General features: G+C 43.7%; 2 protein-coding genes across 2 annotated transcripts in view; one reads left to right on the forward strand and one right to left on the reverse strand.

The window, feature by feature from the left end:
• Positions 1 to 12278, reverse strand: part of LOC311226538 (ubiquitin-conjugating enzyme E2 E2-like) — a 112714-nt gene extending 100436 nt beyond the window's left edge. The window contains exons 1-2 of the mRNA XM_084311958.1: positions 12146 to 12278; positions 9964 to 10176 (exon numbers count right to left, since the gene is read on the reverse strand). Of these exons, the coding sequence (XP_084168084.1) occupies positions 9964 to 10169 (206 nt within the window). The 5' untranslated portion in view covers positions 10170 to 10176; positions 12146 to 12278. The remainder of the gene's footprint in view (positions 1 to 9963; positions 10177 to 12145) is intronic.
• A 6387-nt stretch (positions 12279 to 18665) lies between these two features.
• Positions 18666 to 60450, forward strand: sf3a3 (splicing factor 3a, subunit 3). Its single transcript, XM_084312792.1, has 17 exons — positions 18666 to 18860; positions 18971 to 19018; positions 19376 to 19428; positions 22436 to 22541; positions 25524 to 25596; positions 29106 to 29197; positions 29289 to 29371; positions 39780 to 39918; positions 43018 to 43086; positions 43713 to 43780; positions 44308 to 44415; positions 46986 to 47055; positions 48792 to 48956; positions 49510 to 49620; positions 49791 to 49881; positions 50027 to 50082; positions 59692 to 60450. The coding sequence occupies exons 1-17, from the start codon at positions 18765 to 18767 to the stop codon at positions 59767 to 59769; spliced, it is 1506 nt and encodes a 501-aa protein (XP_084168918.1). The 5' UTR covers positions 18666 to 18764; the 3' UTR covers positions 59770 to 60450.
• Positions 60451 to 70155: the final 9705 nt, after the last annotated feature.

Genomic DNA, 70155 nt, shown 5'->3' on the forward strand with positions numbered 1-70155 from the left:
CTCCCATCCGGACCAATGCAATTTGAAATATTATTATAGAATAGCAGGCTTATAAATTACCTTATTATAGCCAATTCGCACATTGGTACATATATTATCTTTCAAATGGCCGAGTTCAATTTGGATTTAGTATCACCAGGCGTGCATAAGAACAGATAATGAAATCTACTGTAATCTACTGTGCTTTTTAATTTTGATCAGGGTGCAACCGTTTTGAAACTAATTTCGAATCCAATTGTTGCTGCATGCTAAAATAGGGAAGAGAAACGAACTGTGCTTAAATATATGTCAATAACGTTACATTTTGTGGTTTATTAACCCGAATAATATTTAAAAAATGCATACAGAAGTAGCTTGAAACCCCATAGAGGCTTTCAGGAAGTGTAGTTCTGAAAGATTCCAACGCTGATCCAGAGCTAGCGCGGTCCTCTACAAAATGGCCACAAAAGAAACTACAATTCCCATGGTTCAAAATTTCCAAAATGGTCGCCTCTCGCGAAATAAACCCGACACTTTAACCTATTGTTAAACTAACGTATTGATGATAATATACATTATAAATGCTGTTGTGACATGGTTATATGATGTTTATACTTGAATACGTTTTGGGGGAAAAACGATACTTTTGTCAAACAGTCTGGAGAGATTGATTTATGACATGATTTTGGGACCGGTACCGGTCCCGTCTGGCTTAAGAGGTTAACTGCAGTAGAGAGGGTGTTCATGGACCGCTATATCCGAGCCCTCCCATTGCGACCAAAAGAGTTGGCCTGTCAGCGGAACCCGAAAAATGCTGAAGAGCTGGTGGAGGTCATTGAGGGATACCAGGCAGCTCAATGAGTGCTCCGGAGTGGTCGATCTCTGAGAGCAGAGGGGAAGCCCTGCCGAGAGCCCACCCGGCCAGAGGAGCCAACCCGGGGAACCCCCACCCCGACACCACCCAAACAGCGGCACGTGCACCGACACCTCTGTGGGTTCCAAGACGTCGACCCAGAGGCCTCCACCGACCCACTCTCCAAGGGAGAGTCCAGCGAAGCGGGAGCAGAAGCCGAAGAAGAAGCTGGACCAGGGGCGGCGAGGAATGAAGGCGCCGTGACCCCACCGAATGAGGAGGACGACGATCCGGCCCTGGGAGATCTATTCCCCCTCAACTTAGATGAGGAAGACCTGCCCATGCCACTGGCCTTGGCTGGTCGGTACGGGAGCGCCCAACTCGAAGACGTGAACCTCACCAGCGCCCTACAACAAGTTCAAGTTCTCAAGTTCTTTAATAGTTGTCATACAGAAGTACAGAATACTTTCATACAAAATGCTTCTTACTGTTACGCTCCAGAGACTGTGCTAGACAAGATAGTATCAAATAACATAATAACATAATATAGCATGAATTTAGAAGAAGAATGAGGTCACAGTTGTTCGGTATAGACATATGTACAATGTTCTGAGTTACCATATAATATACAATACACAATACTATGCAGTGTACTAATGTACAGTACTATCTAGTGCAAAGCAGAAATGGGATGAGGTACAATTTTAGGTACAATTTACAGTAAGGTGTACGAGTTGTAGTGCAATCCTTCATCCATAAATATAAAGTGTGGGGAGTGGGTGCTACAGTGTGTTTGTTTAAAGTGGGTGTGTGCTATAAAGTGTGTGTAGTGGGTGCTACAGTGTGTTTGTTTAAAGTGAGTGTGTGCGTGTGGATGTGTGTGCTATGTGTGTTTGGTGGTTGTTGTTGTGTAGTGTTCATTCATTGTTCGTTTAGCAGCCTGATGGCCTGGGGATAGAAGCTACTTCTGAGTCTTTCTGTGCTCGCCTTGAGACTCCTGTGTCGCTTGCCTGACGGCAGCAGTTCAAAGAGGCAGTTGTTCGGGTGGCTCGAGTCCTTAATAATTCTCTTAGCCTTCCCCTTGCAACGCTTGTTGTAAATGTTCTGGAGAGTGGGGAGCCCCCCTCCAATTGTGCGTTCGGCTGAACGTGTCACTCTTTGTAGTCTGCTTTGGTCTTTTGCAGTGCTATTCCCAAACCAGGAGGTGATGTTGCCGGTCAAGATGCTCTCTATTGTACATGAGTAGAAGTTCTTAAGGATCTTCTGGCTGACTTGGAACTTCCTTAGGCGCCTGAGGAAGTAGAGGCGTTGTCGTGCCTTCTTCACCACACTGTTAATGTGTATGGTCCATTTCAAGTCCTCGGATATGTGGGCTCCGAGGTACTTGAAGCTGTTGACTCTCTCAACCGGTGCCCCGTCGATGCTGAGGGGGCTGTAGTCCTTGACCCCCGACCTCCTGAAGTCCACAATCATCTCCTTTGTTTTGCTGACGTTCAGGGAGAGGCTGTTTTCCTGGCACCATCCCGCCAGGACCTTGACCTCTTCCAGGTAGGCCCTCTCGTCGTTGGCAGAGATCAGGCCCACCACCACTGTGTCGTCAGCAAATTTGACGATTGTATTGCTACTCCGCTGAGCCACACAGTCGTGTGTGTACAGGGAGTAGAGGAGGGGACTCAGAACACAGCCCTGGGGGGCCCCTATGTTGAGGGTGATGGATGAGGAGGTGCAGTTGCCTGCTCTCACCACCTGGGGTCTGCCAGTCAGGAAGTCCAAGACCCACTGGCAGAGGTCATAGCCCAAGCCCAGGTCCCTGAGCTTGGCTATGAGTATGGAGGGGACTATGGTATTGAATGCCGAGCTGTAGTCGATGAATAGCATTCTCACATAGTTCCCCTGCCTCTTGTCCAGGTGTGATGCTGCTGTGTGCAGCACATGGGATATGGCGTCCTCCGTGGACCTGTTGGGGCGGTATGCAAATTGCAGGGGGTCCATGTTGATGGGGAGGGAGGAGCAGATGTAGCCCTTTACTAGCTTCTCAAAGCACTTCATGGCTATGGAGGTGAGAGCTACAGGGCGGTAGTCGTTGAGGCAAGCAGGCTTGGATTTTTTGGGTACAGGGATAATAGTGGACTTCTTCAGGCAGGTGGGGATGACAGCCTGTTCTAAGGACAGGTTAAATATGTCAGTGAATACAGGTGACCATGGTGGAAGGCCAGCCCATAAACGGGGTAAGACAAGTCATGTTCCCACACTTTGCAATTAAGAACAAACTATTGTATCAAGTGGTCATGAAGGCCGGCGTCAGGGTAAAACTGTTGTTGGTTTGATTGATTGATTGATTGAAAACTTTATTAACAGATTGCAGAATGGGTACAGTACAGTACAGCTCAATACATACAATTGTTAAGGGGATGCAGACCAGAGAAAGACTTTCATCTTGTTTACATCAGGGTCCCCCATTTTCAATTCATCATAACATATATGACATACATGACATACAGATAGACAGTACTGCTACATCTATACATTTATGACATACCAGATTTGCAAATACAGTACTGTTTGTGATACGAAAAGAGTCCAGAAAAGAGAGTATATACATTTGACGTAGAAACTGTACATTGGAGGAGGTTGGGTAGGTGGGGGGGTGGGGGGGACTGTACATTGGAGGTGGTTGGGTGGGTGGGGGGAGGTTGGGTAGGAGGGGTGGGTGGGGGACACTGTACATTGGAATATTGACAAGACCATACTTGGTGCCTCGCCCTTTCGTCTCCTCTGTCCTACAGTTGGCCCACTCCCATCTGCTAGGAGCGCACCTGGGAGTCGAGAAAACACTGGAGAGGATAAAGGCAAGGTTCTACCGGCCGGGCATCAAGAAAGCGGTAGAAGACTAGTGCCGTAGTTGCCCCGAGTGCCAGCAGGTGGCGCCAAGACCTCACATGAGGAGCCCGTTAATCCCCCTCCCCATTATCTCTGTGCCTTTCAGTAGGATCGCAATGGACCTGGTGAGACCCCTACCAAAGAGTGGACGGGGACATCAGTATATCCTCGACATCCTTGACTATGCCACCAGGTACCCAGAAGCAATCCCCCTGTGGACGATGGCCACGAAGGGAATTGCTCGGGAACTGATGATGCTGTTCTCCCGGGTCGGCCTGCCCGATAAGATCTTGACCGACCAAGGCACTCCGTTCATGTCGCGGATCATGAAGGACCTGTGTCACCTGATGAAGGTAAAACAGTTGAGAACTTCTGTGTATCATCCCCAGACAGACGGCTTGGTGGAGCAGTTCAATCGAACCATCAAGCAGATGATAAAGAAGGCGATGGTAGCCGACGGACGGAACTGGGACCAGCTGCTCCCGTTTCTATTATTTTCTATTAGGGAGGTTCCGCAAGCATCTACCGGCTTCTCGCCCTTCGAGCTCCTGTATGGCCGGAAGCCCCATAGGGATGTTGGACCTCGCCAAGGAGGCCTGGGAACACCAGCCGTCACCCCACCGGACCATGGTGGAACATGTCGAGGAGGTGAGAGAGAATGGCTACTATTTGGCCAATGGTTAGGGAACACATTGGCAGCCGCCCAAAGAGCACAAGCACGGGTGTACAACCGGGGCGCGCAACCCAGAGAGTTCGCCCCCGGTGATAGAGTGATGGTCCTCGTCCACACCTCCAAGTGCAAGTTCCTGGCAAAGTGGAATGGACCCTATGAGGTCATGGAAAAAGTGGGCGGTCAACTATAGAGTGCGACAGCCGGGAAGAAGACATCAGACCAAGGTATGCCACGTAAACTTGCTGAAGAAATGGGTGGCCCGCGATGTGTTCTTCTCTCTCTCCCCTCCTCCCTTTACAGTGAAACCGGAACCGGCCACAGTGCCGATGGGCGAGCAGTAGGGCTGGGCGATATGGCCAAAAATGATATCACGATATCGATATCGATAACGATATCATATCACTCGATATCTATAATTATCGATAAGTATAAAAAAAACTTTTTTAAACAGATGTATATTTATTTTGCAGCAATTCTTTGGCGTTGCCGCCATATTTAGTGTTACAGCCCCTCACACTCCAGTTCTCAGGCTGCAGCTGATTTGAAAGCTAAAGTAAACAGGCTTCTCTGCTGGCTGTGGCTCCAGGGGAGTTGAATAGTTCTGGCTCTACTAGTTTCTTATCTTTTCTATCTTTTGGTGCTTTTTTGGTGGACAAACCACTGCACATGTGCACCGTGACTCGCGACTGGAGACTAGCTCTGCTAGCACACATAGCCTACTGTGTACAGACGGTTTCAAACTGTATTTTAAATTAGAAAGCAAACAAAATAAATGGACAAGAGAAAAATAAATCTCAATTTAGTCAGTATTGTCATTTGGACAAGCAAAGCCATTACTTTAAGTTGCAGGCAAGGAAGACAAGTCTGTCCACTGTTTTTATTGATATATATTTTTTTATTATCAATCGATATAGATTATTGATTATCGTTTTATCGCCCAGCCCGAGCAGCTGACGCCGGGCCAGAAACGGGAGCTGAAGGAGCTGGTCCAGAGATACCAGGACGTGTTCTCTTCGGAACCAGGACACACCACGATGGCAGATCACCAGATCATTACAGAACCTGGAAAGAAGGTGAAGTTACGGCCATACCGGATCCCGGTGGCCCGACGAGAGGCCATCACAAAAGAGGTAAAGGCCATGCTGGATGCGGGTGTCATTGAGGAGTCCCACATCGGCTGGTCAAGCCCCATCATGCTGGTACCGAAACCAGATGGATCAACAAGGTTCTGCAATGACTTCCACAAACTGAATGAAATAACCAGATTTGACGCATATCCTATGCCCAGGGTTGACGAGATGATCGAGCACCTGGGCCGAGCCCGGTTTATTACAACGCTGGATCTCACGAAGGGGTACTGGCAGGTACCCCTAGCCCCAGCAGCTCGGGAGAAGACAGCGTTAGCCACACCAGAGGGGCTCTTGCACTACGTGTGACTACCATTCGGGTTACACGGCGCCCCGGCAACGTTCCAGAAACTCATGGATCGAGTCCTGCGGCCCCATCAGTACTATGCATATGCAGCGGCCTATCTGGACAATATCGTCATACATGGGGAGGAGTGGGGGACCCATCTCCAACAGGCTTTGAACCACAAAAAGTGTCGCCTAGGCCTCCGAGATGCCGACTACCTAGGGCAGGGGTTCCCAAACTTTTCAGGCCGGGGCCCAGAAAATAAGGCGTCAGAGAGCCGCGGCCCAATGCACATCGTCTGGCTTTTTTTTTTTTTTTTTTTGTCAGGCGACCGATTTTTTAAGCCAAATATCACTTCAATCCTATTAAGTTAGTTCAAGTTAGTTATTCATTTATATGTGCTATTTATGAGAGGGCTAACTTGTTGCAAAATAATAATGATAATAATAATAGCCTCATTAAAATACTATTGTTGCTTCGGTTGTTTTCAGCGTTTTATGTGCATAATCTGTTATTTAGTTTGAAATGTTCGTTGAAATAAGTAGATTTTTCGTTTTTGTTTATTTATTAAGTTAATATAAAACCATATAGTCACATTTTAGAATACAATAGAATAGAATTTTAGAATACAACTAGAAACACTGTCCTGGCCTGCTTCTAAGTTCAGTGGCCTGACAAAAAAAATTTAAATAAAAAAAAAAAAAATTATAAAAAAAAAAAAAAAAAAAAAAAAAAAAATTTTTTTAAATCATCTCGCGGCCCATCCGTGGCTGCTCGCGGCCCACCTTTGGGTCGCGACCCCGACTTTGGGAACCACTGACCTAGGGTACACCATCGGCCGCGGCCATGTCAAACCCCAGGTTGGAAAGGTCGACGCCATGGCCCTGCCCCCAAACCAAGAAACAGGTACAAACATTCATAGGGCTCGCTAGCTACCGCCGATTTGTCCCCCACTTCTCGTCCCTAGCAGCGCCGCTAACGGACCTGACCCGGAGCCGGCTGCCAGACCGGATCCTGTGGACGACCGAGACGGAGAAGGCCTTCGTGGAGCTAAAGGCGGCCCTCTGCTCCGACCCTTGTTGGTGGCTCCAGACTTCACTAAACCACTAGTGGTGCAGAGTAGACGCCTCAGAAACCGGGGTGGGTGCCGTGCTATCTCAACTACAAGAAGGTGAGGAGCATCCCATCACTTATATCAGCCAGAAGCTGCTGCCCAGGGAACAAAAATATTCCACAGTCCAGAAGGAATGCCTGGCGATCAAGACGGCCGCTATGTGTCGGCCAAGGTACTGGGGCATATGCCCATATTAGGAGTTCCGGAGAGACTCCCGCCAGAGCAGAGCGCATGAGAGCAGATGAAGCGCACCTGTGCCAGACACGCCCGAGACAGGTGAGCGCAATCACCACTCAATCAAGCAGCATAGAAAATAGAGATACAGAATCATGGGAGTAGCTGAGGCGAAACCTGTACGGAAAGAGAGGACGTGAGTAAGAGTGAGAAGAGGAAGAAGATTATTGTCTGTGTGACCAATGCTGTGTTTATCTGCTTTTGGAAGGAGGACCCTGCTGTGCGCTATAACCCCCGATCGTCTGAGAACCTGCATGTGTATCGACCCCTGCTTGTCTGACGTCTCTTCTCCCGGATCAGCCCCCACCCGTATGAGAACCGGTCTCTGTGTACCGAACCCCGCTAACGGACCAAGACGATTCTCTTGCATTACGGACTGGCTGACGATTTCACTAACCTCTCCTTTTCCCCTAGACAGCAATAAAACTGCTGTTAAACTTGCTTCTACCTTGTGCCGTGTGTGTTTTGTTAATTCCAATCTGGTGACAGCTCATAACACCCCAGAGTCTGTAACAACTGTTAGAAGGTTTAGCGCATAGACAGTTAGAAGGTTTAGCGTGTAGTCTGTTAGAAGGTTTAGCGTGTAGTCTGTTAGAAGGTTTAGCATGTAGGCAGTTAGAAGGTTTAGCGTGTAGGCAGTTAGAAGGTTTAGCGTGTAGGCAGTTAGAAGGTTTAGCATGTAGGCAATTAGAAGGTTTAGCGTGTAGGCAGTTAGAAGGTTTAGCGTGTAGGCAGTTAGAAGGTTTAGCGTGTAGGCAGTTAGAAGGTTTAGCGTGTAGGCAGTTAGAAGGTTTAGCATGTAGGCAGTTAGAAGGTTTTCGTGTTCATTCATTATATAACTATGCCAATGATTTGCTTTGGAATCCAGCAGCTAGGTGCTATATTTTACAATCAGTTGGCTCAATGCTTCTGTGTTTCTCTCTCTCATTTCTTGGCAAGGCCTCTCTCGTTCTGTCCATATGGACGAGACCACTCACTCGCTCCCATCGTAACCTTGCTGAGAGCCGCCATAAAAATAAATTGTCTCCTCTCATTGATCACAGTGTCTGTTGTTCAGTCAGCGAGTCTGATAGGTGGGTGATGAAAGACCACAGCCAGAGGGACAGAGGGAGAGAGAGAGACAGAAACAGGGAGAGAGAGAGATAATAGAGAGAGATAATAGAGAGGGAGAGAGAGAGACAGGGGAGAGAGAGAGGGGGGATAGACAGGGGGAGATAGAGAGAGAGGGAGAGAGATAGAGAGAGAGAGAGAGAGAGAGAGAGAGAGAGAGAGAGAGAGAGAGAGAGAGAGAGAGAGAGAGAGAAGAAGCCTTTGGAACTGGAGGGGGTGGTGTTGGGGAGGAGTGATGCACCAAGCCAGTGTCAGTAGAACAGCACCGTGCCACTATAGAGCAGTGCAAGTAGAAGTGAACTTCAGGTGGTTCTTTTGTTCATTCCAGCTGTCAAGCCTGGCTGCTGTGCCCAGTCCCGCTCCACATGCCAGATGGGGTGGAGATGGGGGGCGGGGGGGGGTGGGGCGATTATTATGGTCTACTCACAGGAGGAGGAAGGAAAAAAGTAATTCTTGCAAAAAGGGGCCTGTAATACAATCACCGCTCTTATGGACTAATTTCTTGCCTGCGTGCTGTGTAATTTTATCTACAGTATTTCCTGAGGTAGCACATTTTGACCGCTGAAGCTGTGTGCATGGAGCTGAGAGAGAGAGAGAGAGAGAGAGAGAGAGAGAGAGAGAGAGAGAGAGAGAGAGAGAGAGAGAGAGAGAGAGAGAGAGAGAGAGAGGGAGAGAGAGAGAGAGAGAGAGAGAGAGAGAGAGAGAGAGAGAGAGAGAGAGAGAGAGAGAGAGAGAGAGAGAGAACCGGAGGGGAAAAGGACCAATTACAGTGCGAGTGCCACGGGCTCTTTGACCAAACACGTGTTTTCTCTAACATCCTACACAGACCATTGCGTTTGAATACCTCCGCAGCCACATCACGGAGCAGCTAAACGACGACATTTGCCTCTGTGAACGAGTCAATATCATCATCTCACCGTAGTATTGCTCGCGGTGGAAGGACGCTGGCCTTGGGACCGTACATTTAGTCAATGATGCGACCAAAAAAATAACCCTGAGTGCATATTTACATTACGTATTAATATTCCGCACACTCGTGGTTATGGTCTTAGACACGATAAGCTATGCATTTGCACATCTCCAATTAACAACACGCCTGTATGCATGGGTAAACGGAATATTGCAAGTATTACCGTGGAAATGGAACTAATGCCGATCACAAACCACTGACAATAAACTGGATCAGATGTTGTTTAACATACCGCAGTATCCCGGGTTAATAGTGGCATGTTCCAGGTTCCAGCCATATTCGGGTTTCTCCTAGTAAGGATTTGAGCTTCTCCTGGCTGTCGTAAAACAGGATATGGCTTTTTTACGCGTTCCAAATCGTTAAGACGGAATACTCGGGTATCCCAAATTATATCTGACAGTTGACCCTTGTGTCACTGTCTGATCACACTGACTGGTGTGATTAGGATTTTGAGAACTTGGCATTCTAATGATGACGTCACAGTAGGCCACTGGTCATTGAAAGCAACAGTATATAGCTCTATAGAATTCCAAGATAGAATTCTGAGTAATCGTGTAGTGTAGTGTGATGTGTGCCTGGTGCCAGTGTATGGCAGCCATTGAGCCTACGTAGCCTAAGGTTGGGTGCTACCAGTGGTGGTGAAGGAGGCAATTGCCACCCTACATTGTGGGGAGCGCTTTGAGTGTCTAGAAAAGCGCTATATAAATGTAATGAATTATTATTATTATTATTATTACCTCTTGGCACTGGTGGACAGCTTGGCTGCGGTCTTGCTGGAGATCTTGGCCTCCTTCTTCTTGGGCTGCAGCAGGGTCTGCTCGCGCTGCTCGCGCTCCACCTGACCCGGCTGCTCTGGGGGGGGCACCTCCCTCTGCTCGGCGTCCGAGCTCCCCCCGCTGGCGTTGGGGCTGTCGCCCGGCCTCGTCTGCACCTCGGTGGACATGCTGGCTCTGCCAGTCAGAGAAGGGGGTCACAGAGGTCACGACCCACAACCTCGCGGATGACGTTGGTGGTCGGCGGAGTCCCTTCTCACAGCACAATCCACACTGTTCCGTGTCCTATAGCGCCGGCTAGTTAGCCACGAAGTTAGCCGATGCAAAGTCAATGGGGTCAAGCTCCTGTTTGTACGAGCCGACTGAAGACAACTGAAATCTACTCGTGTGCACTCACTGTATGGATTTCTGTTGTCTTTTCAGTCAGCTTGTACATGCAGGAGCTTGACCCCATTGCTGTTGCATTGGTTTGTGGCTAACAAGCTGGAGCTAGAATGAGGAGCAGCATGGATTGCGCTGGGAAAGGACTCTAACGATCAACAACACCACTGGTAAGTATAGTCAATAGGACTAGGGTTTCATACAATCTGAACTATCTGTTTAAGTTTATAGAGTCAAATCACTCACTTTAGATTTTATCCATTTTTAAATGTTAAAAAACAGTAAAACACACACATCAGATGTTGGGCTTGTTCCTAATTTTGTTAATTGGATGGACGTTTTTCAATATGGGAGTTTTGAAGAAGATCATCCATTGACCCCCAACCCCAACACACCAAGCACGTGTGCATAGTGCCCCCCCCCCCCCCCCCCCCCCCCCACACACACACACACACAAAAAGGCCAGTTGAAAGCAGGGTTTTTCTGTCAGCGTGAGGTCATTCTTCAATGGAGAAACATTCCTTCAGAAGTAAAAGCAAAGGCCAACCCCATCCGAATGAAATACTGTCCCCTTCGCTCATGCGCAGATCCCTCTAAAGGTCATCATCGTCAGCCACGCTGGATGTCCCCGCGGACTGACTGACAACACCTCACGTCACAGTAATCAAAAGCACATATACAAGGTCACGCCGAGGAAATCCAATTTCCCCATCATACTCTGAACCTCAAGGTGAAGCCCTCTACATGGCACGCTCTCGGAATATAACGAGTGGTGACAGGGAGATTAATCATAATACACTGTGTGTTGTATACAATGTTGAGATAAAGTGAACACACCACTGTCCAGAGAGGTGCTGGCAGGTTTCTCTTATAATAAACATGACCAGATGATGTAGATTTGGCATTTGGCAGATACACACATACCACCAGAAATACTTGTTTGTGTGCAGTGACAGTGACAGGGTTACTAATCGATCATTTAGACGTAGCCTTTCTGGTGAGATTATTAATAGAATAATTCCATTCAGCCTATATTACATTATGTGTTTACATGCTCCAGTGACTGCATACAATCGCCGTGCTCAGCGAGAGGGTAGTAGACAGTGACACACACGCACGGGTGATCTAGTAATAACAAAGTAATAACCTCCCACACAATGTGGGCCGACTATAATGTAACAGCACGGTATTTAATAACGTTACAGTTTCGCACTTTGGGAAGCAAACATCCACAACAAAAAGGGGCGACGGACGGGGACAGTTTAAAAGTTGGGCCACATATAGCGCATTGACTTGTTTGTTTTTTATCACAACAACAAATTTGGGAGATGTTTAGTTGAGCTGTCAAAATCCTAAACCATGCACTGCGGTGATGAAGCTTTCAAATTGCATTTACCAATAATCTGAGGACTGAGGAGGCCTAACATTTCGCACCCCAGAGGTAACCAGAGAGCCCGGAGCTCTCACACGCCCCAGTCTCTCTATGTGCGAGGAGGAGGAGAGCCAAATAGCCAGACATTTACAAGACATCTCCATAAAGCAAGTAAACCAGATACATATCGCACGTATCCAGCATCTAGTGCAGCCAGATATACCCTATCGACGAACTCGTGTTGACCACATCACATTTGTCCCCGCTGCACAAAAGACGAAAATAATGCCCGACATGAACCCCCTCAATGTTTGGGACATTCCTTATAATAAACCAGCTATTTGTAGAGTTACCGCAGGTTATTTCAGGGGCGGGAAAAAAATGCCTACCCACCTTCCTAACTGGTTGTCGCGCGGCGGTTGAACAAATGTGCACTGCTATACCCTCCAAAGTATATCCCGTACTGTATACACTGCGCCCCTTCGTTCTGCTTCTCTGTTCCTTTTGCTTATCAGCTCAGACTGCGAGAGAATGTGTGACACGCCGGACCGCCTCTGAGCGCGCTCTCACTGCTGTCGGGTGCGCGCACACTGTGTGCGATGAAGCAGGGACGGCGGCTTTGATATTGTACAAAGCCAACAAAGGTAATATAAAAGGCATTATCATCTGGACTGTTGTTGTCTAAATCGTACAACTGTAAGTTATTCGGTTCAGAACGTTGTCGCGGGCCAATGATTAAATCCCCCCACCCACCGGCACCTTACCGGCTTATAATTATTTGGGGTGATACTTCTTGATTGATTGATTGATTGATTGATTGATTGATTGATTGAACATTGTATTAACAGATTGCAGAATGGCAATGGGTACAATACAGTACAGCTCAATACACACAATTGTTAACCCTTTCACTGCCACACAACAAAGGGTTAAAACCCTTTCACTACCACACACTACCAAATGGTTAACCCTTTCACTACGACAATACAGAAGGTTAACCCTTTCACTACCACACTACAGAAGGTTAACCCTGTCACTACCACACTACAGAAGGTTAACCCTTTGGGTGGCTGGGTGGCGCAGCGGACATTGCGCTCGTCACAAACGCAAGAGACACCGGGTTCAAATCCGGCTGACGGCGTTGCCTCCGGCTTGGGCCGGCCTTCATACTGGCTCAATTGGCAGAGTCAGCGGTTGGAAGTGATGGGTGGTAATCTGGACGTTGTGGACAGCGACTCCTACAGGTCGGTTGGGGGACGCCTGCACAGCAGAGACAGGAAATAGCGGGGGTAGTGTGAGCCTCCCACATGTTACACCTCGCCAATGAGAGTCCGCGCTGGCAGGTGAAAAGATGTGACAGGCTGCCTCCTCGTGTACCGGAGGGGACACGTGATGCAAGGCTTCTATCCTCCCTACGACCGACCTGTGGGGGGCATATGCGAGCAACGTTCAAGACAGGGGAGGGGAGAATTGGAAACACGAAATTGGGAAGGGAGAAAAATAGAAGATAAGGAGAAAAAGTGGATCTAAAAAAAGAAGGTTAACCCTTTCACTACCACACTACAGAAGGTTAACCCTTTCACTACCACACGACAGAAGGTTAATGCATTCACTACCACACTACAGAATGTTAACCCGTTCACTGCCACACGACAAAGGGTTAACCCTTTCACTACCACACTACCAAATGGTTAACCCTTTCACTGCGACAATACAGAAGGTTAGCCCTTTCACTGCCACACGACAAATAGTGTCTGTAGTGTGGTAGTGAAAGGGTTAACCTTCTGTAGTGTGGCAGTGAAAGGGTTAAGGGGATGCAGACCAGAGAAAGACTTTCGTCTTGTTTACATCAGGGTCCCCCATTTTCAATTCATCATAACATATGACATACTGGGGGCGGCTAAGTGGCGCAATGGGAGAAAAAGTAGATACAAAAAAAAACATAAATGACATACTGAAGACTCTAACAGGAGCACCCATTCAAGGGTACTACGACTATGCTTGCACCGTATGGTACCAAAGCACCTCAAAGGCACTAAAAACAAGATTACAAACATCACAAAACAAACTGGTCAGACTACTGCTTGACCTTACTCCTGCACATTTTGACAACCTAGGATGGCTTAGAGTAGACGACAGAGTACAGCAACTTGCAATGGGCCTGGTCTACAAGATACACTACCAAATACTTCCCAAAGGTCAGTGAATTCCACGACCACAACACCAGAGGGAGTTCCACAAATCATGTTCAACCCAGATTCGGCTCAAACAAGGGACGTGCACATTTCGCAATTATGCCACAATAATGTGGAACGCCTTACCCACAACTGTGAAGGAATGTGAATCACTCCCCATACCACTTCCAAAACCACTCTCAAAGAGCACCTACGGGAGACTGCAATTCGAAACTGGCCCCTGTAAATGTCCTAACCAAACCCCCTCCAATGTACAGTAAATGTCCTAACCCAACCCCCTCCAATGTACAGTTACCCCCCCGCCTACCCAACCCCCCCCCCACCCCACCCACCTCCAATGTACAGTTTCCCCACCCCCACCCCACCCAACCTCCTCCAATGTACAGTTTCTTCGTCAAATGTATATACTCTCTTTTTTTAGACTATTTTTGTATCACAAACAGTACTGTATTTGTAAATCTGGTATGTCATTAAATGTATAGATGTAGCAGTACTGTCTATCTGTATGTCATCATGTATGTTATGATGAATTGAAAGTGGGGGACCTGGAGGGGAGAGAGCAGATGGTGGAGGTAAACGGTACCCTATCCCCCCCCCCTCACAGTGAGCTGTGGTGTTCCACAAGGAAGCATACTAGGTCTGCTACTGTTCCTAATTTATGCAAATGACATGTCGTCAGCTTGTGACTGCAACTTGTTCCTGTTTGCGGACGACTCAGCCATGCTGGTCTCTGACAAGAACAAGTTACAGGTTGAAAAAACCCTCAGCTCAGAACTAGGCAAAATCTGCATATGGCTAGCCGACAACAAACTATCATTACACATGGGCAAAACAGAGTCCATTCTCTTCGGTTCAAATAACAAACTCAGCAAGACCGACGGCTTCTCAGTTACAGTGGGTGACAATATTGTCACAAGGAAAGAAGATATTACCTACCTGGGTTCCATCCTAGAGGCAAATCTTTCCTGTGACAAAATGGCATCCAATGTAATAAAAAAAAGTCAACCAACGAACTCGATTCTTGTACCGGATCTCCTCACTGGTAAACAAGAATACCCTGAAGACTCTGGCAGGAGCACTCATTCAAGGGTACTACGACTATGCTTGCACCTCATGGTACCAAAGCACCTCAAAGGCGCTAAAAACAAAATTACAAACATCTCAAAACAAACTGGTCGGACTACTGCTTGACCTTACTCCTAGAACCCACTTCACCCCTGCCCACTTTGACAACCTAGGATGGCTTAGAGTAGACGACAGAGTACAGCAACTTGCAATGGGCCTGGTCTACAAGATACACTACACAACCAAGGTACCCATGTACATGTCAAAATACTTCCCAAAGGTCAGTGAATACCACGATCACAACACCAGAGGGAGCTCCACAAATCATGTTAAACCCAGATTCGGCTCAAACAAGAGACTAAACACGTTTAGCAATTATGCCACATCAATGTGGAACGCCCTACCCAAAGCTGTAAAGGAATGTGAATCACTACCCACTTTCAAAAACACTCTCAAAAAACACCTACGGGAGACTGCAATTCGAAACTGGCCCCTGTTATGTAAATGTCCTAACACAACCCCCTCCAATGTACAGTAAATGACCAAGTATGGTCTTGTCAATATTCCAATGTACAGTTTTGCTTGTACAGTTGTACAGTGTCCCCCACCCACCCCTCCTACCCACCCAACCACCTCCAATGTGCAGTCCCCCCCCCCCACCTACCCAACCTCCTCCAATGTACAGTTTCTACGTCAAATGTATATACTCTCTTTTCTGGACTCTTTTCGTATCACAAACAGTACTGTATTTGCAAATCTGGTATGTCATAAATGTATAGATGTAGCAGTACTGTCTATCTGTATGTCATGTATGTCATATATGTTATGATGAATTGAAAATGGGGGACCCTGATGTAAACAAGACGAAAGTCTTTCTCTGGTCTGCATCCCCTTAACAATTGTATGCATTGAACTGTACTGTACCCATTCTGCAATCTGTTAATAAAGTTTTCAATCAATCAATCAATCAATCAATCAATCAATCAATCAATCAAAACCCTGGTGTAAACAAGACGAAAGTCTTTCTCTGGTCTGCTTCCCCTTAACAATTGTGTGTATTGAGCTGTACTGTACTGTACTCATTCTGCAATCTGTTAATAAAATGTTCAATCAATCAATCAATCAATCTGTCTGCTTGTGTATGGGCATTATGGGGTAGAACACATAGTAGCATACTACAAAAACCTAGGGGTCCACAAAGACGACTTCAAACTTTAAATGGTAACAACCGATGAGGTACTCAAAAAATTTAGCGCCCTCCAACCTAACAAGGTCACTGGCCATGACAACATCCCCTCCAAATTCCTCAGAGACTCAGCAGCCGCCATCACCCCAGTCATCACACACATAATAAACCTCTCTATAAAACAGGGACACGTCCCCAAGGACTTCGAAATTGCGAGAGTGACCCCTCTGCACAAAAAGGGCAGCAAATTAGACCCAGGCAACTACCGCCCTGTTTCTATTCTTACCTCCATCTCGAAAGTCATGGAGAAAATAGTCTACGAACAGGTCGAAAAGTACCTGGCAGAAAAAAATCTAATCTACGAATTCCAATCTGGCTTCAGAACGTCCCACTCCACTGACACATGCCTCCTCGTTTTTGAACGACCACATCAAACAAGAGGTGGACGCGGGCAAATACTGCGGCATGGTCATGCTGGACCTACAAAAGGCCTTCGACACTGTCAATCACTCCATTCTGATTGACAAGCTAAAAGCAATTGGTTTTGATAGTTTATCAGTGAGCTGGATGCAATCCTACCTGGAGGGGAGAGAACAGATGGTAGAGGTAAACGGTACTCTACCCCCCCCCCCCCCCTCACAGTGAGCTGTGGTGTTCCACAAGGAAGCATACTAGGACCGCTACTGTTCCTAATTTCTGCAAATGACATGTCGTCAGCCTGTGACTGCAACTTGTTCCTGTTTGCGGACGACTCAGCCCTGCTGGTCTCTGACAAGAACAAGTTGCAGGTTGAAAAAACCCTCAGCTCGGAACTAGGCAAAATCTGCATATGGCTCGCTGATAACAAACTATCATTACACATGGGCAAAACAGAGTCCATTCTCTTCGGTTCAAATAACAAACTCAGCAAGACCAACGGCTTCTCAGTTACAGTGGGTGACAATATTGTCACAAGGAAAGACGAAATTACCTACCTGGGTTTCATCCTAGAGGAAAATCTTTCCTGTGACAAAATGGCATCCAATGTAATAAAAAAAGTCAACCAACGAACTAGATTCTTGTACCGGATCTCCTCTCTGGTAAACAAGAATACCCTGAAGACTCTGGCAGGAGCAGTCATTCAAGGGTACTACGACTATGCGTGCACCTCATGGTACCAAAGCACCTCAAAGGCGCTAAAAACAAGATTACAAACATCACAAAACAAACTGGTCAGACTACTACTTGACCTTACCCCCAGAACCCACCTCACCCCTGCCCACTTTGACAACCTAGGATGGCTTAGAGTAGACGACAGAGTACAGCAACTTGCAATGGGCCTGGTCTACAAGATACACTATACGACTAAGGTACCCATGTAGATGTCAAAATACTTCCCAAAGGTCAGTGAATACCACAACCACTACACCAGAGGAAGCTCAACAAATCATGTTAAACCCAGATTCGGCTCAAACAAGGGACTAAACACGTTTCGCAATTATGCCACATCAATGTGGAACGCCCTACCCAAAGCTAAAGGAATGTGAATTCCTATCCACATTCAAAACCGCTCTACGGGAGGCTGCAATTCGAAACTGCCCAAACCCCCCACCACCTCCTAATAGACAGTCTCCTCCCCACCGCATGTATATATTCCCTCCCCGCCGTATGTATATTTCTCTCCCACCCACCCACCCCCTCCAAATGTACAGTCTCCACCCCACCATATGTATATTTCTCTCCCACCCACCCACCCCCTCCTAATGTACAGTCCCCTCCCCATCATATGTATATACTCTGTCAGGATCTAGGGGTAACAGTACTGTATATTTGAATACCGTTTATGTCACAAATGTATCAGTACTAAATACCCTATGTCCCTATGCCATAAATGTCATGTTGTGTATGTCATAAATAATATGTCTATATGAATTGAAAATGGGGGACCCTGGTGTAAACAAGACAAATGGCTTTCTCAGGTCTGCATCCCCTTAACAATTGTGTGTATTGAGCCGTACTGTATTGTACCCATTCTGCAATCTGTTAAATAAAGTTTTCATTAATTTATTCATTCACTGATATATACTCTGTCAGGATCTAGGGGTAACAGTACTGTATATTTGAATACCGTTTATGTCACAAATGTATCAGTACTAAATACCTATATGTCCCTATGCCATAAATGTCATGTATGTTGTGTATGTCATAAATGTCTATATGAATTGAAAATGGGGGACCCTGATGGAAACAAGACAAACGTCTTTCTCAGGTCTGCATCCCCTTAACAATTGTATGTATTGAGCCGTACTGTATTGTACCCATTCTGCAATCTGTTAAATAAAGTTTTCATTCATTCATTCATTCATTCATTCATTCATTCATTCATTCATTCATCATTCATGTATGGAACCATAACAACAGAGCTGATGTTTCCCTACACTCAGAATAGTCGCGGACCAACTTCCTCTCTCTAGTGCAACATGCGCCATTGAAAACAAACGTAGTTCAAACTGCTTGCTGGCGGCGACTATCTCTTTATAAATCGTAGCTAGCAAGACAGAAAACACCTTTCGAAACCTCATCCACAATGGAGACTATTTTAGAGCAACAGCGTCGCTATCACGAAGAGAAAGAAAGACTAATGGACTCCAAAACAAAAGAAATGTTGCATAAGAAAACCACGGTAAGTTAGCAGCGATGCTAATGCTAACATTAGCCCAACAACTAGGCTAGACGTCTGTAAATGAAAATCAACGTTAAATTCAACTAAATGTTTTGTTATTTTACCCACAGCTACGCGAACAGATCAACTCTGACCACCGGACCAGAGCCATGTTGGATGTAAGTAACAAACAGCGAACGTTAGCTAATGATTATACAATAGTTGTTTTGTTGATCCTGATTAATTGAAAATGGGGGACCCTGATGTAAACAAGACGAAAGTCTTTCTCTGGTCTGCATGCCCTTAACAATTGTGTGTATTGAGCTGTACTGTATTGTACCCATTCTGCAATATGTTAATAAAGTTTTCAATCAATCAAAGATGGCTAGTGTCGTCAAGTCGTCTACACACAACTATAACAACGAATGCAGATAAACAAAGTAAAAGCAAGACATTAGATGAAGTGATTTATGCGAAGGTATGGGAATTGTTGCTATATTCGAGTCCCAACTGACTATTTTGTTTGTATTTTTCAGAGATTCATGGAAGTGAGCTTAAGTATAAGGGACACATATGAAGACAAAGATGGGTAAGTCAAACTAAAATGTGAGTTAACTGTTAGTTTTCAGTTCGTTTACGCAAGTGGAGCAGGCGCACACATACTCAGGGTCATGTCAAAGTATTTAATAGCATTCCACCATCAGGATTGTCATCAAACAACAGGTGATTGTCTGGGGTGGCTACGTGGCGTAGTGGGCAAGGCGCTCGCCACGAATGACGGAGACGCTGGGCTTGCCTGTTCGAGCCCAGCGCTCCACATTGCTTTCAGTTTAGCTGGTCGTTCATACTAATACACATTGGCCGTATTAGGGGGTGGGAAACTGATGGGTGGGGATCGGGCGTTGTGGACAGCGACTCCTACAGGTCGGTTGGTGCGCCTGCGCAGTAGAATCAGGAAGTGTCGGGGGCAGCGTGAGCCTCCCACGCGTTACTCCTCGCCACTGAGAGATCGAGCTGCGCAGGTGAAAAGATGCGACTGCTGTTACCTCAAGTACCGGAGGGGACTTGTGCTATGTATGACTTAGTCCACATTGCAGCCGGCTTGTGGGAGGCAAGAAACAGCGTTCGTGACAGGGGAGGGTTGAATTGGATGATACGAAATTGGGATTGGAGAAAATATAGAAAAATGGGAGAAAAAGTGGATAAAAAAAAAAAAAAACAGGTGATTGACGACCATTGGGCCATATTTCATAGCCACATCAAGTCACGAGAATACTATGAATGAGTGAGGAAAGAAATTCAGGAAGAGGTAAAGCAAAGAGCCCAATAACATACTTATCTAATAATTCTACTGGGGGCAGCTTTCTTAGAACCTTTGCCTGAAAAATATTCAGTTATTCTAGTTTATTGGTACAATCCATTTATGATATTTTAAGGTATTATATATTAGGTAACACACAATTTTGAATTTAGGATATTGAAAGATTCCTTGTGACCCAATCGTGTCAATGAAATGGTAAATGATATGCAATATCATAAATAATCTGTTCTCTATTATCATCAATTATATCATGGCTTGGGTGAATACTCTTTTCTAATTGGCCAGCAGGTGTGCATTAAAACCATTTAATACACATAGTTCAGCTCAAGATTAATCACTGTTCTAAATTCATCCGCTACCCAACCTGTAATAGCTGGCTTGCTAGCCACACATGGTCCCGAAATCAATAACTGTTTTTCACATTAAATATGCGTGTTAGCTGTATTCCTGTCAGTCCACTTGTAGGCCTCAAGTAACGCTACATTCATTGTTGTGAGTTGAATAGCAAGGACAGGATGTACACAGAGAAAAACTTGCACAAATATATGTAGCCTAGTCAGTCTGTCTGAAGATTGTTAATACAATAGTATAACACACTACCTCTGGTATAGTGTCTCTGGAGCAAGGTTTACTGACCAGGTAGAATGTGCTACATCTCGATCTCGCTATTCAGCCAAATCTGCTCTGGCATCAGTGCGCTTCTTACACCATGAATCGTTTTGCACTGCTCTTTTTAAAAATCTTATATATATATATATATATATATATATATATATATATATTTTTTTTTTTACTGATACAGCTATTCTGCAATTACATGTATTATTTTTCAAAATTAGAGCTAGCAAAGTAGATTGGTATGTGGTGGAGAGGCAGCAATCTTTTCTGGGATGTGCATAATCCCTTCACTTATCATGGCACACGCCATCCACATCCCAACTATTCCCAAGCAAGTTTAGCTCAAAACTCTGTCTCTGCCATTTTAATTCACTTGCATGTCATGGCCTCACACTCAGCCACAGCCACTAAAATATTAGATAGGCTAAATGTTTATTTTATGAACGGCGATATTTGAAGAGCCTAATAATAGGTACTTTCAGTCATAATTTATGTATTTGTGCTGGTTTTACAAGAAATGTATACTCCTTCATACTCCTTTTACAGAGGCAGTCAGTGGACTTTGTCTGTAGCACTGATGATGTGAGCTAACCCGTCCTCACGATCCAACTCACACCAGTGAATGTCGTCTCCACTGCTCATCATGTGGTTCTTCGCCTCCACGTCGTGCCTTAAAACTGCTTTATCGCACAACTACTCGTTGGTCATCCCTTGCATAATAAAATCATCCTCCCCGCGCATACGTTTCAATGCGTTGGGTAAATGGGAGCAATGTGGTAGAAGTTCTCGTTTAAATATATATATATATTTTTTAATCCTCTTTTTCTCCGCCTGATTTTTTTTAATCCTCTTTTTCTCCGCCTGATTTTCTTTGCTTTTTCCTCCCATCCCAATTTAGTCGTTATGCCAATTCCCCCCTCCCCTACCTGGTCGTTGTGCGCATGTGACCCCTACTGGTCGGTCAAGGGAGCCCTGAGGTCTACCACATGCTTCCTCCGACACATGCAGAGACAGCCAGCGGCTCTCTTTTCACCTGGCAGCATGGACTCTCATTGGTGATGTGTAACGCGTGGGAGGTCACGCTGCCTTCACCACTTCCTGTCTTTTGCTGTGCAGGCGCCCTGACCTGACCTGTAGGAGTCGCTGTCCACAATGCCAGATTACCACCCACGACTTCCCTCCCGCTAACTCAGCCAAACGAGTTAGTATGACGGCTGGCCCAAGCCGGAGGCAATGCTGACACCTGGATTCGAGACCGGAGTCTCTCTCATTGGTGACGAGCGCAATCTGCTGCGCCACCCAGCCGCTGCCTAACTTCTCGGGTTTTCTGAAAGTTTTTATGACGTCCTTGATTTTCTAAATGAATTTTGGATTATTATTCTACAAGCTATTTCTAAGGCAGGCACGTTTTTGGAGTGGTTCGAAAAAATGACTCTACCAAAAACAAAACGAAACAATGATTTTTTTTTTACATCGACTGAATCTTCGAAGCATTCAAATAGTGATTTTTGACATCGATTGAATCTTCGAAGCATTCGCACCAGCCCAACAGGAAGCATTTGCATCAGCCAAACAGGAAGCATTCGCATAAGCCCAACAGAAAACGTATGGTGTTGAACATTAACTGTATTTTTTTTGTCCCCCTTCTCTTCACTAGCATGAGGAAGGACGAACTCAACGCCATCTCGGGACCAAACGAGTTTGCCGAATTCTACAACAGACTGAAACAGATCAAGGAGTTCCACAGGAAACACCCCAATGAGGTAATGACTTCCAGGTTGTGAAATGGGTCGTCCAGGACTTGGGGGCTTGCATAACATGCCTGACGATTGCATACCCAAAGTCATTTGCGATTTATTATACTTTATACTTATAGCACATGCATGAGTCTGGTCTCTTTTGAAAGGAAACATTCTGAACTTTCTTTCACAACAAAGAGGAATCACTCTTGAGTGCTAATGAAATAGCTAGAAGGTAGCTAGAAGGTAGCAAGTATAATTGAAGTTGATGTTGATTAAACGTTTAGCAAGATTTTATTTTGCAAACTACATTTAGTGTCGTCGTTTACTTTTTAGTCAACGACATTGCATGAATAATTTCGTCATGTTAGTGTCCCATGATCTCCATTAACACAATGGGGACGAACAATGGAGATCTCAGTGTTTCGATTCCACCCGTTGTGGACAGAAGCATGGATAAATCCGTGGCAAGTTGTTATTGCTTTTATTCCATATTAATAACCTATTCAAGGTCGCCGAGCGGCACTGCAGATTTACCCTACTCTATGAATTCGAGAAGGTGCAATACCGTCCAGATCCTCTTAGGGGCGCCATCGCGATAATGCAGTGTGCCCTGTGGCTGAACGGATCAGTATTTCTTTTTACTTTCAATGGAGATTTCAGTTAGCAGGATACTAGATGTGCAGCATGTAGCTTGGATTACGTTTTGCATCGCAGATTTCACCATGCAATAAGGGGATTTATCATCAGCCAATGGACATATCGATCTACCAGATGGCGATCGATAACGGGGAAATGCTTGGGGGGGATCCCACCGGACCACGGTAAGATCTTTTTCACGTAAAGTACATCCCGATCGGGCCTTGTTTTGATAGCCATCCAGGCGTTCGGCCTATGAGGCTAATGAGGCTAACACGGTTATTGGTAATCAATCATCAGAAACGACGTCTTCCCCCCCCCCCCCCTTTCATGCATACATGCGTGAGGATCGTGCCGATCATATACAGTTTGACTTTTAACGAGCGTATCTATAACCAAAATGCCATTGGATTTAACGTTATTAGCTATTAGCCCATTATCTCGGCTTCCAGGAAATATACTAGACCAAATCCGGTATAATGCTTATATTCACGGCACTATAAAATGAGAACGTATTGATGACATTTTTTTCTTCTTTAAGCCATTTTGAAGGGACGGTTTATGGTCTCAATTCACAATGAGAATGGACAGATGGCAATACTATAAAGTATAGATTTAGCTCTACAAACAGCCCCACGTCTGTACCGCTGGAGACGGGGTGTCCTCCCAGAGATGTAAGCTCTGGAGGAAGGAAGAATGTTCGGATACTCAGTCTGTTCACTTGAAGAAAGGGGGTTCTCGTACGGAATCCAGTCCTTATAATCCAAATGCTCGGCAGCAAAGCAATAGCTGTAATCCAATTGCTCGATAGCAATGACGATAGCCAGCTAGCTTCGGTCCTCGAAGCTAGCCCGAGGTAAGATCTTCAAGGTGGTTAAATCCAAACGACAGTGGGTATTAACGATGCTCTTCTCCACGGTAGTACGTTCCACAATCACTATAATCCAACCAATACTAGTTCTGCAATCGCCGCAGTAGGTTCCAATATGCACATGTCCAGTAGTTCCACGACTAGGCCCTCCCCGTGTACTGGCACTAATTACTAAGTCCACGCACACTTGCTAAGGTTTCACTAGTTACTAAACGAACGAACTGCTTGGTAATGCTGCACACCGAACAAACTGCTGTAACACGATTCACACTAAATGACGACTCTTTACTTCACATTAAGCTAAGTCGAACTTGACGTTACTGCATTAACTCTGACACTTTTACTATTCACTTCGCACGTTAGGTTCACAACACTCTGTTTAGACGAACTGCTTCACACTACATTAGAATCACACTACTGCTGCTGCGCCTTCCACGATATATATACTTAAGTGGCTTTCTAGTGCCAAGCCTCAGCTCTCGTCTCGAATCAATGCGCCGGCACCAGGCATGTTCCAACATGCCCAGATTCGCCTTTGAACCTGACTTCAGGGGCGCGTTGCCTGGCGCCGAGAACGTCAAGGGCATTATCCAATGAGGAAAGTGAATATTACTAGGATTCAAACGCAGGCTTAAAGGGATATAGCTTATATATATAAATAATATACAAGGTATATAAAACAATAAACGTAGATTCTCAGCTTTAATCTGGCCCTTCACAACACTGTGTATTTTCCAACATCACCCATTTCCCCAGCGATAGAGTTATTGTGGGATCGTGTTATTCACACATATCGTACCACTCGCAGTTTTCATCTTGCAGAAGGGGGGGGGGTATAAATAGCAACAGCTGAATGAGCACAAAGCATGTCAGTTCCTTCCAACCACAGACTTTTTTCTTCTTCCGAAGAATACATTCAGCCTTAGTCGGAGGAAGCGAGCAAAGCATTGAACCGCCCACATAGACGGATTAGACGTGCCAAACATTATTTTTCCTCAGACCAACCTCCTGCAGTTATAGTGGTGCTGTTGAAGGTTGCTGCTGCATCATGCTAGACAGGCTACGTGTCAATGGTTGGAAGAACATGTACAACGGCAGATAAAAAAAGTAGATAATAAAATATGATAGTGACATACCTACTCGAGTCAGTAGATATCTAAAGAGTAATGTACACTGTGAGCCAGTTTGAGTCCCATTACTGTGCAGAGATATACACGTTAAAGTTATACCTTCATGAATCCCCTTCGTCCTCTGCATTTGACCCACCCTAACTACTTCAGGAGCACTGGGCCAGCCACACAGTGTGGCGCCCGGGGACCGACTCCAGTTGTGATGCCAGTAGCTTGGTCAAGGGCAGTGGCTGGAAACCTAGAATGCATGTCTTTTGGGGATACCTCTGTGATACTATACTGTGTACTGTTAACGGATACACTAAATGTGCTTGATTAGCTGCTGTGTTCTTGCCCTCTAAAAGAATGCTCTCTTGCTGTTCTCAGATCTGCGTGCCCATGTCGGTGGAGTTTGACGAGCTAATGAAGGCCAGGGACAACCCCAGCGAGGAGGCTCAGAGTAAGTAGTTAGAATAAGAGTAGTGAAGCAAATTACCATCACAGGGTTCCTACAGTCATGGAAGTGTGTTTTATAGGCCTAGGAAGGTTGTGGAAATTGCCACCATATATGCAGGGTATCTGCGGGGTATTAAAGTAGTGTTAAATAAAATGTGCACAGGTATTAAATAATATCAAATGTTTTTGTATTCAAGTCTTGTTTTTGTGCAGAGCTACCAGGAGCTTGGTGCGTCTGGCGAGAGCTTGTATGGAACAAATTTTAATTGGCACGCAGTGTCGCCATTTTTTTGTGCTAGTATGGTCGTGAAATTGGTCTTAAATTTGTATCTAAGTGCTATTAAAAAGTCTTAAATTTAACTTGTTGAAACCTGCAGATGCCCTGATATGGGATAGGCATGTAAAAGCCATGGAGTGTGATGGAGAGTTTCTTAAAAACAAACATGGCACAAGACAGACGAGAGACATCTGCAGGATGGGGGAGGCGCACTATAAACGTTTCAGGAAAATCTTCACACAGCCATAAAGGATTATATCCTTTTTCAAATTAAACGTTTCAATATCAATTAAAACCTTTTTTGGGCCCTAGTCATCTGCGCTTATACATACTTTCTGGGGATTAAAAGTATACATTTTTAATGCCACGTTTCCACACCAAGGATATTCCCACTACAGTAGATTTTAGACTATTTATTAGGGATGGGCATTGATTTTCGAATATTCTAATAGTCGTTAATTTATTATTTTTTTTAAATCAAAACAACTTTGTCAAAAGAAAAATACATTTCCCCTTGTTTTTACCGGCAACTACACTGTGTAGTAATATTGAGAGGTGACCATATTAACTGTTACACTGCTGAACGGCATGCTCGGTACCGCTTGCTAGCTAGCCATGTAGCATAACAATCTTTTAACACTTTGATCGCCATGGGTTAAATTCATAATTTACCATCCCTAGCCAGCTCTATTTGTCTATGGAGAAGTTCCCCTTCTTTGCAGGGCTATAACTTTTTAAATTCTATTGCTAAATTGCCATTATTATGGCCCATTCAATGTCCTATATCCATTGTTCAGGGTGTAGCAACGATATACTTTTTCATTCACATATTCATACTAAAATATGGTCTAAAGTATAAGTATGTTTTTATCGTTTTCTGCAGCTTTCTCCAGAACTTGATTTATAGCTCCAAATGCATTATATTGATGATGAAATAGTTTGATAGCAATCGGCGCGAGATAAAAAATGTCAACTGGACGTGGTTCTAGAAGTTACTACGTATCATCTGATATTGACCGGATGGGCGAGGGGGCGTTTATAATTCCGTGGGCAACGTTATACCATTCGTCTAGTGTGGGTCATATGGTCATCAGAGCAGTTTATATGGAATACGTTAGAAAATAACGCTGGATCTTACCGTATGTTCCTCGCGCCGTTGGACGATCAGCGTGGAGTAGACAGTTTTAGATTATGGGATGTTGATCCCGATGAACCATTTCCAGGTTGTATAATACTATATACGTCCAAATAACGTTGTTTATTGAGTTAGGGCGAGCGATTGATCATCCAGTGTGTTGAGATGGAGTCCGGCTACCGATCGCGAGTGCCCGGACGACATATGGATGAGCACTTCCTGTTTGGCGCGCCCCTCCCTCTTGGCCGATCTGCCGATCGGCCACCAGATGGCGCTCTTGAACCGTTAGACAGTTGAGTGGAGCTCACCAGTACATCTCATGTCTCCGGAGGAGAAATATGATTTCGATCACAGATTTTTGAATTATTGATATCAAAGACGAGTTACGGCGTCTTCGGCAGAATGAGCATGGCTAGGAATGACGTCTAAACACGTCATCGGCGATTAAAGTGTTAACAGCTGTGAGACCAGACAAGAAAGATGAAGAAAGAGACCAAACGTTTTGTACATTTCCCAGGTTGTTTCACTAAGTTCATTTCAAGCATCAGTTATGTAACTTTCAGAATGAATGCTTTTGTTCCCGGAAATACGCTAGCTTTGTCCTACTAGCATTAGCTGTTAGCAATGACAGCAGCCAGCTAGCTCGCGTGTTGGATTATCTCACTTTCGTTATTAAGTATAAACAAAACCATAATGTTAACATGGAAGCTCAGATATTTAAACTTTCGGAATTAATGCTTTTGTTGCTGGAAATGACGTTAGCCTGCTGTGACTCGCAAATATCTAGCCGTTAGCAATGACAGCAGCCAGCTAGCTTGCTTGTTTGATTATGTCACGTTCACTATTAACACTTTAATCGCCAAAAACGCTGGGCAGCGTCTTTCCCCGCCATGCTCATTCTGCCAAAGATGCTGGGCAGCGTCTTTGATATCAATATTTCAAAAATCTGTGATCGAAATCATATTTCTCCCCCGGAGACATGATATGTACTGTTGAGCCCCTCTCAACTCTCCCAACGGTTCAAGAGCGCCATCTGGTGGCCGATCGGCGGATCGCCCAAACAGGAAGTGATGCGGATGAAGTGGTGCTCACCCATATTTCGTCCGGGCACTCGCTATCGTTAGCGGGACTCCATCTTGACACACTGGACATCGATCGGTTGCAAATAACTCGATAAACAACATGATTTGGACGTATATACTATTATACAACCTGGAAATGGATCGGATATTTCTACATCCCATAATAGGAATATTTCAGTTCCACGCTCATCGTCCAACGGCGCGAGGAAGATACGGTAAGATCCAGCGTTATTTTTCAACGTGTTCGATACTAACTGCTCTAATGATCATATCACCCACACTAGATGAATGATATAACGTTGGCCACGGAATTATAAACGACCCCCCGCCCATCCGGTCAACATCAGATCATACTTAGTAACTCCTAGAAGCACGTCCAGTTGAAATTTCTTATCTTGCACAGATTCCTATCAAACTGTATTTCATCATCAATATAATGCATTTGGGGCTATAAATCAAGTTCTGGAGAAAGCTGCAGAAAACGATAAAAACATACTTATACTTAAGACCGTATTTTAGTATGAATATGTGAATGAAAAAGTATAACGTTGCTACACCCTGAACAATAGATATAGGACGTTGAATGGGCCATAGTAATGTCAATTTAGCAATACAATTTAAAAAGTTATAGCCCTGCAAAGAAGAGGAACTTCTCCATGTTAAATAGGGCTGGCGAGGGATGGTAAATTATGAATTTAACCCTGGCGATCAAAGTGTTAAGTAAAAATTTAATCATAATGTTAATGTGGGAGGGGGGGGGGATTTTCAATTAGGATTCAAATAGTTCCCAGTGACTATCTAATAGTAATTTTGTGACTGATTGAATACTATTTATTCACATACACCATTTTTCTAAGATGGACAATGGCACAAACAGGAAGACATTACAAATTTGTAGCTGATGTAAATGTTGTCCACCATCATGGAATCTTCCCTTGGCTGCAGGAACCCTGACTCCATCATGTTGGTCCCCCCTTCATTGGATATTAATGAACACCACCTCTGTGTTTTTTCCTCAGACCTGGTGGAGTTCACGGACGAGGAGGGCTACGGGCGCTACCTGGATCTCCACGATTGTTACCTGAAGTTCATCAACCTGAAGGGGTCAGAGGTGAGGTGTAGTCGTCTCTGCCGGTGCCTTTGGCCTTATTTTCCACCACTTTGTTGAATGGCCCTAATCTCTGCTCTCATCTCTCTGACAGAAAATCGAGTACATCACCTACCTGTCTTCGTTCGACCAGCTGTTTGATATCTCTAAGGACAGGAAGAACGCAGAATACAGGAAGTAAGTGAAACTACTGGTCACTAGGGATGCAACGCTATGAAATCTGTGTCTTCCTAAATACCAGGGTCATCAAAGACCCTATTCTCTGTCCTCGCTCCACAATGGTGGAACGAACTTCCCACCACAGTTAGGGCAGCCGAAACACGACCAATCTTCGCCGTCGACTAAAAACACACTTCTTCAATCAATATCTGAAATGAAAGAAGAAGACAAAAAATACTAACCTTCTTACTGTCTTCTATCATGCAATCTTCCACTAATTAATCTTTGTCTATATTACCATCTACTATACTAACGGAGACATATTATGTCTCTACTACTATGCACTCAACACTGCAGCACCCAAGTTTTAACACTGTTTGATGAACATTGTTACTCAGCTGAAAGAGTTGTAGGCCTACCCTTCCTGCTTGTCGTACAGACCTTGTAAGCCGCTTTGGATAAAAGCATCAGCTAAATGACTAAATGTATACTGTATTTCATGGTATACTTTCCCCCCCCTTTCAATTAAACGTACTATGGCCCATTGAAAAAAAGTATTTTGCGTTAATGTGGGGAAAGGTCTTCAGTCTACTTGAATGAATGTTTCTTTTTATTGACTGCTGCATGAGTAGTGTGAATAGAGTTTATTTTGCATTAAAGACAGAAAACAGAAAATACACACAACAATCTTGTAATCTAGTGCAGTTTAATAATGTATATTAGGGCTGACCCCGATTAGTCGACTAGCATAGAAGTGTGGCTAACGCTAATGGCGCACATACCAGAGAGACTAACTGCCTAAGAAACGGGCACAGAGGCACTGAAAGAGGATTTCACCCATCTAATGAACACACTAGACTATCGTAATTTTCGCACTATAAGCCGCACCTGAGCAGCTAAATTGAATGATGTGTACATATATAAGCCGCACTGGACTATAAGCTGCAGGTGTTTTAATGTTTAATTACCATATGTAAGGGTTCGTGCACAGAGGGGATTGTCGGGAAAGAAAGATGGCTGTTTGAGGAAGCTCCCATTTATTAACATTTTTGTTTAAACAGGAACGATAGCCAGTTAGCCAGCGCCGGGTACAGTAGGTAGTGGTACCAACATTAGCTCTCATAACGATAGCCAGTTAGCCAGCGCCAGGTACATATAGGTACCAATGTTAGCTCTCATAATGATAGCCAGTTAGCCAGCGCCAGGTACATATAGGTACCAACGTTAGCTCTCATAACGATAGCCAGTTAGCCAGCGCCAGGTACATATAGGTACCAACGTTAGCTCTCATAACGATAGCCAGTTAACCAGCGCCGGGTACATATAGGTACCAACGTTAGCTCTCATAACGATAGCCAGTTAGCCAGCGCCAGGTACATATAGGTACCAACGTTAGCTCTCATAACGATAGCCAGTTAGCCAGCGCCGGGTACATATAGGTACCAACGTTAGCTCTCATAACGATAGCCAGTGCCAGGTACATATAGGTACCAACGTTAGCTCTCATAACGATAGCCAGTTAGCCAGCGCCAGGTACATATAGGTACCAACGTTAGCTCTCATAACGATAGCCAGTTAGCCAGCGCCAGGTACATATAGGTACCAACTTTAGCTCTCATAACGATAGCCAGTTAGCCAGTGCTAGCCAGCACCTGCGAAATCCAATGCCAAACTGATATCAGGAGCTAGATAACATTAGACAACGCCTCATGTATTAATAAACTAAAGTGAATACCGTAAATCCTCAAATATAAGACAGGTCTTCTATTTACCTCAGCTGCAAAGAGCACCAGGCCTTTTTTAGAGAGAGGCTTATATAAGAGGCAGGCCTTCATTTCTAAAAATGACACTCATGGACATAATCCCTTCATTTTCAGACTTTTATTGCATTATTATTATTATTATTATTATTATTATTATTATTATTATTATTATTATTATTTTTTAATACGTACATTGTCTGTCTACATTTATTTAGACTAGCATTGGTATTTAAATATTGAGTGCAGTTGAGTAATTGTGGGATTAACGTAATTCACACACTGAAGTTGGAACTGTCTGCTAGGTTGTGGGGTCCGGGGACTGTTTAGCGTGTGGTACCTTCTCGACTTCCTCAGTTGAATCGAGTTGTTTACATGCAGTAGCTTTAGCTACTAACGTTATCATAGCATCATGGTCTCTAAGTGTTGTCACGATACTGGAATTTCGACTTCGATACGATACCTTGAAAAGTATCGATACTTTCAATACCAAAAAAAAAATAATTATACTTATTTTTTTTATTATAATTTTCTTTTCTTTTTTTACAAATTTTGCTTTTGTTGCTGGTTGATTCTCCTCAGCTTCTCTCTGGTACTATACGAGAAGATAAATACACTTTTAAAACCCTTTGTTTATCTTTAGATCAGAGAGAGAGAGAGAAAGAGAGAGTGGCTGCTGGAGATTTTAGGTCTACTGAGCGCACCTTTCTAGTTATGACGAGAGAGAGAGAGAGAGATCTCCGGAGCTATGCTCGGAGCATTTATTAACGTTACATTTTCAACAACATTGCTGCTAATTGGACACTTCATGGAGGCGGGGTAACGTTGTGTCGAGTTCATGTGTGTACTGGTGTAGGATGGGCTCCGGCTCCGCTAGACCTAACGTTGGAAACGGGGTAGTTGTGTCGAGTTCATGCGTGTACTAGTGTAGTGGGCTCGGCTTGACGTTACTCCGTTTCCATGAAGTAATAGGTGGCCAGCTAGCTAGCATTAAGCTAACGGAGGAACGACAGCTAACGTTAGCTAATAATAGCGTTGTTTACAAACTGAAGACAGGGCTGCGCTGCCCGGCTGTGAGGGGGAGGAGGCTGCAGCAGCTTGTGTCTGTTGCTCTGAGCGAGGAGGAGGAGGAGGCGGAAGGGCAAGGCTCTGGCAGCGCGTCTGTCTGTCAACAACTTGCGGGAGCAAGCCAGCTGGTACCGATACTGCAGAAAGTATCGGTACTTCGGGAAATGAGTATTGAAGCCGTTTTAAATATTCAGTATCGATATGTATCGATACTTCGATATTTTTGACAACACTAGTCTCTAATGTGTCAACTGGACAACGCCAGCCTCGTCTGCCAATGCCATATAGATAGCGAACGTTAACGTTTGCAAACGAAGTCAACGTCATCCAGCTGACACCACAGATCTAGATATTATGACAACGTTGGCTAGCGCTAAAGCGAACCAGAGGGAAACGTTAATGTACGGTAGTCAGTGTAGCGGGAGGCAGCACTTGATTTCCATTGGCAAGAGTTTATCTCATTCTATATCACTGCACGAAAAATAAAATAAAAATACTTTAGAGACCGGCCTGTGTTTGTCTAAGTGCATCAACACCCCCCCCCCCCCATTATAAGAGGCCCCTCCTTTATCGGAGGTCCCTCCTCTATTTGAGGATTTACGGTAGTTCGTTGACTGGGTCATTTTGTTTAATGCTTCAGTTATGTTGAAAGAGGAGCTCTGAGCTGCTCATGCACTCTTGCCGTAATGGTTTGTTGACGTGGTTATGTGAGGCGGAGGAGGAGGGGCAAGGCGTGCACTGCTGCAGCAGATTTAGGAGTCTGATCTGACGGTCACAGAGCTGAGGGAGTGCGCCCAGTTAGCTGTAAAAATCCATAGATTAGCCGCACCGTTATATAAGCCGCAGGGTCGAAAAATGGGGGGAAAAGCCGCGGCTTATAGTCTGAAAATTACGGTAGACAAATATCAAGATGTATCCATCAGTGGACCAATTGAGGACAATTGAGGACAAGAAGCCTTCAGTCGACTCCTTCAAACATTAAGCACCCCCACAGCCCAAATGGAATAATTTTTTTTAACTCAATCTGCGCCATCCACATATATATATATATATATACGAGTTTCCTCGACAGCCAATCACGTATATATATCGATTTTAATATTCTATTCAGTGTCACGGACCTCTGTTGCCTTTAACCCTTTCACTGCCACACTTTCACTGCGACAATACACAGAAGGTTAACCCTTTACTATAAAGTGTTAACCTTCTGTAGTGTGGCAGTGAAAGGGTTAAAAGGCATACTGGGACCCGAGGGTGCAGTGTACCGGCCAGATCCTGCTAGGTGGCAGTATCGAGAGTGCACTAAACCGTGTGTTACATCTAAACCCCTCCGGGCGGAGAATATTGGTCCAGGCAAGCCTAGCGGTTCACCTGATCACATTGAAACGTGTCCAGGACACTCGATGCATGTGTTGTGCCGGATTATGTCGGGGACCAGATGGACATCAATACTGGAAATCGCGATCAGACAATTGGAATATTCTTTTGGAATAACCCAGATCAAAGGTAAGGACTATCTGACGTCAATTCCACCTTGATCCTACAATGATTTCATATCGATCCAACTGATCAGCGTGTGTGGTGTTCAAAACGAATGCCGTTAGTGGCGATCAAAGCATCAAAAAATGACACTGACACATTGACTGTCGGTAACGGCATTCGTATTGAACACAAAAAATGTTGATCAGCTTGATCCGTATAAAAGCATTGCACGATCAAGCCAGAATTGACGTCAGATAGTCCTTACCTGTGATCGGGAGTATTCCAAAAATACGATTCCAATTGTTTGATCGCCATCTGGTCCATCCGATGTCCATTTGGTCCACTACATAATCCACCACAACATATGGATCGGGAGCATTTGACGTGCTTCAATGCAACCAGGAGAACCGCTCGACTGGCCTGACCCAGAAAACTGCGCCCGGAGACATTTGACCGTTGCACAGGCCAAGATATAAGGTTTCAAAGGGTGCTCGATACCGCTGTCTAGCTGGATGCGGCCGGTATTGCACTTTGGCGATCTCAGACTCATTCCCTATGGTAACACCAAGGTCCCTGGATGAATAATGAATAAAAATATTGAATAAAAGGATAAACGACCAAAACCCAAGATATCTCTGGTCTGGCAGCCAACGCGAGTTAATCCGACTTATCTCGAGGTTTGGCAATTAAAGAGTTAAACTGAAATGACCATCATACTACCTAGGGTTTGGTGATTAACTTCGTAAGCCCGATCAGTACAATATTTATTTTACGTCACAAATAGATCAATACAGTTAGTATTAAGTGATGTTGCGTTTCTTTTTCAAATGTAGCCAAGAGTAAAGACCCTAACCCTATCAAAACAGCAGTCAAAGTGTATATTTTCAGCACTACGTTTGTTTACCAATGATTTTAAGTGTTGTCGAAATATGAGCTTATAAAATGTCAGCGCATTGCACCAGAAACCGGATGATTTAGATGCGAGGACATGAGGCCGTCATGAAATCGTTGTAGTCCTAAGAAAGAGGAGACCCAGAGCTTTCGATGGACCTCAAAATGTCATAAAACTACACTACCCAGCTCACACCAGCCGCAGTCAAAGCTAAATATTGCAGTAAAAGTCGTGATTTATAAACCTCAGCGTTATTGCCATAAAATACAACGTATATTCAGGGCTGTACAGTGCGATGATATCGTCGCGAATTGCCCCTTTAATTGGCCGTTGCGATTGGTTAATATTATCTGGGGGCGGGCTTGGTAAATATTATCTGGGGGCGGTCTTGCGAGTAGTGCTTTCAAGCCTTGGATTCGCATTTCACTCCTAAATTATCCAAGGCGTGTGATGACGCGATGACGTCACTCACGCGAGCTGAGCAGTGAGCACTCAGCAGGTATGATCAGCGAGCTGCGGCGTCTGCTCCTCCTCAGCGCTCTCGCACCCGTGGCTGTTGTAAACACTGGGACCTCGGTGAGCCTGCCAGCCGGCTAGCTACTGATAGCTATCAACAAATGCTCCAGTAAGTCTAGTAGTGCATGATAGCTTGCGTTAGCTTACTGTTCAAAACGAAACGTCCCATTAAACTAAATCGTTCAGATAGCTCCGTCCTGATATCAATGTCTTATAACACTGAGTCGATGCGTATTCGAGCTGAGGGCACGCTGAATATAGTCAATAGGGACCAGCTGCAGCGCCGGAGAATCCTGGCCGTAGCTGGAGGCTACAGTATAGGGCCCAGCTGCAGCTCCGGAGAATCCTGGCCGTAGCTGGAGGCTACTCAGTACACACAGACAGTGGAGCTGGTTGCATATAGCGAGCATTTAGACTTGTTGCGTGGTGGCGATGTCTCGCAGATAATACAACTACAAGTATGATTATATAATATATATATTTTATTAAAAAAAAATTATATAAAATATATAAATAAAAAACAATTGATATAAATAATGGTAAAATTGTTATTAAAAAATTTGCCCCTAAAAAATATTTTTTGCCCCTAAATTTCTCATTTAGGGGCAAGTGTGCCCCTAGTGAAAAAGCTTAGCGTACAGCCCTGATATTGTTTCTTTACCTTTCTGTGAACGTCTAGAGAGAAATAACTCATTGCAATCCGGTAAAAAATGGTGGAGCTATGGACATTATACAAAAGTAACTGTACTTGCAGTAGATTTCAATAATGTCTTTGCTGCCCTGTAACGGGCGCCTGGTGGTACTAAATCCAGATTTAACTCTGCCATTGGAAAGAGGAGATATGGGGGCGATCCATAGATGTATGACATGGCCATCATTTCGGTAATTTATAGGCCTGATATTCTATATTCTATATTCATATTTCAAATTGCATGTGTCCGGATGGCAAAATTCAGTACTGTATCTACAAAAAAACCTGTAAATCATCTGACCTTTATTAATTTGCTTAGATTTTTTGTACACTTGATCTCAAGAAGGTGCTGAATGAGCTCAGTGGTCAATTTTAGTCAATGGTCAATGTTAGCATGGTGTTATTCACCGTCAAAGATGAAAGTATAGAATAATTTATATTCTCTTACTCAAGCATAGTAACAACAGACACAATATTTCTGACACTGGGAATACATTCCCTGAGGTCCATAGATACCAAGAACATGCAAATGGCCCTTGTAGAAGTGGAGCAATCTTCCATTTACTTAGTTATGTACTTTTAGTAATTATCTGAAAATATGGCTAGAGCTTAACACATTTGCCGCCATGCATTGTACCCATCTTTGGGCCCAGTCTGCCAGCGCTGTAAGCCTATAGAGATGTTTACCTTCTTTGCAGGGCTATAACTTTTTAAATATTATATTTATAGCTATATCGACATTACTATGGCCCATTCAACATCGGGTATCTATCGTTCCGGATGTGGGATGTTTTTAAGGTTTTCTGCAGTAATTCCTAAAACGCGAGTTATAGGCCCGACGCATATGATAGATTATCGATTGGCGTTTCTTTCCTATACACCATAGGTGTCAAACTCATGGCCCGCGGGCCAAATGCGGCCCGCCACGTCATTTGATGTGGCCCCCAAGAGCTCTGGTTAAAAAAAAAAAAAAAAAAAAAAAAATTATCTTGGGTTAAAAAAATAGCGGCGTTAAAATAATTGTGGGTTAATGCGTTAATAAAGCTTTGACAGCCTTAGTTATTACACATTCTTACACACACATACATGTGTGTTGAACATCTGAGGTATTGATGAAGTAACAAAGGAAAAAAGCCAAAAGCACTTACTCCTCAGACATTCTTTGACAATTTTACAGCCCAAAATACAAAAAAGATCCAGGCGGAATAGGTAACAAAGGGTTGAAGAAATATTGTCTGAACTGTCAGATGCAAGCTGGCTGTGTGACATAACCGAGCATCTCGCTCAATGGACCTGTCTCAAAACCCTGCCCTCTTTTCTTGATCCTCCAATCACAGCTGTCGCTTACCTCTGACTTCCTCGTACAAACAAAGTTTGTACGAGGAAGTCAGAGGTAAGCGACAGCTGTGATTGGAGGATCAAGAAAAGGGGCAGGGTAAGAAGCTGTAGGGACGCAAACAAGTCCCACCCAAAACTTGACCAATAGTTGTGAACTGAGACGACCCTTATTTTGTTATTTTTGAGTACAGTTACAGTTGTGTGTTCATGCAGACACATAATAGCAATTTCATTACGAATTGAAAATGGGGGACCCTGATGTAAACAAGTCGAAAGTCCTTCTCTGGTCTGCATTCCCTTAACAATTGTGTGTATTGAGCTGTACTGTACTGTACCCATTCTGCAATCTGTTAATTAAAGTTAATTAAACTATCTTCCATTAGTGGCCTCTGCAAGGTTGTGTGCAGCCATTTGTTTTTGTAACATCTGCTACATCTGTCCCACGTGTTCTTTGCAGCTCAGTTGTTAGTTCTGCCCCTCTTGACTGTGACAAAAAGGTTTTGAACAAACTTAATGTCATAGCTTGTATTTGATGATATTCTTCTTTGTTATTTACTTGAATGGTTTGATAATTGATTGATGGAGTAATATGGGGTTCTGATAAACTAAAATTATTTGTTAAAATAACATAAGCTAACATAAATTTCTACATCTATGCAAATGCATATGCAATATGTATAACTTTAATAAGTAATAAATACAGAAACAACATGTTTAACAATATGTAAATGAGTAGCTACATTTATTTTACATTACATTAACATTAATACGGTCTTTGGCCCTTTGAGGGCAACCATAATGCTGATGTGGCCCTCTGTGAAAATGAGTTTGACACCCCTGCTATACACGCTATATAAAAAAATTCAAATGTATATGATCGGTATACATTATGCTTCATCATGCGTGAAGGAAAGGGGGGGGGATCGTTTATAATTCCTTGATCGTCAGTAACAGCTTTATTTAGTATGGGTTGATACGTTGATCAGACTGATTGCAAACAAAGAAATGGACAATCAAGATGAAAATAACGTTAGATTACTCTTACCGTGAGATAGGGCTGGGCGATATGACCAAAAACGTTATCGCGATAAAATTATAAAATTATTTTCATATAATTCGATATCGATAATTATCGTCGATATAATGTCTGTCAAGTTTAATTAACTTCTTATGCTGCTGCGAATGTCTCAAGTCGAGTTGATGTCGTCATCAGTCCGCGCACGTTAACAGTAGCCGACAAGCGGAGCATCTCATGACAATAAATATGACACTAAAACTCTTCCGCCACAATATATTGAAACGACGTCCAATGTATACCCCACCCACACTACTTAAACGTGGCCTCAGAATTCAAAACACACACATACTCGGCACGTAAATATATAAAACAACGCCGTGCAAGCTAATTAGCCTAGCTAGCCTGTTGTTTATAAGTGGTGTATTCCATGACAATGTGCTAAATATTACACTAAAATACTCTTCCGCCACAATATATTGAAACGACGTCCACTGTATACCCCACACTACTTAAACGTGGCCTCAGAATTCAAAACACACACATACTCGGCACGTAAAATATATAAAACAACGCCGTGCAAGCTAATTAGCCTAGCAAGCCTTGTTGTTGAGTGAGTCCTAGTACCTCTGGGTCTCCTTCCGGATCTCGTTCGCTCTCGGCCATCTCCTTCACTGATTGGTTGTTAGCTGTTGTGCGTATGCACGTCACGTCATCACGTAACGTTGGTTGTTGTTAGTGGGTGTGCTGAGCCGAGGCTGAACGGAGCCAAGCTTGGAAATCGATATATCGAAACTTTGCGACCACGTTTCATGTTTATTTCGAGGAAATAATTTATCGCGATAGTTATCGTTATCGTTTTATCGCCCAGCCCTACCGTGAGACTGGAGGAAAAATATTCCAATTATTTGACGTCGGTCGATCTGCTAGATCCATTTCCCGTTTGTATGACGCAATAAACGCCGAAATCATATTGATTATTGCGTTTAGAAAGCGATCCCAATGCACTCTAGTGTGTATCTAGACCCACGTTACAATATATCTCTGGCGGAGGAATTTCCCCGATGCACCGAGCGCCACTTCCGGTTTGGCGTGGAGTGTAACTCGCCCGACATCGACCAGGGGGCGGTATTGAGGCGTTGCAATATCAGACCAGGGTCCAACTGCGCCCCGGAGGGAGGCTGGATGAATTATGAATGCCATGGCGAAAAAATGAAATATTGATCCCAAAACGAGTTCCCTCGTTGTTGGCGCACAACGATTGGCGGGCAATAACGAGTATACTTAAGAGGTTAATCAAATTCTATTTTCAATTACGATTTTGGCTTCTAGCTATTATGGAAAGAAGATAATCGAGAGGAAACTTGTGGAAATCAGCTGTTAAAAGAACAGGTATTTCTTTTCAATAAATAATCGTGATCTCAATATTGACAAATAATTGTGATTATGATTTTTGCCATAATCTTACCATGCTACATTTTCACAAGGGTAAATGCGCTCACCGCACCACGGGCACATTTCATGGCTGTGGTGTACGTTCTGCCCACATTAACTGGTATTATGTGCCGGTTTGTCACAAAGTCTGCCTTTTCCCGTCACATACATACCAATAGCAATGTCGCTTTCGTTGACAAAGCCGTGATCCGGTGCCTCTTTCGTGGCAGATACTTGGAGATGCTGATGGAGTACCTGCAGGACTACACGGACAGAGTCAAACCTCTGCTGGACCAGAACGAGCTCTACGGCAAGGTCCTGGTGGAGTTTGAGAAGAAGTGGGAGAACGGGACCTTTCCAGGCTGGCCGGTGAGTCCTCAGCAATGACCAGACCGTAGTCTGTTGGATGTGGATAGTGGGGGGGGGGGGGGGGGGGGGTTGATAATTATAGTTATTTATGAAGCAATTTTCTAAAGAACATTGTTTACAAGATGCTTCACACACACAACCAAATCAGAAGGCCCTCCTTTCCAGAGAATGTAAGTAAACTTTATTTTTATAGCGCCCTTCTCAGCACGAGTGCACAGAGTGCTTCACAACATTTTAAAACATCAGTAAAAATACAAGAAATAAAACATGTGAAGAGAAGAAAAAAACATTAAAATGAATAGACAAACTAAAAACAAAAAAGACATAAACAGAAAGAAACGGCTATGGGTGTTTAAAATGCCTGCCTGTAGAAGTAAGTTTTTAGCTGCCTTTTTAAAAATTCGCTCTGAGGGAGCGTTTTCAGGTTTAAGGGGAGGGCGTTCCAGAGCCTTGGGGCAGTCACTGCAAAAGCTCGGTCCCCTTTTGTTTTGGGTTTGGTCCTGGGCACCACCAGGAGCTCCTGATGGGATGACCACAGTGACCGGCTGGAGGAAAGTGGATGGATGAGCTCATTAACACATTCCCTGCCACGGTTATATCCATCAATGTAGGCTCACTGCCACCACTCTAAGCTTATGGAGATGTTCACCTTCTTTGCAGGGCTATAACTTTTTTAATTGTATTGCTAAATTGACATTACTATGGCCCATTCAACATCGATTATCTATTGTGCAGGATGTAGGAACGTTATACCTTTTCATTCATAGATTCTTCCAAAAATACCTTCTAGAATATAAGTATGTTTTATCGTTTTCTGCAGTAATTCATAGAACGTGAGTTATAGGCATAAACGCATATATAGATTATCAACTGCCGTTTATTCCCGATACACGCTATATTAAAAAATTCAACTGTATATGATCCTATATGTTATGATTCATCATGCGCGGATGAAGGGGGGCTCTGTAGGCGAACACCAGGACCTTGAAATTTATCCTGGAGTTTACCGGGAGCCAGTGCAGAGAAGCAAGGATGGGGGAGATGTGGCATGATTTTCTTGGACATAGTGATGAGTAGCCGTTTTAAGTACCTCGGAGTCCACATATCCGAGGACTTGACATGGACCACACACATCAGTGTAGTGAAGAAGGCAACGCCTCTACTTCCTTAGGCGCCTAAGGAAGTTCAAAGTGAGTCAGAAGCTACTCAAGAACTTCTACTTGTGCACAATAGAGGGCATCCTGAGTCCTGATTGGTAACATCGCCTCCTGGTTTGGGAATAGCATCGCACAAGACCGCAGCAGAGAGAGTGGCGCGTTCAGCCGAACGCACAATTGGAGGTGGGCTTCCCACTCTCCAGGACATTTATAACAAGCGTTGCAGGGCCAAGGCTAAGAGAATAATCAAAGACTCTAGTCACCCAAACAACTGCCTCTTTGAACTGCTGCGGTCAGGCAAGCGCTACCGGAGTCTTATGGCCAGTACAGAGAGACTCAGAAGGAGCTTCTATCCCCAGGCCATCAGGATGCTCACAACCCATCATCTACACTCACTGCACAGTGCACACACACACATCCACATGTACACACTCACTTTAAACAAACACTCACCTTACCACTCACTTTACTCACTTTAGACACTTTAACACACTTTATATTGATCTATTATTAAAGAGATTTGCACTACATTCATACCTAAGTTCCTTCCACCCTACCCTAAGTTTTGTACCTCATCTCATTTCTGCATTGTACCTCACTGTTACTCAGTTTACTCTGTATTGTATATTGTATATATGTATATTGACTGAACATTCCCTTAATTACTTTTTACTTGCGTCTTAATTACTTTTAAAATTGTTTTACTGTATATAGCACACTCTCAGGGGCTCATACAGAAACAAGCATTTCATCATAAAGTATTCTGTATTTTGTTGTGACAAATAATAAACAAACTTGAACTTGAACTAGCCTGGCAGCAGCGTTTTGGACCAACTGAAGTTGATCAATGTGTTTTTTATTTAGACGGATGAAGAGTGAGTTGCAGTAATCGAGTCTGGATGAAATAAAGGCCTGTACAGACATTTCTAGTTTGTTGTGAGATATGATGGACCGGAGTTTTGAAATGTTTCTTAAATGGAAGAAACGATTGCGAGTCAGAGTTTTGACATGTTTGTCCAATTTCTCAAAATTAGAGAGCTTTCGCTGGAGTCAGAGGACATCATAATGTCATTTGAGACTCTGAGGAGGGCAGTTTCAGTGGAGTGTGTTTTGCTGAAACCTGATTGTAATTACTCTGAGATTTGCCACCACTTTCTATAACACCTTCGTGATAAATGGCAACTTAGAAATGGGTCTGTAGTTATTTGGCAGGGAGGGGTCTAAATTGGGCTTTTTGAAAGGTACAACCGCCTCCTTAAAATAGACAGACAGAGCCTGAGACTAGTGATTTATTTATGATTGTTACTAAACTGGGGCCAACAGAACCTCCTTGAGCATGGATGTGTGTAGAATATATCTAGCGGGCTTGTGGAGGATTTCATTGAGCTCACTGTGTCCATTAGGTCTGTCAGGGAGACAGGTGAAAAACTGCTCAGGGATGATTCCGTAACTGGACAGAGAGGGAGGAGGGAGGGGGATGGGGTGATGTTTGCCCTTACATTAGCAACTTTGTTAACAAAAATTAAAGAAAGCTGTTACAGTCGTCATTTGAACAAATGGGGAGGGGAGGGGGCGGGCTGACAATTGAGTTTATGGTCTTAAATAATACTCTGGGATTGTGTTTACTGGAGGAGATGCGTTTAGAGAAATAAGTAGCCCTGGCACTCTTAATTTGATTGTTGAATCGTTTTACGACTCTTACGTCTGAGCTCACAGATGTCATTATTCAACCAAGGGGCGGAGTTTACGGGTCGAACAGAGCGAGCTACCATGGGTGCGTGTTGAAGACATGAACCAAACAATCCATGTCATCATCCGGGGACACCAAACCATCACTGTTAAAAACTAGCAGCAAACTTTTCTACGGCCAGGCTATTTAAAATTCAGAAGCTTTGTGAGGCTGCTGATGTAACTGATGTATGTCTCTTTCATGTGTCTGCAGAAAGAGACCAGCAGCGCTTTGACCCACGCTGGAGCTCATCTCGACCTCTCTGCCTTCTCCTCCTGGGAGGTAAGACACGCCGCAGCTTTACTTACACATAAAGGTCCCTGCATAAAGGACATGGTAATGGGAAGTGTGCCGTCCAACATGAAACTGTCTCTAGAACAAGACGTGGGATCCCAGGCATTCAAAGAAGTATTACAGGAAGAAAGGCAACTTGGAAAGCCTTTATTGTGACATGGCTACATCATTTTAAAAAGCCGATATGTTTCAACCAGCTGGTCTTAATCCAGTCTTTATCCAGCTGGTCGAAACATGTTTGCTTTTTAAAATTATGTAACCATGCCACAATAAAGGCTTTTTAATGTCTCTCTCTTCCTGTAATTCTTTGAATGCCTGTGATCCCACATCTTGTTCCAGTTTTCACAAAGACCCAAGAGCACTTGATGACTTTCTTTTGTAAACCATTGTACTCACAAGAGCGCCTAGTTGAACTCTGCTGCTTAATTAAACACTTTCTATTTCTGTTAACATTCTCACATATTTCAGAAGCCATTGTATGATAAATTTGACTAATGTTCACATTAGCACAATATGATAACACTTATGGACAATAAACAATAAGTACATTCCTGTTCATAACGCTCCTATTGCCTTTTTGCCTTGTGTTTTTCTTGGTTCTTTCTCTTCCGTAGGAGTTGGCGTCTCTGGGTCTGGACAGGCTGAAGTCTGCTCTCATGGCTCTGGGACTCAAGTGTGGAGGGTGAGCGTTTACAATATTCACTAAAACGTATGTCTTAATTCTGCCTTCTGTACATATCTTTTGGATTTTTCAAACAAGAGAAAAAAAATATTTCTTTACATTTTTGTGAAACAACTCTGAACTGATGGTCTGTTATTTAGTACAGTTGTTCTCAAACCTTTACCACATCAAGGACCCACAAATTGATATGCAATGGGCCACGTGCCCCATTTGATCCCATTTTCTCCCAGGGACCCCACCTGATAAGATGTTTGTTGGATATGATTTAGGCCAGAATTCAGAGATAAGTGGACAGACTGAAACCTGTGTTTTTCCTCCCCGTCTGTATCTCTCCTCCCCCATGCTGCTATGACACCTGAATTTCCCAAATGGGGTTAATAAACACTTGACTTAAATAATACTAGAATTAAACTATTCCCTGTTTTGCTGGGGAATCCCTTCCAAAGGACCCTTGGGGATCCCCGGACCCCACTTTGAGAACCACAGGTTTAGTATAGTGATGGACTGTATGTGTATATTTCTGACAGGACCCTGGAGGAGAGGGCACAGAGGCTTTTCAGCACCAAAGGCAAATCCCTGGAGTCCCTGGATCCTTCACTGTTTGCCAAGAATCCAAAAGCCAAAGGACCCAAAAAGTATGTTCCTGTAGATGAGTGGTGTCTAAACATTAACACAAGGGTGGTCTGCTTTTGATCATTTTCAGTCATTGGCTTCTTTCATTCAGTCTGTGCTTTCATCAGTCTTACTTTAGTTTTTATTAGTTTTTTTTTTAATTCAAAATATCATTATAGTTTAACTTTATAAGGGCCATAGTCCAATTGATTGCCACCCATTGTTATTCCTGTGTATTTTAGAGTTTGTCCACCAATAACATGTTTGTGTGAGTTGAGGTTTAAATTCTGGTTCGCTATACTAGAATATGAACCTCATTTGGCACCATTGTGCGCGCACATCACCGGGGCAACAATATCTTTACATTTATTAGCCACGCTAGCAATCTAAACAAATAAATCTATGCCCAAGTTTACTGTGTGACAGATAAACGTGTCACACTTGGGAGTCATGCCGATTATGGAAAATGACATCCAGCCATTTTTATTTGAAAGGATCTGTTGTCAGGACAGCACCGTGGTCTTTCCACAGGGAGTTATGTTTTAGTGCAGCAGCTCGAGTAGAGCTGCCGCGGTATTGATTTGATTCCTTACCGCACAGATTAGCGAAGCCATTAAAACCGTAATGGTAACCGCCATAAAGAAACCCTTTAAAAAAAAAAAAAATCCTAGACCCACATACATCTTTATTGCTGAAGCAGAGCTCTGAATGATGGCTTTTCTACAGTCTGGAAGGGCATTTTCACCCCTCCGTTTACAACTCTGTATAATGACAGGCTGCAGGGATCTCTCCATGGTCCTGATTGCAAAGAAAAGAGTCGGCTTTCAAAAATATCTATACTTGTGGACTAGGGATGGGACTGAAAATTCGAATAGTCGTTTCTGTTATTAAGATCGATTTAATTTGTTTACAATCGAATATTCGTTTTGTAAAAAAAATAAATCAAAACAATTATAATATATGAGTGAGTGGATACCTTCGAACACATGGCATGAAGAAAATAGGCTATATCATTATTATTATTTACAAAATAGCATTGCATTTATTTCAGATCACATAACGCAACGATTGGAACATAAACAATAGGCCTAAAATAAACGGGGGGAAACCAGTGGTGATCACCTTGACTCTGCGGTGGGCGTGCCCTGAACTGCGGCAGCTCTAAGCTCGAGGGATGACCCAGTCATGTGTGTCAGTTGGCATTGCTGATTGGCTTGGGCAATCAGCCCCCCTTGTGTTCATTGACCATGGAGCAGCCCCAGATTTAGCATGTTGATGATGTCTCGGGGTATAAAGGGATAGTTCATCACTTTTTAACACTCTATTTCCTGATGTTGTCGATCGGTAAGAGTCCTTTCTCAGCACAATCCGTGCCGTTCTTCCTATTGGATGCCTACAGCTCCGGTTGGTTAGACACAAAAACTAATTTCAGTTAGTTTGTGCCCATTGACTTTGCATTAGTTTGTGGCATGCGTTATAGTCCAACAGGGACAAACCAGTTCATTTCTACATACTTTCGTTTGTGCGTTATACCACGCTAAACATTAATTAATCAAATTAATCCAGTCTCGTTTTCTAGATTGTGAGATATGACGGGTTATGCGCAAATCGTTCAGGTTGCTCGCCTGAAACTTATATTATTTTCAAATCAAAGGTATATACCATATAGATGTTTCTTCATAAAGTCATCAAAGGGGGTGGGGGTCGTTTTACGAAGCTGCGATCGTTACCAAAAGCATGTTTTATGTTCGGTAAAATACGACGCTGTGATCAATACAAAAGCATGTTTTAGGTTTGGTCAAATAGACCAAAAATGTACCTTACCTTTGTCAGAACGTACTCCAAAATGAATAATCCCAGTAGTTCCATCGTGATCGCCATTACTGGTGTGCATTGGGCCTGGCTATAATACGGCAAACAATAGGTTTCAGGCGAGCAAATCAGCGACAGATGGTGTGCTGCTTCACTTTGAGGGGGAGGGGATTCCTGCAGCCATGGGCACTGAGAGACAACTGAGAGACTCAGTTTAAAAGGTAGGCAATACTGCCACCTGTCGGGATTCGATCGTCATTGCAATTATAATGTAGGCAGCAGTGCCAGGGAGACACAGGCAGGTCCGCGCGAGTGTTTAGAATGGGGGAAAATCGAAAAAAGGATCTAAAAACGAGATATCTCGGGTTTGGCGTTCAACGCTTGGATTTGAAACACGAGAAATCTTGTGTTTGGCACAGAATGAGTTAAGGGATATTTCCCTGTTCTCTAGAGAGAGGGTGTGGTGCATGTTCACAAGTATTGACTGAACTGGGTCACAGTAAATAAAACATTTAAAAGTAAACTTGTGTACATTTCAATGGGATTTTGGTCAGAAACACGATTTGCAGATAGTTGATATTCAGAGGAATATAGCTGGCTTGACGGCGGTCATCCTGAGATAATAATCAGTAAGGTACTAGGAAAGCTGCCATCTTGTCTATGAAACTCAAAGTGTACCTTCACGATCAATATGACAGACATTGACAAAGAGAGGCACAAGAGTGCTCATGGTGTTCAATTTGTGATTCCTAATGATATTGATCATATTACTTCCCCGCAGAGACACCGAGCGCAACAAAGAGATTTCCTTCCTGGAGGCCCAGATCTACGAGTATGTGGAAATCCTGGGGGTAAGTGGAGACGGTTCACCGCTGCGTGTGGAAATAATGGCTCCAGTTATCTCAGGCTTTTTCAACCCGAGAGCACAATCCATCATCCAAGTCCAAACCAGGGGGGTCACTAAATTCACAGCCAAAATTCCACACAGGATTGGAAACTTAAAGGAACATGGCAACTTTATACGAAATGCTCTTATCGTCTTCTCCAGACAAGAATATGTTTTTGGCCGGGTCTCCCTTGTAAAAGAGATCCCATGTCTCAATGGGACAAACCCGCTTAAATTAGTGCAGGGGTTCTCAAACCTTTTTATACCACAACCCCATTTTATTTAGGATATTTCTTTGGGGACCCCACACTTCAAATGTATCGCGGAATTAAGGAATATCAAAATAAAAGCACACGTTGTTGAACTTGATCATGTATATTTATTAGAACATTTTATTACAGCACTATGTTATCAATACACATTTATAAAACGAGGCATATTTAGCCAAAATATGCTGACGGAACAGCAAAAAAAAAAAAAAAAATCAATATATATATATAAAACAATTTTACTTGCCAATGCGTGACCCCACTGTCACCTATCCACGACCCCACTTTGGGTAGCGACCCGTAGTTTGAGAACCGCTGAATTAGAGCAACAAGCTTTCTACTGATCGCAGAGAGGAAATTGGTATCTATCTTCTTGTCTGACTCGGGAGAAGCCGGTAAGCGCATTTCCCATAATGTTGCCATGTTCCTTTTTAACATTCCCTAATTTAATGTGTTTCTTAGTCAATGAATTAGAAGATTTGTTAAAAGGTTTGTTTGTAAACATTTGAGTAGGTCTGACCCGAATGCTTCAGTCAATGTTAACCCTTTCACTAAACCGTCTGTAGTGTGGTAGTGAAACGGTTAACATTCTGTACTGTGGTAGTGAAAGTATTAACCCTTTGTTGTGTGGCAGTGAAAGGGTTAACAGTCTGTATTTTCGCAGTGCAAGGGTTAACCATTTGGTAGTGTGGTACAAAAATGTGCCCACATCAGCATAGGGTTGCACGGTATACCGGTATTAGTATAGTACCGCGGTACTAGAGTGTTCGAATTTTTTATTATATGGTGCCTCTTGAATTCCCCCTGATGAAAGAAAAAAGGGGGGGGGGGGTTGCCATTAAGGTTGGGAACCCGCCCTGAACCCTAGTGAATTAGACAGGGTTCGCACAAGGTCATTGAAGTGCTTGATTTAAATAATTATTTTTTAATAAATAAATAAAAGTCGAGGCCTGGAATTCCTTGAAAACAGCCTATTTTTTAACAAGGTTTTTGATTTGATTTGATTACGGATCCCCATTAGCTGGTGCCATAGCAACCAACTAGTCTTCCTGGGGTCCACACAAAAAAAACATACAAAAACAATTATTATTGCAAAACAAAATGATTAAAAGTCAGTACTTAACACACAATGCATAATGAAACTAACAATTAAGTGCTTAAAAGTACCTGAAATTCAAATCAACCATTTGCATTGAAAATTTTTCATCCATGATAAAACATTTCTGAATCAAGACATTTTATTTTTTTTATTTAAAGTGTAACTAATTGTCGGAAATAGGTTTTAAGCCATAAATATTGGATCAGATTTTTATATATATATATTGGAAAAGTAGTTGAAAGTCCTTGAATTTCATTTTGCAATGTCTGTGGGAACCCTGGTTAGATGAGTCCAGCAGTTCATCCTGTGTGCTTTGGCTGTTGATGTGGACAGGAGCAGAGGCAGCTGACCCACGAGAACGTCCAGAGGAAGCAGGCCAGGACGGGAGAGGAGCGTGAGGAAGAGGAGGAGGAGCAGATGAGCGAGAGTGAAAGCGAGGACGAGGACAACGAGATCATCTACAATCCCAAGAACCTTCCCCTCGGCTGGGATGGCAAGGTGAGGCCTTTTCTTTTGGGACTTTCAGACTTGGGGAGTTTTTATTGGACTGGAGGGATTACTTTAGGCTGCAGTGCCCAGAGATGGTATATAGTGTTTTGAGACCCACCACACGCCTCTGCAACTACAAGTGGTCTACCTACCCCTGCTGGTCTGTGATTGAATCCCACCAGAACCTTCTCTCCTGTGTCTCTTGTATCTCTGGTCTCCCTCTCGGCCTTCCCTACTGTCTCAATAGAGACACAATGCAAAGGGGAATAGACAACCTCTCTCAAATTTCTTTTGACATTTTTAAAACCTTTGAACCAAGCTAAGTATATTCAATCTAAACCATATAATGCAGACGGTGCTCATGCAGAATGATAGCTATAATAAAAATCTATAGAAACCAACGGAGACCGTACAGTCCATCATTCAGTCACAGAATAGCCGGCCACCAGAATCCAGAGTTGTTCATAATTCTTATTATTCTTTTAATTATGGTCCTATTGCCTTATTAAAATGTCTGAACTGAGGTGAGACTTGGTGCTAACCTTCCCGTTGTTCCCCGCAGCCGATTCCATACTGGCTGTACAAACTGCACGGCCTGAACATCAACTACAACTGCGAGATCTGCGGCAACTTCACCTACCGGGGACCCAAGGCCTTCCAGAGGCACTTCGCCGTATGTTGACGCCTTTGAAAACTAGTCAATAGACAAAAGAGGGATTGTACCCCATTTGTATTTCATAGAAAAATATGGTGTTCTCTGTAATGGAATTAGAAGATTGTGACTGAGTGTGTTGTTGTATCCTCTAATCTTCTCTTCCTTTGTTCCTTTGTTCTCTTCTCTAGGAGTGGCGACATGCCCACGGTATGCGTTGTCTGGGCATCCCAAACACGGCCCACTTTGCCAACGTCACCCAGATTGAGGACGCCGTCTCTCGTACGTGTTTTATTTTTTCCCTGTGTTTAAAAGAATTTTTTGCTAATTGTGTCTGAAATGCTAAAGACTCGAAGGACTTGCTATTTCTCTGGTGGGGGATTGTCGTCGTCTTGATTTGAGATTAATGTTTTTGCTTGTTTTCCAGTGTGGGCCAAGCTGAAGTCACAGAAGGCATCAGAGCGGTGGCAGCCGGACACAGAGGTTAGTTCAGAGTCTCTAGACGACATGTTTCTGAATGGACACTTAAATGAACTGAAAAGTGACATATTAGAATCCATTGGTTTCAGTGAGGAAGGATAATAGTGCTAAGTGTTTGTAGGGAAACAGGAGGATAAATGTCAACTATGTGATAACCAACCAGTGACCATCACCACACCATCCATATTTAACAAGGATGTAGGGCTGTCCCCGACTAAGCATTTGGATGGTCGACTAGGATTGGCCAACATTTGCCGTTAGTCGACTATTGGTCGACAATTTTTTTATTTTTTTTTTAATCGTTCCATTTGGGCTGTGGGCGGTGCTTAATGTCTGAAGGAGTCTACTGAAGGCTTCTTGTTCTCTGCAAAAGCATGCAATTGGTCCACTGATGGATACATCTTGATATTTGTCTAGTCTAGTGTGTTCATTAGATGGGTGAAATCCTCTTTCAGTGCCTCTGTGCCTGTTTTCGTAGGCAGTTAGCCTCTGGTATGCGTGCCATTAGCGTTAGCCACGCTTCTAGGCCTCTTTTCTTTTGTAAAGAATGATAAAAAAATCTTTTAAATTTTTTTTTATTATTATATTCGACTAAGAGGTTGGCCAGTCGACTACGGCTCCTTTCGACCGATTAATCGATTAATAGGGGTCAGCCCTACAAGGATGCATAGATACTGGTATATGGACGTGCATAACGGTTATTTTGAGAGCAGACTATCTGCTTTCATTGTTGAAAACTGGTTAGCTGTGTTTTATTTTTTATTTAATTTTTTTTTTATAATTTTTTCATCCCAATGTTAGTCGTTATGAAAATTCCCGTTCCTGGTCGTTGCACACTCTACCCCCTACCGTCGGTCTGGGAGGGCGGAGACTATCGCATGCTTCCTCCGACACGTGTACCCAGCCCACCGCTTCTTTTCACCTGGCAGCGCGGACTCTCACTGGGAGAGTGTAACGTGTGGAAGGTCACACTACCTCTCCTAGATCCTTCCCTTGCTGTGCAGGCACCCCGACCGAACTGTAGGAGTCGCTGTTTACAACGACCAGGACCCACCCTCGCCGGGTTTCCCACCCGCTAACACTGCCAATTGTGTTAGTATGGACGGTCGGCCAACCCGGAAGCACCACAGCTGGATTCGATCCCACTGTCTCTGTGGTGGTAGACAGACGCTTAGTTGCGCTACCCGGCCGCCCCTGGTTAGCTGTGTTTTTAAAGAAATTTGGTAACGTGGTTCCAAGTGGTCTGCCGCGTGTTAATTCTACCTCTTTCTCTCTCAACAAGACGATACAAATCCATCCAACGTTACCAGACGACACCCACACAACATTAGTAGCAATACTTGTAAAACTGACTGACACTGACCACGCTCCATTCCTCCCCACTCCTCTCTGGTTAGCACTAGAGGTTGGCACTAGAGTGAGAATGCACTGTCTCTCTAAAAGCCAGATCAAATGAACCAACCTCTCAACTTATTTTTTTTTTTTTTTTTTTTTTAGCTTCAGCTGTTTCTTGGCACTGGCAGCAAGCAGAAATGGTCTAGAACTTGTTTATTTCTATCAACATTTTTACACATTCACCCTATAAATGGATTACCATTTAACTGTTAACTGAATATCCGGTTAATTTAAAACCTGATATCCGGATATCCTTGCATATCCCTAGTACCGGGAAAATTTCCCCAATACGAAAGAAATGCAAAATCTCAGAAATAAATTTGACTAACTTCATGTTCTTCATATCGAAGGTTGTTTCATCTCTCTAATGGTCAAACGTGGATTTTATAACTCAATCAATTTAGTCCTTTCACCGCAAACTACTGGTCTTAAAGGTAGAAACTGTAATGGCGTCAAACCGTGACCTAATTGGATTTCAGTGGGTATAGGGGAGGCGTTACAATTGCTGGTCACACCTCAGGTTATGCCAAGAGAGGTCTGGAAAACTGTTAGTAAACTCGAACCCCACACGTCAGACCAAAACAAAAACACAGATTCTACCTTTTTAATAACTAATCAGATCGTAACTCCCATCAGTAGGCTGAATCAATGCAGTTGACACGAACAAAAGCATTAGTTATAGTCTAATTCAATTTTTTTTTCTCGAATAACGTGCCCTACACGGTATCGGCAGTGAAGAAGGGGTATTCTATGGAAGCAAATGAGTGCAGAAGTATTTGAATTTAATCAGACACCGCATTTATAGCATTGAAAATAATAACTTTGAAAACATGTATCTGAATTTGAAAACATGTATCTGAATTTTTTCAGACACCGCATTTTTGTATCTGAATTATTTCAGACACCGCATTTATAGTTTCAGACACCGAATTTATAGCATTGCAAATAAATACTTGTATCTGTATCTGAATCATATATCTGAATTTCTTTGCTCCGAATTGACCTATGCGAAATAAAAATGCAGTGTTAATAAAACAATTCGAATGTATAATAAAATTAAATTCGACACCAAAAAAAAAATTCAATGCATAATTGCGGTGTATATAATTCGATGTCAAAAATTGTATGCATAATTGCGGTGTATGGAATTCGATGTAAAAAACCAACATCCGGGTATCCAGCTGCAGAACCACAGAACCACCACAGCAGCAGCAGGCTGAGGCCCCTCGCTTCCATTGGCTGATTTGGGTCACGTGATTTGGGTCACGTGACCGTCCCACCCAATGGCTGAATTGGAGTATTGCACTGCGGGCATTGGCTGATGCACTGCGGGATTGATTGATTGATTGAACACTTTATTAACAGATTGCAGAATGGGTACACGTGACCGCCACAGGCCCTGATTGATTGATTGAAAACTTTATTAACAGATTGTAGAATGGGTACAGTGATTGATTGATTGATTGATTGAAAACTTTATTAACAGATTGCAGAATGGGTACAGTGACGTCACAGGCCCGGATTGATTGATTGAAAACTTTATTAACAGATTGCAGAATGGGTACAGTGACGTCACAGGCCCGGATTGATTGATTGATTGAAAACCTTATTAACAGATTGCAGAATGGGTACAGTGACATCAATCAATCAGGGCCTGTGGCGGTCACGTGTACCCATTCTGCAATCTGTTAATAAAGTGTTCAATCAATCCCGCAGTGCATCAGCCAATGCCCGCAGTGCAATACTCTAATTCAGCCATTGGGTGGGACGGTCACGTGACTCAAATCAGCCAATGGAAGCGAGGGGCCTCAGCCTGCTGCTGCTGTGGTGGTTCTGTGGTTCTGCAGCTGGATACCTGGATGTTGGTTTTTTACATCGAATTCCATACACCGCAATTATGCATCGAATTTTTGACATTGAATTATATACACCGCAATTATGCATCGAATTTTTTTTTTGGCGTCGAATTGAATTTTATTATGCATTCGAATTGTTTTATTAACACTGCATTTTTATTTCGCATAGGTAAATTCAGAGCAAAGAAATTCAGATACATGATTCAGATACAGATACAAGTATTTATTTGCAATGCTATAAATTCAGTGTCTGAAACTATAAATGCGGTGTCTGAAATAATTCAGATACAAAAATGCGGTGTCTGAAAAAATTCAGATAAATGTTTTCAAATTCAGATACATGTTTTCAAAGTTATTATTTTCAATGCTATAAATGCGGTGTCTGATTAAATTCAAATACTTCTGGCACTCATTTGCTTCCAGTATTCATGCATCTCTAAATGAACATTAAAGGTGCTATAGATAACATTCAGCCACTAGATGTTGCATTAGAGCACCAACATGTAATTTATCCAATTGGGTGCATTCCATGTGGGAAAATGGAAAGTAGGGAGGGAATAGAATAGAAATACTTTAATCATCCCGAGGGAAATTTGGCACTACAAATCGCTCACAGTAAACATTCAGAACTAGAGTGAGAATGCACTGTCTCTCTAAAAGCCAGATCAAATGAACCAACCTCTCAAACTTATTTTTTTTTTTTTTTTTTTTTTAGCTTCAGCTGTTTCTTGGCACTGGCAGCAAGCAGAAATGGTCTAGAACTTGTTTATTTCTATCAACATTTTTACACATTCACCCTATAAATGGATTACCATTTAACTGTTAACTGAATATCCGGTTAATTTAAAACCTGATATCCGGATATCCTTGCATATCCCTAGTACCGGGAAAATTTCCCCAATACGAAAGAAATGCAAAATCTCAGAAATAAATTTGACTAACTTCATGTTCTTCATATCGAAGGTTGTTTCATCTCTCTAATGGTCAAACGTGGATTTTATAACTCAATCAATTTAGTCCTTTCACCGCAAACTACTGGTCTTAAAGGTAGAAACTGTAATGGCGTCAAACCGTGACCTAATTGGATTTCAGTGGGTATAGGGGAGGCGTTACAATTGCTGGTCACACCTCAGGTTATGCCAAGAGAGGTCTGGAAAACTGTTAGTAAACTCGAACCCCACACGTCAGACCAAAACAAAAACACAGATTCTACCTTTTTAATAACTAATCAGATCGTAACTCCCATCAGTAGGCTGAATCAATGCAGTTGACACGAACAAAAGCATTAGTTATAGTCTAATTCAATTTTTTTTTTTCGAATAACGTGCCCTACACGGTATCGGCAGTGAAGAAGGGGTATTCTATGGAAGCAAATGAGTGCAGAAGTATTTGAATTTAATCAGACACCGCATTTATAGCATTGAAAATAATAACTTTGAAAACATGTATCTGAATTTGAAAACATGTATCTGAATTTTTTCAGACACCGCATTTTTGTATCTGAATTATTTCAGACACCGCATTTATAGTTTCAGACACCGAATTTATAGCATTGCAAATAAATACTTGTATCTGTATCTGAATCATATATCTGAATTTCTTTGCTCCGAATTGACCTATGCGAAATAAAAATGCAGTGTTAATAAAACAATTCGAATGTATAATAAAATTAAATTCGACACCAAAAAAAAAATTCAATGCATAATTGCGGTGTATATAATTCGATGTCAAAAATTGTATGCATAATTGCGGTGTATGGAATTCGATGTAAAAAACCAACATCCGGGTATCCAGCTGCAGAACCACAGAACCACCACAGCAGCAGCAGGCTGAGGCCCCTCGCTTCCATTGGCTGATTTGGGTCACGTGATTTGGGTCACGTGACCGTCCCACCCAATGGCTGAATTGGAGTATTGCACTGCGGGCATTGGCTGATGCACTGCGGGATTGATTGATTGATTGAACACTTTATTAACAGATTGCAGAATGGGTACACGTGACCGCCACAGGCCCTGATTGATTGATTGAAAACTTTATTAACAGATTGTAGAATGGGTACAGTGATTGATTGATTGATTGATTGAAAACTTTATTAACAGATTGCAGAATGGGTACAGTGACGTCACAGGCCCGGATTGATTGATTGAAAACTTTATTAACAGATTGCAGAATGGGTACAGTGACGTCACAGGCCCGGATTGATTGATTGATTGAAAACCTTATTAACAGATTGCAGAATGGGTACAGTGACATCAATCAATCAGGGCCTGTGGCGGTCACGTGTACCCATTCTGCAATCTGTTAATAAAGTGTTCAATCAATCCCGCAGTGCATCAGCCAATGCCCGCAGTGCAATACTCTAATTCAGCCATTGGGTGGGACGGTCACGTGACTCAAATCAGCCAATGGAAGCGAGGGGCCTCAGCCTGCTGCTGCTGTGGTGGTTCTGTGGTTCTGCAGCTGGATACCTGGATGTTGGTTTTTTACATCGAATTCCATACACCGCAATTATGCATCGAATTTTTGACATTGAATTATATACACCGCAATTATGCATCGAATTTTTTTTTTGGCGTCGAATTGAATTTTATTATGCATTCGAATTGTTTTATTAACACTGCATTTTTATTTCGCATAGGTAAATTCAGAGCAAAGAAATTCAGATACATGATTCAGATACAGATACAAGTATTTATTTGCAATGCTATAAATTCAGTGTCTGAAACTATAAATGCGGTGTCTGAAATAATTCAGATACAAAAATGCGGTGTCTGAAAAAATTCAGATAAATGTTTTCAAATTCAGATACATGTTTTCAAAGTTATTATTTTCAATGCTATAAATGCGGTGTCTGATTAAATTCAAATACTTCTGGCACTCATTTGCTTCCAGTATTCATGCATCTCTAAATGAACATTAAAGGTGCTATAGATAACATTCAGCCACTAGATGTTGCATTAGAGCACCAACATGTAATTTATCCAATTGGGTGCATTCCATGTGGGAAAATGGAAAGTAGGGAGGGAATAGAATAGAAATACTTTAATCATCCCGAGGGAAATTTGGCACTACAAATCGCTCACAGTAAACATTCAGGTAGACAAAAAAAGTCACGAATAAGAATAACAAAAAAAATTGCCTAATAATAAAATATGGTCCGGGATTCACATTTCCTATGTTATGTAAATATACAGAAATCTACAGTAAGTGAGCGGCTGAGTAGCGCAGCGGACTAAGCGCCTGCCTACCACCGCAGAGACACTGGTATCGAATCCAGCTGTCAGCGGTACCTCCGGCTTGGTCGGTCGTCCATACTAACCAATTGGCAGTGTTAGCGGGTGGGAAGCCGGCGGGGGGTGTATCCTGGTCGTTGTAAACAGCGACTCCTACAGGTCGGTCGGGGCGCCTGCTCAGCGAGGGAGGGAACTGGGGGAAGTAGTGTGAGCCTCCCACATGTTACGTTCAGTGAGAGTCCTCGCTGTCAGGTGAAAAGGAGCGGCTGGCTGACTCCACATGTATCAGAGGGGACATGTGATAGTATCTATCAACCCTCCCTAGACCGGCAAGTGGGGGGCAAATGCGCGCAACGACCAGGAAGGGGAGGGGGAATTGGCATAAAGACTAAATTGGGATGGGAGAAAATACAGAAAAAGGAGGAGAAAAAGTAGATCACAAAAAAAGAAATCTACAGTAAGTGTAATATTGAACAATGTTGTTTTAAAAGTAATCCAGGAAGATGGTAACTGTCACCCTGTGCTCATTGATGCAGTGAGGCACAGTGATGCATTGTAGAGTCTGATGGCTGTCGGAATGAAGGACTTCCTGTGCCGTTCAGTGGTACATCTTGGGAGTGTTAGTCTAGCACTGAACGTGCTCCTCCTGTCAGTCAAGTCAAGTCAGTTTTATTTGTATAGCACATTTCCAAGCAGCGGCAGCTGACACCAAAGTGCTTCACAAGCAAGTTGATAAAAACAAAATAGTGTGAGGCAAGGTATAAGATTAAAAGAAAGAAAAAAAACATAGCAAAGCAACAAAAACAAAACAATATGGTGCAAGATATAGGATTAAAAACATAATAAAGCAATGAAAGTAATAAAAACTGGTAGGACACAGTAAAACAAAAGAGGATAGAAGGGCCAGGGGTCTAGTGGTGGTTAAGTAGGGGGGAAGGCCAAGGAGAACAGGTAGGTTTTCAAGAGTGATTTAAAAGCCTGTACGGTCTGGGCGGCCCGTACGCTGAGGGGGAGGCTGTTTCACAGTCTAGGCGCTGCGGTGGAGAAAGCTTTGTCTCCCCTAGTCTTGAGCCTGGTTCTGGGTACCACCAATAGCATCTGGTCAGCTGATCTGAGGGATCGGTGGGGGGTGTGGCGGTGCAGGAGCTCGGACAGATAGGAGGGAGCCGTGCCATTTAATGATTTTAAAACATTTAGTGCTAATTTAAAATCGATCCTGAAGCTAACAGGCAGCCAGTGGAGTGAGGCCAAAACTGGGCTGATGTGTTCGTGTTTTCTTGTTTTGGTGAGGAGGCGCGCGGCTGCGTTCTGCACCAGTTGTAGGCGGCGTAGGAGGGACTTGTCGATGCCCGTGTACAGAGCATTGCAGTAGTCGAGGCGGGTGGTGACAAAGGCATGTATCACCGTCTCTAGGTTACTTTGGGAGAGGTATGCCTTTGTCTTCGCCAGGAGTCTAAGGTGGTAAAAGCTGTTTTTAACTACGGCGCTGACCTGTCTATCGAATTTAAAATTGCTGTCGAAGATGACCCCGAGGTTCCTGACAGAGGTGGAGAGGTTTGGGCCCAGAGGACCAAGTGCGTCAATGAGGGGGGGGGGGGGGGGGGGCGGGGGGGCACTATTAAAAACAATGACCTCGGTTTTCCCTTCGTTCAATGTCAGGGAGTTTTCGGACATCCAGCACTTGATTTCTGCCAGGCAGTCAAGCAGTGGTTCTATTGACGTTTTCCCTTGGGTGGGCTTTAAGGGGAGGTAAACTTGCACGTCATCGGCGAAGCAGTGGAATGAGATATTGTGTTTTGCCAAGATCTGGCCTAGGGGGAGTATGTATAGGAGGAAGAGAGTTGGACCCAATATCGAGCCTTGGGGCACCCCGCAGGTGAGGGGGGCCACAGAGGAAGTGAGATCACAGAGTTGGACAGAGAAGGTCCTATTACTCAGGTAGGACCTGAACCAGTCTAAGACGGGGCCCCTAAGGCCTACGTAATGCTCGAGGCAAGCTATAAGGATGTGGTGGTCTACCGTGTCAAAGGCGACTGAGAGGTCAAGGAGTAATAGTAGGGATGAGTTTCTTGCATCAGCAGCTGTAATCGGGTCATTTAAGACACGGAGGAGAGCCGTTTCAGTGCTGTCAGTCTGTGTATAGGGGGTGGGAGGGGTTTTCCCTGATGGCATGGAGCTTAGCAAGGCTCCTCCTCTCTGCCACCACCGCTAGAGAGTCCATGTGTCTAATCTGCCCGTCGCTTATCAAAGAATACTTTTCCAGTCAGTGCTGTCAAGGCAGATTGGTTTTTTATCGCTTCATTTCCGTTTCAGAGCATTTTGAAAAGCACCCGTTTTGAAATAAAAAACAGTTAATTCTAGACCATTCTGTGATAATCGTCTTTTACTGGAATATTCCAGAACGTTGATATTCGTCGGCCTATTTATGAATCGTTTTCAAATAAACGCTAGATGGTCAATATTATACGTGCACGCAAGCACATTCGCGCCCCGCACGGATAATCGCCGTGTTCATTTCCTCTTGGACTTTTACAGTGAAACCGAAAGAGCCCATTTCCCAAAACAGCCTATATCTTCATCAAAATTTGTCTGATTATCCTAACACTGATAACATAGATTCCTTACCTGACATCAGATGGTATCCAACTAGTATATTCCCATTCCTGATCACCATTCGAAAAAATCGATAAGTGTATGGATCCAACGTGATACAGTAGTACACATGATTCCGCGGGGCTGAGAGGCTCCAGAATGAACAGTGGTAACCCCGGCTGGATCAGTGGACTGGAAAATGTGGAGTACCGGATTTTTTCCCCCATCCATTTTCATTGAGTCCATTCCAAAATCCCTTATGTCATCTGGGAGACGATAGGGGGCGCTTTTTTCCACATATGATCGCCGGCGGCGCTCGGGTATACTCGGGTAGGCTCGCGTGATGCAATATGATTTCAGATCGCTTAAAAAAATTAAAAAAAATAAATCCGAGAAATCTCGTGAGTGGCTTTCAACATAACTATCGGAAACCCGAGATATCTCGTGTGTGGCAGTTAAAGTGTTAATGTATGTATAATATATTGAAACAATTCAGTCCATTCTCATGTCTCATGTCCCAACTGTCCTGTTTCCAGGAAGAATACGAGGACTCTAGCGGGAACGTAGTGAACAAGAAGACTTACGAGGATCTGAAGAGACAAGGCCTGCTGTAGACGACACGGAAACCCCTTGAAACCGACGATACGGAAAGCAACAAGAAGATTTTATTTTTATTTTTTATTATCTTTTTCCCCCATCCCACTGTTAGTCGTTATGCCAATTCCCAACCCCCTTCCTGGTTGTTGCGCACTCCCCCCTACTGTTGGTCCGGGAGGCCGGAGACTGTCACATGGTTTCCTCCGACGCATGTGCAGCCAGCCGGCAGCCAGCCTGGCAGCGCAGATTCTCACCGGGAGAGTGTAACGTGTGGAAGGTCACACTACCTCCCTCCAGATCCTACCCTCGCTGTGCAGGCGCCCCGACCGAACTGTAGGGGTCGCTGTCCACAACGCCCAGGACCCACCCATCAGCTTTCCCACCCCTAACACTGCCAATTGTGTTAGTATGAACGACCAGCCAAGCTGATAGCAACGCCGAGAGCTGGATTCGAACCCAGCGTCTCCAGCGTTGATGGCGAGCGCCTTGCCCACTACACCACCTAGCCGCCCTAACAAGAAGATTTTTTAAAAGAGTGCCCCGTAGAAATTTTGTTTGTCTTGATTAATTTACACTCATGTACCTTTTTACATGTAAGTAGTACGTGTTGTTTTTCAGACTGTATCCCCAGACGCACCATTCCTTCCTTTGTAATGAGGCCAACGTTGATTATTGTAATAAAACATGAGTACCTTTCTCACCAATGACTTTCTTTGAACTCCTTTTTGTTGCATCTCTTGAGTACTTCTGCTTCCGTGGTTTGATAGGATTTTCAATTAGGCTATAGGGGGGGGTAATAATTCAATCCAACAATTTGAGTCTGAATATTTAGGCAAAATTTTGATGTGTTATGACATCTTCCATTTTGAGCACGCTTTGATTCTGTTCGATTAGACTCCATTCATTTCAAATGTGTTAGATTCTGGTGTCGGTCGCCGTTATCAGCCTTCATCGCCTCTCCTGGCCATCTGTGTTGTGTCTTGTTTGTTTCATCGAGGCAATCGTTCGGTGGAATTCTGTCCTCCCACAACTGAACTGGCTGAGACACCACTATCTCTCCCGGTGCTAAGGAAATATCTATCTCTCATTCTCTCTCGGTTTTGTGGCCTAACTCACTCTCGCCTGCCCCCCCCCCTCCCTCCATCCAGGGGGAGGCCTACGGTCCGATGTTGCTCTACTGTCTTCTGAGCATGATTGTTATTAATTTCAAGAATGCTATCTGACCTTGAGCTCTGCAACTCGCTTCGTCTGTCCACTTTCACCCAAAGAGATGGGCTTTATCAAAAGCTGTGACGTCGCCAGGCCCTTATCTCTGGTCACCATAGCGATCCACAACCCTTCATCTACCAAGCACTGTCCCCGGCCAGCCCTAACCTTGCCTGAGCTGTTAACCTAAACACCTACCACGGTATAAATGCATGTGAAATGTGTCTGTGTAAAAGACTAAAAACCACTTTGCCTGAATTAAAGGTGTTTACATACGTACTTATCCTGTTATAATCCTAACGAAAACCAGTCATCTTTCAAATGTGCTTTTAGACAGAGTAAGTGTGCAAATATGATAAGGCTGATTCAGTTAGCAATACCGGGAGTATATGCGATGAAGACCTTATACTAGGGTATCATGCACAACATTGTTTATAAAATATTTAGAGAAACTCATACATTTATATTAATATCAATTAACAGATCCATGCTCTTGGGTTTCCACATTTGTATTCTGCATCTTTAGGTTCTTCTGATTCGAGAGTGGGTGTTCAAGTAATTCCCTGTTCCCTTATAACCGCTATAGTAGTTAGGAGGGGAGAGGAACAGTCTTATTACTGCATCACTCCTGGTGTCCTGGTCCATTGTCAGTACTGACCCGTAAGCATGTATTATTATAGGGTTTATTTGTTTTTATAACATACTACTCTAGTGTTTCTTTTAGTGCAAAACACTTGCATGTTATTAGATTTTAAAAGTCAATGCAGGTAACTTGCCTCAGGATATTTTCCCATACATGTATATTAGCCATGCATTATGTATCGGTAAATATGAACTAAACAAATGGAAAAGCAACAACCCTGAGGAATTTGGGAATGTTTGAATATATTTTACATACTATTATATAATGGTTTAATGTGGGTTAAGAAGAAAAAACTATATGTAACTATCAATGTAATATGAACCATCCCATATTAAAGTACACTAAAGGGTAATACTGCTCAATTTTAGGTATTCGTATACAGTATGTTATTCATATGGTCCTAGACAGTCCAATCCATTTCTGAGAACATGGAAAATGATCTTGAAGCTGTAATGTCACATGATGTGGAGGTGCTGAGAACTATTGAGAATATAAGAGAGGACTGAGGGAAGCCAATAGGCTTTCTTTTCTCTCTGTGAAGACGCCGACTTTATCTGCTCCGGAATTGATTGATTATACTAAAACAATAAAAACTCAATACAGTCCAAACACTCTGGGGTTCATTTTAAACCAGTCTTCCATTCATTTACCATGGAACAGCTCCAGTTTTGACACCTCGATGACTTCACACAGGTTTGAGTGTTAAGCTTTCAAGTTTTTGGCTTCCCGGGAGAGAGTTGTTCACGGCTCACAGACTTTGACTGCATGGACTATATCCTGGACCGCAGTCCGCAGGTGAATCACACACATTCTTAAATTGAGCAACAGCCACCTTTAACTCACCATTGACAGTAATGATTACCACCAGTAACACTTAAAGTATCCCTCTCGTGGGCTCATGGGGTTCATTTAATGCAGGACAAGTGTTTTTTCTGGGGAGAATATTTATCAAGCACTCCCCCCTCTCTCTGACTTACCTTTGGGATATATTCATGACATGTTTATTCCTCTGGTGAATACGAAGCTCCCCACCAACGTTGTTTGTTATTCAGGGAGCAGTGAGCTCCCGACAGAGTCGCTAGACTCAATTATCTGCGCCCAGCCACACTGTGTGTTTGCTGCTTAATTTGTTATTTGGTTACAGGTTGTTAAAGTTAGAGGTTATATATGATTGCTAGTAACTGTCTAACTATGCATAACTGTTTCCACTAGAGGGTGCTATAGGCGGAGCCGCTAATGCTACCGCCAGGTGGAGGGTATTTAAGGAGATGTCTCCTCCCCCTCTATCTCTTACCACCTGCCTCTCACAGGAGAACTCATGTGCTGCTGTGTGCAATTGTAAATAATAAACCACGCCGATTAAAGGCTGAAGGGAGAAACCATGTCTCATGAACATATTATTGTCGCCCCATAGCCAGACTGTCAACAGGTTATGGGCCCAGATCACGCAGGGGCAAAATAATAAGGGTAGCAAGCTTAGCTGAAGAATAGGCTAGTTTAGCGCCGGGAGCACCGCGTGGCTAGACGCTAGGCCAACAAGAGCTAAAGCTACGCCCACCATCAAAAGAGCAACATGGAATCCAACACGACGATCCTGCACGTCAAGAGGAAGCGGGGCACCGACCCCACCGACGCGCTGCTGCTGGCGTGCAAGCGGACCCGTCCGGAGAGCAGCGTGCAGAGCCCCGGGGAGGCGGCATCGGGGGAGACGGAGCCTGCTGAGCCCAACGAAGGCGAGGGGGAGAACCCCGTCTTCAAACTCGTGGCGACAAAAGGAAGGAGCAAATGGCCCTCATTCAATGGGAAGGCAGACGACTATGAGCTCTGGGAAGAGCGCATGTTATGCTGCATGCATGGTGTGGGACTGAAGACGACGATCTTGATGGCCCCCACGGGAGACCTGGCGGCGGAAGCACAAGCCCTGGACGACAAGCATAATGCAGATGCATACTGTGAGTTAGCACCACTGCTTGACGACACAAGCTTGGGGCTGATATTCCGCGACACTAAAGACAAAGGCAGAGAAAGCCTGGGAGTGTTGAGAGAACATTATATCGGGCAAGGAAGACCCCGAGTCGTGGCCCTCTACATAACACTAACAGCACTGAAGAAGGGGCACACCGAGACTGTGACCGAATACGTCATCAGAGCTGAGCAGATCATTACGACATTGAAGAGTGCAGGAGAAGCACCAAGCGATGGGCTAATGATGGCGATGGTGATGAGGGGACTACCGGAGCTGTACAAACCGTTCACACTCCTGGTAACACACGTTTCAGCGGACATGACGCTGGGAAAGTTCAAGGCCAAGTTACGAAATTTCGAGGCCTCAGAAGATATCCACCCAGCCGCCGCGGAGGCGGGAGAGAGGGTGCTGAAGGCCCGAGCGACGCCGAGGGAGAAGACCAGGCCCACGACGGAGCTGGCGTGTTGGCGATGCGTAGAAAAAGGCCATCGGAAAGGTAACTGCACAAAGACTGTCTGGTATAGCTTCTGCAAATCCACGAGGCACACAGACAGAGCGTGCATGAAGAAACGCGACTAGAGCGAGCGATACGCGCATGGACAAGATGGCGGCCATGGACAAGATGGCGGCTGTGGACAAGATGACGGTCGACGTGAGACGAATCAGGGGGGCCGCCCGGAGAGTAGCGGGACAAGAGGGCTTCATCCTCGGGGCGCAGACACCGTACGTCACCAGGCCAACGCAGCTCCAGCAGGCCCAAAGGAAGGGACTGATCGTGGACACAGGTGCGTCGTCCCACGTCATCAACGACAGGAGTCGGTTCAAGAACCTTGACAACACTTTCCACCCGGAGAAACACAGCATGGAGCTGGCAGACGGGAAGCGCACCTACGGGTTGGCGCAAGAGAGAGGAGACGCACAGGTATGCCTCATAGACAGTGAGGGGCGCCGGTGTACAGTGACGTTAAAGAACGCTCTCTACGTACCCTCGTTCCCACAAGAACTATTCTCTGTAAGATCTGCTACTGCGAACGGTGCCAAAGTGTTCTTCAATGAAGGTAAACATTTTCTTGTAGAGCCTAACGGTACGCGATTTAACATAGAGGTGTACCAGAGAATGTATCATCTACAAACAGGGTGTAATGACAACGACAAGTGTAATAATAATGATATGTGTAACGTGACTGTCAGTCACGATATTCAGACATGGCATGAGATTATGGGTCATTGTAATTACGAGGATTTACTGAAACTGCAAGCAGTGACAGAAGGCATGCACATTGAAGGTGAAAAGCGTAGATCTGACAAAGAATGTGTAGTGTGCATAAAGGGGAAGTTTACTCAATCGAGAAACAGAAATCCCACAGAAAAAGTAAAGGTACCACTTGCGCTAGTTAACACAGATCTAGCCGGTCCAGTAAGAAACTAGTCCATAGGAGGCTTTAGATATGTACAGTATTTTACAGATGTGTGTACAGGGGCAGTGTTTGTTTACTTTCTCAAAGCAAAAAGTGACACACTCCAGGCCACGGAGAAATTCCGTGGTAACATAAGATGCTTGAGGTCCGACAACGGAACCGAGTTCACAAATAGAGAGTTCCAATCACTGTTGAGAAGGAACAAGATAAGACACGAGACGTCATGTCCATATTCCCCACACCAGAACAGAGTGGCAGAGAGGGAATGGCGCACTCTTTTCGAAATGGCTAGGTGTAAGCTGGTAGACAGTAACTTACCTAAGAGTCTATGGCATTATGCGGTGCAAGAAGCCGCTTACACCAGAAACAGGTGCTTCAATAAGCACATGGGCACCACCCCGTATACAGTACTGACAGGAAATAAGTGTAATCTAGCTAGGATGCACCGATTTGGATCAGTGTGTTATGCTTACCTACAGGACAGAGGAAAGCTCGAGTCCAGATGTGAAAAAGGACTCTTTGTAGGGCACGACAAAGGAAGCCCCGCTCTCCTAGTTCATTATCCCGGTAAAGGGGGAGTGTAGAAACACAGGCTAGTCAAGTTTGTCACAAAGACAACATGTGAGAACGAGACACAGACAGAGGAGCCAGAGCTGGACTCCAGAGTAAGGTGTGAAGAAGACAGAGACACCTCAGCCTAGTGTACTTAGCACGGCCATGCAGACAGACAGTCAGCAACCCCCAGAGGGCGATGACAAGGAGCACCCGAGGGTGACGTCACGTGCCCCAAGGAGTGGGAGGTATCCCCCAAGGGAACACAAACCCCCAAAGTATCTGACAGACTATGCCCGGAGAGGAAGTGACGAGGATGACAGTACACTTACCAGCATTGATTACTGTTACAGAGTAGTCAGTGGGGTACCTCAGACCTTTAAAGAGGCCATAGTGTCCCCTGAATCAAGTAAATGGGAGAGAGCAATGGATGAGGAGATAAGGTCCCTAGAGGACAACCACACCTTTACTCTAACCAAGTTACCAGAGGGCAGACAGACAGTGGGAGGGAAATGGGTGTATTCAATCAAGGAGGGTATTGAAGGCCACGACAAGTACAAAGCGAGATTTGTAGCTAAAGGTTACAGTCAGAGGGAGGGGATACTACGGTGAAACATTCTCCCCCACAGCCAATCTGACCAGTGTAAGGGTAGTGATGCAGAAAGCAGCTGAGGACAATTTGATTTGACATCAGATGAATGTGAAGACAGCCTATCTGCACGCACCCATAGATAGGGAGATATATATGGAACAATCTGAAGGTTACGAAAAGAAAGGAGAGAAGCTAGTGTGTAAGCTAGAAAAATCCATTTACGGCCTGAAACAGTCTGGGCGAAATTGGAACGAGATGCTTCATACATGTCTCATTGAAGATCACTTCCTACAGAACCCAGTAGACCCCTGTGTTTACTCAAGGGAGTCAAAAGAGTCAGGAAAAGTGATAATCGTCATTTGGGTAGATGATTTGATCATCGCAGCAGACAACACTAGAAACCTAGAACAGGTGAAAGGTATGCTCTCCACCAGATTCAAAATGAAGGACCTTGGAAGGTTAAAGCATTTTCTAGGCATGGACTTTGAACAGTCTGCCAATTGTGTAAAAATATCCCATAAGAGATATGTGGAAAAGATCCTGAAACGTTTTGACATGCAAGAATGTAGATCAAGGGAAACACCATGTGATCAAAAACTAGACTACCAGGAGGATGCTCAGAAACGGACAGATGTAAAAATGTACGGAGAAGCTGTGGGTAGCCTCATTTATTTGACAACATGTACTTGCCCTGACCTATGTTTTGTAGTGAGTAAATTGTCACAGCATTTTGCTGACCCCACAGAGGAGCACTGGATTACAGCAAAACATGTTTTTCGTTATCTCAAAGGTACAGCAGATAAACAGCTGTGTTTCAGAAAAAGCAGCGAGGGCTTAGGGCTTAAAGCCTACAGTGATGCAGGCTGGGCAGCTGACACCACAGATAGAAGAAGTACCACAGGATATTGTGTGAGTTTGAACTCAAACAGCTCACTGGTTTCATGGAAAACAAAGAAGCAGCCCACAGTGGCACTATCAACTTGTGAAGCCGAATATATGGCTCTAGCTATGACAATACAGGAATGTATTTATCTAGAACAGACCTGGGCATATATTTTTTTTCATGTCAACGTTCACACGCACAATATATACGCTTACCTAGGATTTGACTTGATTCAACAACAAAGCAGTCAGGGCAAGCCGAAAACGGTCGAAAGTGTGGTTATTTGAAGTTTGGATTATTTTTTTCACAATTGAGGTAGGTAGATTACATTTTTAGAGACTAAAGTACAGAAAAAAGGTACCGTTGGGTACTGGTATCGATTCACAGGTACCGGTATCGTATCGGTTCAAATGTGAACGGTACCCATCCCTACTGAACACACAACTGCAGGGCAAGGGCATTTTTGCTCATGAAATAAATAGCCATGTGAAAGCCTTCATGAAAAAGTTGCAATTAATTTCAAGGCAACTAGGCAGCAACAATCTCAAACACATGAAAACCCTGAAAGAAGTCAAACCATCAGCTGATCACCGGCACAGGTACTCATCCATGTTGGGAGCACTGCATGATGAATTTTGCATGATGAATTTTCAAGGCGTTTTCAAGATTTCAAAAAGGTTGAGAATGAAATGCAGCTGGTTTCCTCTCCCTTTACCTGCAGTGTTGATAGTTCAGCTTGAACTCATTGACCTTGTCGTGGAATATATTATCATGTCCTTATAGATCTGTGTTGAGATATCATGTTATACAGCGTGACTTTCAGTGTGACCAGCTTGACTGGTTAATGTGTGTATGTCTCTTTAAGAAGACTCCAACATCTCCCCAGCCATAATAAAATTGTTGTTGCTTCCAGTGACTGAGAACCATTTTTGTTTACCTTCATCATCATATCTGATATTATGTTACGTCTGACAACTGTGTATTTAACATATGTCTGAACAAAACTCTTGGTCAGTCTATGGCCAGACGCTAATGTGTTAACATGGTGTCTCTGACTATAAACTGTCCTTTCATTGTGGCCACGGTGAAATAAACTTTCCTATTAATAATGACTCAGAATGATTTGTAAACGGCTCATCGTTTAGTCCTTTAATATTTCCCATTACAGATGGCGACGAGTGATGTTTATGGGATATTTTTTTAACTAGTTTTATTAGATTTTAAACCGATGGGTGTCGAGGTGGCCGCGGGACGGACTCTGCAGACAGGGTGAATCTTGGGATTCCAGGGAAGCGCTGCCCTGTCTCGACCTCCTCCGCGCGCACTGGGGGGGGGGAGAGGACCGTCTGCGCCGTCCGTTTGGCTGTCACCTCCGGCTTGAAACTTGGGAACGCGTGGGGAACATTCGGTGAGCTGTTGACATTCTGTTTAAAGCATTTTTGTTTTTGAATCTATAAGTAGTTATGTTACAATTAGATTAGGGTGTCTAGATTGACCAGACAGCGGATGACACAGAGTGGTGCATTGTCGACGAGCAATCCGGGGGAGTACTATTTTCCCTCGCCTCAAAACCTCAGTGAAAAGGACAGGAGAGAGAGGACCCCTGTCTACCGACTGTCTTGTCAGCTCTGGCAGATTTTCCCGTGTGGATGCGTGCGGGAGTTTGATTTGGACGGAAGGTTTTGTTTACCTTCATCATCATATCTGATATTATGTTACGTCTGACAACCATAGCTGTCAACATTGGGATTTTAAAAAACTTGCAGGTTTTAGCCCCGCCCCTTCTCCTGGCCCCGCCCCCTCAGCCCGCCCCCTCCCACCCGGCCACGCCCCCTCCCAATGGAGCTGCCTCGTCGCTGCCATCTGCTGGTCAAAACCGGTATTATTTTGTTTTCCTACTGTGTAGAGTGTAAATGCTATAAAAATACAGTAAATTACCTTTTATCAAAATATTAACCATTAAATAAAAGTTGTAATCTGTAAATGCATTTGATTTTACTGTAATTTGACAGTATTTGGAAACCATATATGCCAGACATTTAGTTTTCTTGCAGCTTTTTTTCTTACAGTCTACAGTCAGTGAATCCTAAATCTCCACTAGGCAACCACTTATCAGTCCAACAAGGACTAATCAGATACCTGGTTGAAAGTGAAATGCTGTGAACATCCCTGCATTAAGTGTAAGACAAATTCAGTATAAATTCAGTTTATGTAGTAGTAGCATTAACATGTTCATATTTATTGAAATCTTACAATTCATACATAAATGTTATGATGAATTGAAAATGGGGGAAGAAGTCCTTCTCTGGTCTGCATCCCCTTAACAATTGTGTATTGCACATCACTGTATAGGCTACATATTAATACGACAACTCAAGAAGAATCAAGAGGTTTATTTGTCACATACAGTGAAATGCAGGTGGTCACGCCCGCATTGATTGTGCAAAATGCAAAAAATATAGGTAACAGGATATGCATGATAAAAAAAGACATGCCATGTTCATGAAAAACTGGATCCTATGTACACTACAATATACAATTGTAACTCTGTATCTAAACTATACAATACCTTCTTCCTTTTAAAGTGACATTTTGTGCACAATACAATAAAAATAGGTAACAAAAGATATGCATGATAAAAAAAGACATGCCATGTTCCTGAAAAACAGGTTCCTATGTACATTACAATATACAATTGTAACTCTGTATCTAAACTATACAATACCTCCTTCCTTTAAAGTGACATTTTGTTTAAAGTGATCTGTACTGTACATACATCTGATAGTATTGTATATTACTATTGCAATTTACTGTTACATTTACACTCTGGTTGGATGCCAAATGTCTTCGTTGTACTGTATAATGACAATACATTTTAATCTAATCTAATTAGACTGATACCTCATGCGCGGGGGGCTCTTGCATCGGCCAGGGACCTGTTGTAGATATACGTTGCAGACTTCGCATTTTTCAACACCTTCTGAGAAGGAGTGTATTTGTCAGCTGGACCAGTGTGATTGATCTTGCATGACAGTAAAGCACAAACAGAGGGCTGACCTTCGAATTCTTTTTTGGCAATCGAAGCTTCGGGGCCGAGCTTCGATTTTACTTCGAAGCTTCGAATAAAAAAAACATATTATTAT

Source organism: Notolepis coatsorum (assembly GCF_963971535.1).
Source record: "Notolepis coatsorum genome assembly, chromosome: 4".
In the NCBI taxonomy this organism is placed as follows: Eukaryota; Metazoa; Chordata; class Actinopteri; order Aulopiformes; family Paralepididae; genus Notolepis; species Notolepis coatsorum.

What these genes read in the sequence shown, in the direction of transcription:
- sf3a3 (XM_084312792.1), top strand. Translation starts at nt 18,765, where the DNA reads ATGGAGACTATTTTAGAGCAACAGCGTCGCTATCACGAAGAGAAAGAA. An exon ending in TCAACCTGAAGGGGTCAGAG is followed by an intron (nt 29,198 to 29,288) that starts GTGAGGTGTAGT and finishes TCTCTCTGACAG; the next exon opens with AAAATCGAGTACATCACCTA. An exon ending in CCCTCGGCTGGGATGGCAAG is followed by an intron (nt 48,957 to 49,509) that starts GTGAGGCCTTTT and finishes TGTTCCCCGCAG; the next exon opens with CCGATTCCATACTGGCTGTA.